Source organism: Rutidosis leptorrhynchoides, chromosome 4 (assembly GCF_046630445.1).
Source record: "Rutidosis leptorrhynchoides isolate AG116_Rl617_1_P2 chromosome 4, CSIRO_AGI_Rlap_v1, whole genome shotgun sequence".
Classification (NCBI taxonomy): domain Eukaryota; kingdom Viridiplantae; phylum Streptophyta; class Magnoliopsida; order Asterales; family Asteraceae; genus Rutidosis; species Rutidosis leptorrhynchoides.
In genome coordinates, this window is record NC_092336.1 from 38,152,677 (window position 1) to 38,224,765 (window position 72,089).

Genomic DNA, 72,089 nt, shown 5'->3' on the forward strand with positions numbered 1-72,089 from the left:
CAAGATTAGTGTTTTAGTGACCAAAACTCATTTGGATATGATTGAGGAAACTATTCTAGCATGTTGAAACTGAAATGTACCGTTCATATCGATTATAAACGTTCCATATTAATTGATTTCGTTGCGAGGTTTTGACCTCTATATGAGACGTTTTTCAAAGACTGCATTCGATTTTAAAACAAACCATAACCTTTATTTCATCGATAAAGGTTTAAAATATTACGATGATTATCAAATAATGATAATCTAAAATATAGCATTTTCACACGATTATTACATAATGGTTTACAATAATATTACACATCAATTAAATCTTCGAATGCAGTTTTTAAACAATATTATACAAGCATGTTGACTCCAACTCTTCTCCATAATTTAGCATGCACCAGCGGAAGCTCTTAATAATCTCCTGAGAATAAACATGTTTTAAACGTCAACAAAAATGTTGGTGAGTTATAGGTTTAACCTATATATTTATCAATTCGTAATAATAGACCACAAGATTTTCATTTCCATTTTTCAATAACATGCAATCTGCATAAAAATCATTCATATGGTGAACACCTGGTAACCGACATTAACAAGATGCATATAGAATATCCCCATCATTTTAGACACCTATCGGACATGATAAACTCGAAGTACTAAAGCATTCCAAATTCCAGAATGGGGGTTGTTAGTTTCCGTAGATCTACCTTTAGGATTCGCGTCAATTAGGGGTCAGTTCCCTAATTCTTAGGCTACCAAGCTAAAAGGGGCATATTCGGCTTCGATCATTCAACCATATAATATAGTTTCAATTACTTGTGTCTATTTTGTAAAACATTTATAAAACTGCATGTATTCTCATCCCAAAAATATTAGATTTTAAAAGTGAGACTATAACTCACTTTCACAGATTTTTACTTTGCCGGAAATAAGACTTGGCCATTGGTCGATTCACGAACCTATAACAAATATGTACATATATATCAAAGTATGATAAAAATATAATTACAACATTTTTATTACGTTTTAATGATTTGAGTTTGTTAAGTCAGCAGTCCTCGTTAGTAACCTACAACTAGTTATTCACAGTTAGATGTACAGAAATAAAGCAATATATATTATCTCGAATCAATCCACGACCCCGTGTATACAAGTCTCAGGCTAGATCACAACTCAAAATATATATATTATTTTGGAATCAACCTCAACCATGTATAGCTAACTCAAACATTACTGCATATAGAGTGTCTATGGTTGTTCTGAAATATATATATATAGATGGGTCGATATGATATGTCAAAATATTGTATTCTTGTCTATGGTATCCCAGGATTACATAATATATGTTAGAATACATGTATAATACAATATAAGTTGGTTAAGTTATGATTTGTATAAATTTGTTACAAATTTCACGTAGCTACAACAAGTAAAATTATTCAATCTTATTTTACCCATAATTTATTCGTTTTAAATCCGTTTTGAGTGATTCAAGTTGCTATGGTTTCATAATGAACTGAAATTTATGAAACTAAACATAAAAAGTATAAGTTTATAGTCAGAAATATAGGTTACAAGTCAATTTTTAAGAAGTAGTCATTTCAGTCGAAAAACGACATCTTGATGACCATTTTGAAAAACATACTTCCACTTTGAGTTTAACCATGATTTTTGGATATAGTTTCATGTCCATAAGAAAAATCATTTTTCCAGAAGAAAAACTTTTAAATCAAATTTTATCATAGTTTTTAATTATCAAACCCAAAACAGCCCGCGGTGTTACTACAACGGCGTATGTCCGGTTTTACGGTGTTTTTCGTGTTCTCGGGTTTTAAATCATTAAGTTAGCATATCATATAGATATAGAACATGTGTTTAGTTGTTTTTAAAAGTCAAGTTAGAAGGATTAATTTTATTTGCGAACAGGTTTAGAATTAACTAAATTATGTTCTAGTGATTACAAGTTTAAATCTTCGAATATGATAGTTTTATATGTATGAATCGAATGATGTTATGAACATCATTACTACCTCAAGTTTAGTAGGTAAACCTACTGGAAGTGACAAATTTTGATCTAGCTTCAAATGATTTTTGGATGGCTTGAAAGTTCTTGAAGTAGAATCATGACACGAAAAACAAGTTCAAGTAAGATTTCCACTCGAAATAAGATTGTTATAGTTATGGAAATTGAATCAAAGTTTGATTATAAGTATTACCTTGAATTAGAAAGATATCTTACTGTAAATAAGAAATATTTCTTTAGATTAGATGATCACTTGAAATGGATTTGCAAGATTGGAAGTAAACTAGTAAACTTGAATGTGTTCTTGATGTGTTCTTGAGTTGTTGTTTTATATGTTGATCTAGGTTAGGATTTATGAGCTAGATTGAGCTAGATTTTGATGAAGATGATGAAGAACACTTAGAACATCAATAGAGAACAAGAGAGAGATGTGTTTGATGCATGAATGTTGAAAAATGAAAGTGATAATGGTGGTAGATGAAAACGTGAATATGCATGCCATATAAGGTTCCATTTAGTTTGTATTTTTGTTAGATATTTCATGCTAGTTGCCAAATGATGGTTCCCACATGGTTAGGTGACTCACAAGGGCTGTTAAGAGCTGATCATTGGAGTGTATATACCAATAGTAAATACATTTAGTAGCTGGGTATTGTACGAGTACGAATACGGGTGTATACGAGTAGAATTGTTGATGAAAATGAATGAGGATGTAATTGCAAGCATTTTTGTTAAGTAGAAGTACTTTGATATGTGTCTTGAAGTCTTTCAAAAGTGTTCTAATACATCAAAATACACTACATGTATATACATTTTAACTGAGTCGTTAAGTCGTCGTTAGTCGTTACATTTAAGTGTTGTTTTGAAACCTTTAAGTTAACGATTTTGTTAAATGTAATTAATTCATTGTTATTATACTTAAATGAGATGTTAAATTGTTATGTTAACATGATAACATGAGGTATGAATATATCTTAACATCATATATATATATATATATATATATATATATATATATATATATATATATATATATATATATATATATGTTAAAATACTATTACAACGATAATCGTTAGATATATATATATTGTTTCGAAATCCATAAGTTAGTAGTCTCATTTTATTTGTATAGTTCATTGTTAATACACTCAATGATATACTTAATTATCATTTTATCATGTTAAATATAGTATATCAATATCTTAATACAATACATATGTATTTAGTATTGTTATAACGATAATCATTATGTACATCGTTTTGAGCTTTATAATTCAATATTCTCATTTTTTTTTATGTATATCACACATTGTTAATATACTTAGTGAGATACTTACTTATCATAATCTCATGTTAACCATATATGTAACATCCCGCATTTTTCCGTTAAATTATTTTAACGCCCGTCTTTTTCTTTTTAAATAATACCCTTCATATCTAGATTCGTATCCTTTGTTAAGTAACATTTTAAATATTCTCGTTATCGGATTTTTAATATCTCCCGTACTTCCGTGTAATTTAAAATAATTCGTTTGGTCAATTCACGCACCCGCAACCGAATGCGAGGGACTAGTTTCGCCATTGGAGCAAAGATGTGACTAGCTTGACTAGTCAACACCCACCTCCCCATTTTCCTTTTCATTTTCATTTTCATTTCCATTTTCTTTCTATACTTTCCAATTTTCTCTCAAACACCACTACAAAGAATCATCATCTAAATTCGGATTTGGAAGCTTCAACCAAAACAAAATACATATTTGGAATCCTCTCTTCATCCTCTTTAATTTGATACCAACTTCATCTCATTTGGGTAACTTTCTAAAATCACTAATTTTATGTGTTCTTGAGATTTTTGAGTTATAAAGTTGTTAATTAGTGTCTATGGCTCATTGTGATGTCGTGTATGTAATTTGTATGCTCGATTCGTTGTTTTTGGTGTAACTAGTTCAATATGAAAATTACTTGCTAAATCCTTGATTTTGGATGATCAAATGTTGTTAGATTGTTAAAGTGCATGTTTTAAAAAGTGTTACTAGTATCATTAGCTTCGTTTTGATGTATAGGGTGATTAAGGAAACTCCAAGAACATGATTAATGATTTTGTGAACTTGGATTAGGGTTTGATGAGCTTTACATGAACTTTTGATGCGTCAAATGCTATGAGATATTGTTGTTAAGTGTTTTGTTGCAATGTGTGTTTGATTACCTTCGAAACGGCATAACATACATGTAAATTGGTTGCCCGAATCATAAAATGCGTTTTTGGAACTTGAACTTTGATTATGAATGTTTAATTGTGGTTTTTGGTTGTTATAAGTGGAAGTTTGATTGATGATATGTGTTTAGTTGCATTCCTCGTCAAAATACCTTTCCAACGATGTATGATAGGCGTTATAAGTGTTTGCGGGTCAAGAGTTGTGTTAGAATTGGTTTTGGCTCGTGCATAGTTTGAAAGACAGAAAAATAGCTGAACTACAGGTCGCGCGGCGCGCACCCTACCCCGCGCGGCGCGCCAAATGGCCTGGACAGATTCTGACCTCCATGTCCCTTTTAACGTGAAATGTTTGACTAGCTACCGACCTCCGATTCACATGAAACTTGTTTTAATATACTTGTATATGAATAATTAGCATGGAAAATTTGTCCGGGACCCGACCCGAACATGTTGACTTTTTCGTTGACTTTGACCCGACCAAGTTTGACTTTTTGTCAAACTTAACCAATTAATTATGCAATCTTCCTAACATGCTTTTATACTTGTATCTTGCATGAAACTTGACAATTTGCTTCACATGCTATATTAATCGAGTCGTATTGAGCCATAGGACTAATTGAACATCTTTGACCCTTCGTGACTATCGTTATTGATACAACCTAATTGTTTAGGTCGAGACTAGCATTGTTCTTTGCACGTTTACTTGTTGAAGTACTATTTCACTCTTGCAATCAAAGGTGAGATCATAGTCCCACTTTTACTCTTTTTGAACTTATATTTGGGATGAGAAAACATAAACGATTCTTTTGAACTAAGTGAACACAAGAACGGGAAAACAAACATTCTACATACGAGTTTAGAACAAAAAGCCTCAATTCGATTATCATTAGTTACACTTGACGGGTGTAAGCGAGAACTTATGTTATATGGCCATATGGGTTTGACAACCCTCATCTTTGACGGTTCGCTACCGTCTACGGATGAAATATATTTTCGAGAATCAGTGTTTGTTCTAGCACTATGGATGGGGTATACAATGGATGGAATGTTAAGCTTTGATAATTGGGTGCTCGTGAATATTAACTTTTAGAATGTATTACTATTATTTCAACTTTGCAAACCTTGTGGTTCGACTTACTTACTTTTACTCACTTACTTACTTAAACCTATGATTTCACCAACGTTTTCGTTGACAGATTTCTATGTTTTTCTCAGGTCTTGCACGATATGTGATACATGCTTCCGCTCACTATTTGATACTTGCATTGGATGTCGAGTATACATGCATTACTTGGAGCGTCTTTTGACTTTACTTTAAACCGTGTCGCCTAGATTTCAAATGTACTTATAACCTTGTAACTTAACTTTTGGTTGAACAATTCTTGTAAACTTTGAAAACAATCTTTATTTTGAAATGAGGGTGACATATTTTGGTCAAACATTGTCATAAAGACTTATGACCAGGTAATGGGACCCACGTAGTCGACGCCGTCACTTGACGATTTGTCGGGGTCGCTACAAGTGGTATCAGAGCCTTGGTTGTAGGGATTTAGAGTTCAATTGTGTTCACCCCGAGTCATAGGGTACATAGGTGAATCTAGACTACAACCGGCATATAGACTGAAGTAGGAATTACTTGACTATTTGTGCATTTATACTCGAACTCTTCTATCATATCTAACTCGTATTCGATCTTGATCTTACGTTGATAAATTTTGTTGACGCGCCACCTTGACTTTATGAAGTAATGTTAAATGCACATGAGAATCAGGGTAATATAATTTCCGGGATTATATTACGGTGATTCACATGGACGTTCCGACATTATGACATAAAGAATTTAAGGCGAGTCAAGGAAAAATTTTCTCTATATCCTTATTCCATATCACGGTTAGTATTGTTAAGAATACTAATCAACGATATTCTTGTGTCTTGAAGGAACAATGGCTCACCAAGGTCAACACAATACCCCTCTCGAAACTCTAGAACAAGCTCTTCAACGAATGATAACCACCGCCGTGGGTACGGCCGTGGCCGATCACTTTTCCAACAACACCAATCGTGGAGCCGGTAATTCAAGCGAAGGTTGCTCCTACAAGAACTTCATGAAGTACAACCCTCCCACTTTCGATGGAACCGGAGGACCGGTTGTTCTCACCCGATGGTTTGAACAAATGGAGATCGTTTTTAACACAAGCGGTTGTCGAGACCAAGATAAGGTCAAGTTTTCCACCCTCACTTTCACCGGCATTGCTCTTTCGTGGTGGAACAAGTACGTACAATCGGTGGGTATCGATGAAGCCCACACACTCTCATGGACCGAATTAAGAGAGAGAATGATCACCGAATATTTTCTGCGCGACGAGACTCGAAGGCTCGAACAGGGTCTAAGGAATTTAAGAACGGTCGGGAATGACCTCGGAGCTTATAATCAACGGTTTACCGAACTAGTCTCAATGTGTCCAAATCTCATGACTCCCGAATCCCTAAGAGTCGAACTTTACATGGATGGCCTCCCTAAGAGCATTCAACACGGGGTAATGGCATCCCAACCCACTAACCTACAAGAGGCTTTAACAAAGGCCCACCAAACTTTAGAAACGGTGAATGAAATGGAAGCACCGGTACGAATGGTCAAGAACCACCCGGGTAACAACAAAAGAAAATGGGAAGCCTCGCAACCAAGCAACCACAACAATAACAACATCTCCAAGAAGCCTTTCACCCCCGGCGGCAAGAAGGGGTATGCCGGAACCCTACCTCACTGTAACAAGTGTCGCAAACATCATTTTGGTGAATGTGGCAAACCATTTTGCGTCAAGTGTCAAAGAAGTAGCCATGTGGCCCATGTCTGTAAGGGTACCGTTACCGTCGCTCGAAGGGTGCCCAACGCACACAGGACGGGTGCATGCTTTGAGTGTGGCCAACTGGGTCATTTTAGGAATGTGTGCCCAAAGAAGAAATCAACCTCAACGCACGCCATTGAACTTTCAACATCGACACCTAGGATGCCCGAGACGACGATGGACTAGTCACGGGTACGTTTCTTCACAACAAACCGTATACTTCATACTTGTTCGATTCGATTACCGCTAGACGTTTTACAACCAAGACTTTGACTTGTACTCATTACCTTCCATCTTTTTCCCTAGATACTATTTAGGCGATTTAAGCGACCCACGGAAAAATATTGTGTGCCTATAAATATTATCGGAGGATATACGTTAAGAAATTGAACTCGACACCAATAGAACTAAGGAACTCAAAACCTATTCATTAAGGAGAAATTGTTGCCCTACATTTATGTATAGATTATTGTGAACTAAGAAATTTTCGGTTGGAAACCGATACCCTCTCCCTCGCATCCATGACCTCATGATTATTTGCACGAATCCCGTATGTTCCAAATCGACCTCCGTTCCGGTTATCATCAATTGGGGGTTAAGTGAGACGATGTCTCCTAAGCCACTTTCCGAACTCGCAACGTTAGTTGTAAATCTCTCTTAGTACCGTTTGATTTATTTAGGGCTCGCCCGTATCCATAAACCTCTTGAACCGCGTATGCAAATTCATATAGACTAATCTGTTATCGTATTTATAGATGACATCTTAACTTATTCAAGTAAAGAAGGAAAACGAACAACATCACCATCTTAAGCTCGAACTTTTGAGAAAAGAGCAACTCTATACCAAATTCTCCGAGTGAGAATTTCTGTTGAACGAAGTCCAATTTTCTAGACCATGATGTTAATGGTCAAGGCATTACAATCAATCTCGAAATCAAGCCACATGTAATCAGGAAACTCTCCCAACTCAGACTTATATTCGTAAAAATATTAGATCTCACCGGTTGTTACCGAAGATTCATTTCTGACTTTTCTCGTGTGTTATCGCCAAGAAAAAGCCGTGCGCCTGCGGGCAAAGCGGACAATATTGTGGTCATGTTAAGCTGGGGTGTTACAGAATGGTATCACACGGTGTCACACGACTTTTAAACTCGTTAACTCACTAAGGAAAACTCTAAACCTCTCCGTGTTCGAACCTTGAGCGTGATTCTTCACACCAACATTTCTAGTTAAAATCGTATAGCAACAGATAGAACTCGAACATGGAAATATTTCTATTTGAACGCCGAAAGGCATACTCTCTCGACTCAAAAATCAACATAACTAAAATTCGTTATTTTACACGAAGAATTCGAATACTAAATTGTGGATCCGATCAATCTTCTCGTCATCACGTACCACACTACATACCTCTGTTATTTCACCGTCACCGTCTGATATTACTGGAATTTAAGATAGCACACAATCCAACGATACTTCACTCTTCTTTGACTTAACGCCCTTGTGTTTCTGATAATCGGTCAACTATTATTCAACCCCGAACTATACAACTACGTGTACTACCTCGTTTCTCTTTCAGACTTCAACTTTTGACAACTAGAGGCACGTTATGGCAACCTCGAGATGTAAACTCATCCTATTCTAAGTCCTCATTTCACTACTATCTTTACCGTTCGCATTTCCGTTTAAAGAAACTCCTTGTAACATTTCTCCATGGATAGAGAAACTCCTCATATTACATAAGTATTCGCCACGAGGGTGAATAGTCCTAACGAACATTTTTCGAACCCTAACTAACTTGTTCAAACGTATCTTAAGAGATTCTATTCCAACACGGTGTATCTTTGTCAATTATTCCGTATTGAAATACTCGTTTCACTTCTAGTTTTACAAGGAACCTTGGGAACCCGCTTAGACATGAGTACCGCGTACCACCCACAAACTGACGAACCGAGCAAACGAACGATTTACGTCTTGGAAAGACATGTCACAAACTCGTATTGTCACCTTTAGTAGATCACTCTTACAACAGTAGTTACCACTCGTGTGTTCACGCGCACTTTCCGAAACCCTATATGACCGCTAATGTCATACCCCTGTTCATTTAACCAAAGCATCAACCACCGAAATCTGAACTCCATCAAGAAACAACAATTGAAATCATTCAAATCCGAGGAGGGCTCGAGACGATCCGTAGTCGCCAAAAGAGTTATACCAAACTTAGATGAAAACCTCACAAATCCCAGTGTGTAACCGCGTAATATTGAGAAACCGCACCTTGGAAAGGTGTAATCCATTTTGGGAAATCGAGAAAGGCTATAGCCGCAATATTGAACCTTTTGAAACCTTGGGGCGTATTGGAACCGCTTCCTACCGTTTAGAACTTCCGACTCAATTAAGTTTCCGTTTACCTTACATTTCGTGTAACAAACATAGAAACGTGTCCTGCGGAACAGGAACGTGCAATTCTTCTAAATGCACCAACTATTGAAGACAAACTTCTCTTCATAGGAAAACCAGTTGAAACCGGGGATCGTAAAAATCCAAATTCATGAGAACACTCAAGGACGTACCTTCACTTATTCATAGCATTGACATCTCCGGTCTCGAGTGAGAGGCATCGATTATTATTTTCCAACTAAATTTCGGGACGAAATTTCTTTTGAGGTGTGGATAATGTAACATCCCGCATTTTTCCGTTAAATTATTTTAACGCCCGTCTTTTTCTTTTTAAATAATACCCTTCATATCTAGATTCGTATCCTTTGTTAAGTAACATTTTAAATATTCTCGTTATCGGATTTTTAATATCTCCCGTACTTCCGTGTAATTTAAAATAATTCGTTTGGTCAATTCACGCACCCGCAACCGAACGCGAGGGACTAGTTTCGCCATTGGAGCAAAGATGTGACTAGCTTGACTAGTCAACACCCACCTCCCCATTTTCCTTTTCATTTTCATTTCCATTTTCTTTCTATACTTTCCAATTTTCTCTCAAACACCACTACAAAGAATCATCATCTAAATTCAGATTTGGAAGCTTCAACCAAAACAAAATACATATTTGGAATCCTCTCTTCATCCTCTTCAATTTGATACCAACTTCATCTCATTTGGGTAACTTTCTAAAATCACTAATTTTATGTGTTCTTGAGATTTTTGAGTTATAAAGTTGTTAATTAGTGTCTATGGCTCATTGTGATGTCGTGTATGTAATTTGTATGCTCGATTCGTTGTTTTTGGTGTAACTAGTTCAATATGAAAATTACTTGCTAAATCCTTGATTTTGGATGATCAAATGTTGTTAGATTGTTAAAGTGCATGTTTTAAAAAGTGTTACTAGTATCATTAGCTTCGTTTTGATGTATAGGGTGATTAAGGAAACTCCAAGAACATGATTAATGATTTTGTGAACTTGGATTAGGGTTTGATGAGCTTTACATGAACTTTTGATGCGTCAAATGCTATGAGATATTGTTGTTAAGTGTTTTGTTGCAATGTGTGTTTGATTACCTTCGAAACGGCATAACATACATGTAAATTGGTTGCCCGAATCATAAAATGCGTTTTTGGAACTTGAACTTTGATTATGAATGTTTAATTGTGGTTTTTGGTTGTTATAAGTGGAAGTTTGATTGATGATATGTGTTTAGTTGCATTCCTCGTCAAAATACCTTTCCAACGATGTATGATAGGCGTTATAAGTGTTTGCGGGTCAAGAGTTGTGTTAGAATTGGTTTTGGCTCGTGCATAGTTTGAAAGACAGAAAAATAGCTGAACTACAGGTCGCGCGGCGCGCACCCTACCCCGCGCGGCGCGCCAAATGGCCTGGACAGATTCTGACCTCCATGTCCCTTTTAACGTGAAATGTTTGACTAGCTACCGACCTCCGATTCACATGAAACTTGTTTTAATATACTTGTATATGAATAATTAGCATGGAAAATTTGTCCGGGACCCGACCCGAACATGTTGACTTTTTCGTTGACTTTGACCCAACCAAGTTTGACTTTTTGTCAAACTTAACCAATTAATTATGCAATCTTCCTAACATGCTTTTATACTTGTATCTTGCATGAAACTTGACAATTTGCTTCACATGCTATATTAATCGAGTCGTATTGAGCCATAGGACTAATTGAACATCTTTGACCCTTCGTGACTATCGTTATTGATACAACCTAATTGTTTAGGTCGAGACTAGCATTGTTCTTTGCACGTTTACTTGTTGAAGTACTATTTCACTCTTGCAATCAAAGGTGAGATCATAGTCCCACTTTTACTCTTTTTGAACTTATATTTGGGATGAGAAAACATAAACGATTCTTTTGAACTAAGTGAACACAAGAACGGGAAAACAAACATTCTACATACGAGTTTAGAACAAAAAGCCTCAATTCGATTATCATTAGTTACACTTGACGGGTGTAAGCGAGAACTTATGTTATATGGCCATATGGGTTTGACAACCCTCATCTTTGACGGTTCGCTACCGTCTACGGATGAAATATATTTTCGAGAATCAGTGTTTGTTCTAGCACTATGGATGGGGTATACAATGGATGGAATGTTAAGCTTTGATAATTGGGTGCTCGTGAATATTAACTTTTAGAATGTATTACTATTATTTCAACTTTGCAAACCTTGTGGTTCGACTTACTTACTTTTACTCACTTACTTACTTAAACCTATGATTTCACCAACGTTTTCGTTGACAGATTTCTATGTTTTTCTCAGGTCTTGCACGATATGTGATACATGCTTCCGCTCACTATTTGATACTTGCATTGGATGTCGAGTATACATGCATTACTTGGAGCGTCTTTTGACTTTACTTTAAACCGTGTCGCCTAGATTTCAAATGTACTTATAACCTTGTAACTTAACTTTTGGTTGAACAATTCTTGTAAACTTTGAAAACAATCTTTATTTTGAAATGAGGGTGACATATTTTGGTCAAACATTGTCATAAAGACTTATGACCAGGTAATGGGACCCACGTAGTCGACGCCGTCACTTGACGATTTGTCGAGGTCACTACAATATATATATATATATATATATATATATATATATATATATATATATATATATATATATATATATATATATATATATATATATATCATCATGTCGTTTTTACAAGTTTTAACATTCGTGAATCGCCTGTCAACTCGGGTGGTCAATTGTCTACATGAAACTCATTTCAAATAATCAAGTCTTAACAAGTTTGATTGCTTAACATGTTAGAAATATTTAATCATGTAAATATCAATTTCATTATATATATATATATATATATATATATATATATATATATATATATATATATATATATATATATATATATATATATGAAAAAGTTCGGGTCACTACAGAAACAAGTTTTATAAATTATAGATGCCCTGAAGTATTCAAACATTTATTGATCAAAAATTCGGACATAGAGAACTGTGGTCGACCCACGGCTGACCGTGGTGTCGACCGTGTACCTTGTTCCTTTGAACCAAGGTACAGGGCATCCACGGTCTGACCTGTGATCGACTAAGGCCCCAGCAGTGCTCTTCCTGTATTTTTTAAATGACTCTTTTGGCTTGTTTATTTTATGTATTGGTCGTTTGCTAGAGATTGTGTAGGCTTGTGAATTGTGTTGTACTATATGTTGTTTAAGCACATAAGACTTGGTGTTATAATCAAAACAAAGTGGTTAACATTTAAATATTATCATTGGATCACTAACCAACAGAGGTAAAACCACACATAAAATTATTGCACTAAATTAAATGACTTTATCACACGAATCAAACAACTAATCATGATCAAAGCACTAAAGATTTAGCATGTATAGATTCGATCCACATAAAGCAGTTGTTTAAGATTTTAAAACTAAAAATTATTCTAAAGTAAAAAGTGTAAAAGTGAGAGTTTTGTAATTAAACTAATGACGAAAAGTAAATAAATGAAATTTAGGTATTAAAGAGCAATGTTCACTTGCATGCTTAACAATTATGGTGGATTGTCTCTAACAGTTAAAGCCAATTAAATGTCCAATAATTATAATTCAATCTCTCAAACTTGACTAACTCACATTAATCTTGCTTAAAAAATCAACTATATAATGATTAAGTCACTAAGATTCTATCTGGATTAAAATCACTTAAAAATTTCTAATTACAAAGATCACTCAATGTTATTATCATGATTATGAAGTCAAATTACCATTCAATCACCAATTACACTCACATGCAATTGTCTAGATCACCTAAGTGTTGAAGTACAACCTGTTTATCACCAACTATCTCACAACAACTAGTCAACAAGTCATATAATTGAATTCAAGCAATACGTTCATAACAATGGATCAATGAAAGAACTCAATAACAAAATTAATAAATTAAACATCATAATCCATAATATAAGACAATCCAACACATAAAAGTTTCATAATCAAACAAATATTAAAGGTTTAGCTAGACATATTCATGAAAGAAACAGTCAAAATCATAAATACAAAAGAATTCATAATAATCTCATAAAAATTGATGAAAACTTGAGTACCAATGTTGATAGATGTCCGAATCTTTAATCCTAAATGAAAAGTGTAACACCGGCCATTTTTTTTTACAACACATCGGAAGACTTTACTAATAAACACAATATAAGTCACTTCATTACATTAATTCGTGTAATTAAGTTTAAGTTTACACAACGGTGTTACGTTATTACAAAACATTATTTAAACAAAAGTCCACATCAGAGTAGGGTTGTCAAACATGTCTTTTACATTAGCACCCATCCCGACTAGCAGTATCTAAACCTGCAAGGGGGAAAATGTGGGGGATTAGCGCACCGCTAAGTGAATGGAATCTATCTATTAGATATAGCTTAAGCCACACACAAGCTATATACTAACAACAACACATGCTAACTACCAACTAGCATATAATAAGGCAATACGAGGATCGGCGGCTTGTACGAGCACACGACTCTCAGCTGATCGGGCCTGAGTCTACCGATAGTCCCTGCTACTCAATTCACAGTATAGTTATCCAGATGCAGGGGATGCATCGTTCACACTATACTCCACAATCAGTAGCCTATGGACCCAACCTCCCCTAGGCACGGTTGACCTCATACGGACTCTAACCTCTCCTAGGCACGGTCTCGAGTCCCCAGTCTCCCTAGGTCCGACTGGTGTCATTCACACAGTGTACACATAATTTACACACAACAACAGGCATACTATATTATTCTAACATGGCAATCCCTACACTATGCATGGTAAAAGATTCAACCACAGTATCAAGTTATGCTACTTAAACTCTATCCGGAGATAGACCCACTCACCAATTACCAGCAACTGCTCAGTTATTATTTCTGAGCTTCCTCCGTGTTCTTATCTCCTGAGAACAACAAAAACCAAGTTAGAATAGTGTTCCCATCAAAATTAGACACACTGACAGCACATTTCAGCAAATTAGTAAAAAAGCATTCGCTAAAAATTCATGCTTAACACTTATGCATTTTCAAAATTTACATCCTGAAAATCATAAAAACACACGGGCATCATAACGGCTATAAATCAACACTTAGTAAAATATTTACTGCCAAAAGACCAGCGGTCGATGGTCTCATCCATCTGCCGATCGTCAACACACCATCGGTCGATGGTCTCCCCCAATCGGTCGATCGTCAAAATTACATCTGCTGGTCAAAAGTCATACACTATCGTTCGATAGTCTTATCAACCGGCCGATCGTCCCTCACCATCGGTCGATGGTCAACGACCATCGGCCGAAGGTAGTTCATCAGCTGCAACAGCAGCAAAGTGACGGGTTTCACACCCAAATCACCAAATCTCGACCTAGGACTCGTTTAGGACCCAAAATCTGAACACATCTTTTATAATAAACGTTTTGAGACATAAACCCACAAAATTTACGCTAAAACAACATCAATTTAAGCACTTTTGACCCAAAAATCACTTTTAACAAAACTCACCTTCAAACTCAATTTACACACTGATTTGGACATGAAATTTGACAAATCTTACCATGATAGACTCACAACAACACAAGGAATCAGTTTCTTGACTCAATTCAAGAACCAAATCGAGATTGAGTGATTAGGGTTTTTAAAGAGGTGAATGTTAGGTACAGGAGTGAAGAAGACATTTCTGGAAACATAACAAAATGAGTTGGTCAAGGCTTAAATATTTATGTTAAACACAATACCCCATCACCCACGGGTATTTACCGGTTATCTGATATCTTTCGCACAAGATTAAGTAACCCAAACGAGGTCCAAATAAAATAAACAAACCTATTCTGGGACCCTTATCACAAACTGGTCACAACACAAATATAATAAAACACTAATAAAATAATTAAAATAAAAGCACTTAAGACTAAGCACAAACCCTAAGGGCAAAATAGTCAACTTACAACTAGCCCGGGTTTCAGTCTGTTACAAAAAGCCCTTCAGAATTGGTGAAGAATGACTTTTGAATTGCCAAAATCGCCCAACTCTAGCTCTTGTTCCGTAAAAATTAGGGTATATCCCAAACTGAATCGTGCTGAAATTTATACATAGGCTCACAATCGCGAGCCATATTGTGCTTCCCTCCTCGCGATCGTAAGGCATCCAGTTTGGGTGTTTCGCGATCGCTTTTCTCTTTCACGGTTAGCGAACTTTCTTTCGACTTGCATCTCGCGACTGGTGACCAATATCTCGCGATAGCGAGGTCTGAAACTCCATTTTTAGCTTGAAAAATCACTTTAATTTTTGGCGTTAACCCTGGTTCGAACTTAAAACTTTATATATGACTTTTTTTGCCCCGAAACACTCTAAAATATCCAAAAAATCATCAACTAACACCGTGATGCTAATAGGCGTTAATCTTCAACTATAATCATCATAAAATGTTAATCCCTTAACATAAAATTAACGACCGATATTGCGAAGAATAAAATGTATAAATCGAACAATATCAAATTCCACTCACAATTGAACTTTGCTTGTCCAAGTAAGTATATGTTCAAATAATAAAAATCAATGCAAAAGTAAACATACACGAAGAGACTATTTACTTCAGAAAATGTAAAACTATTCAAAACTTTATTAAAAATAATATAATCATCATGAAAATAGTTTACTTGATAAGGCTACTTACTTGAGGAAATGTAAAACTATTCAAAAATTTATTTGCTTATTTGATAGTGTGTGACCAAAAGAGTTTGATGTGCAAATCAATTTTATATTCAATAATACGCTTACATAGAAGTCATGCTTGACGGTGTGTTTGATTTAACAAATCAAAAAACAAACTTAAAAAATGGATGCAATAATCATTGAAAGATGATATGCACAGCTTTATGTGTTATGTTTATTATTAATAAATCCATTGTTCCCATGTTACATAATTATTCTCCTTGATAATTTAAGTGAATAAAGCTAAGATAAAACTTATTAATAAAAATGGAAAGGTAATTAGGGGAGGTGTATTCATGAACCTAATTCGCTGGCCTTATGTTCATATTTTATGATCTTTTCCATGATCATATTATTGACATAAGTGTGGATTAAGTCATTCTTTTCTAAACTCGCAAGTCATGGACATTTATTTATGTAACTGAACACAAAAAACCATGATATCTTCTATTTCTATTAAGTATTAATAACAATCATGTATTTGACTACTTTCTCTTACAACCAAATCATTTTTTGTTCCCATTTCTTATCTTCTTCAATATATATCAATGACACAAAGTATATTTACTCATATACTAAAAAAATATCGCGAAAAGTAACTTTGGGTATTCTTTTTTTTTTTTTTTTTTTCCTAATAGATAAGATTTTCATCATCAAGAAATAAGTGCAACACAAGGACTTCTAATATGGACATGATTAAGGACATCCATCACAGAAACATGTGAGATGATTTCTAAGTATATGAAATGGATGAGTACTTTTTTCTAGATAATACTCTGCTTAACCATCATAGTCGTTTCGATACCAACACATATGGTTTCATTACCAATATAAAAAATATTAAGAAGTTTTAATGATGATTTATATATTGGTCAAATCAAAACAAACAAAAACATTATCATGTCACCCTTGAACACACGGCTACACAATGTCACTACTCAATCTATCCAAGTGGTTTTACACAACATACTTTTTAGTTGTCGTTTATATTTATCTAAGTTCACTTAACAGAGAACTAAGTGAATCTCATTATTAGGGTAAATCGTAGTTTTGGCGAGTTAGATTCCATCTGAAATTAAGTTAATCTTATTAATCATTATTACGTATATAAACCACGTAATAAAATTTCAAAAATGTAACAATAGGTGTTAAAGATAAATGATAAACAAGATACTGTAATAATTTCAAATGGGCAGTATCGTAACGGGTTGTCTTCAATGACACTTCGGTTTATCGGAGTAATTTATTTGATTTCATTAGAATGTAGTCTTTTAATTGGCTAAAAAACAGAAGAAATTAGTTTCAAATTGTAACTCTTGACTTATGAGCCCTTTGTAATTCTCTAATCTCTAGCTCCTTACTAGTTTAATTTTGTAATTCTCTGCTCTCTAGCTCCTTACTAGTTTATTTTTATAAATAAATATACTTTCCTCTAAAAAAAAATATATTGTAATAATTTACAATGGTAGATACTTTATAATTATTTTGGTGACGATAGATGAATCTAGTTTTTTTTTTTTTTTTTTTGAAACGGCAAAATTTCATTAAATTAAAAAGCGAACCCCTAGAAAAGAGCTAGAAAGGCAAACAAATTGACCCTCTAGCAACGAGCTAGAAACTCAATATATACAACGGGCATAAAAGCCAAGTATTGTATTTTTTATTTTTATTTTTTGAAAAGCAAGAGATTATATTAAGTACCACGAAACAAAGTACACGAGATACAAAATTACAAAGACACGTTGCTAAGATCGCAACATGAAAAAGGTAACACGACAATAAATTATTAAACCATTTATGTCAATCTAACTTATGATTTTTAATTCTTCCAAGTGTTCCAGTTTACGACCTTAGCCTTATATCAAAGCCAAGCAATTGGTATGTTGGGAAAATCAGTCTAAGGGTGTGTTTGGATGAAAGTAGCTGGAGCTGGAGCTTGTAGCTGGAACTGGAGCTTATTTTTTAAGCTGGTAGCTGGAGCTTATTATTTTTTTATAAGTGTTTGGTAAACTAGCTGGAGCTTATTTTCCAGTTCATAAGCTCTACTTTTTTTCATAAGCTACTAAAAGTAACTTATTTTTTCAGAGCTTATGATTTTCATAAGCTCAACTTTTTTTCTCTACCAAACGAAGCTTATGACTTGGAGCTTATTAAATCATAAGCTCAAGCTCCTATAAGCTCCCATAAGTTCCAACAAGCTCGTCACCCAAACACACCCTAAGCTTTTTGTAATAAAGCCTAAATAAGAAGTAGAAGCAAATTTTATTGATAGAACGTTTACGTCAACGCCAAATTTTGACTCTTTCTTCTAATTAGTCGTGAAAGTTCCGAGCATAAAAACGCATATGTCGGAATCAAACAAAAGGTCCGATCGTCTGAGGACAAGAAAATAAAAATTTGAGGTGATACTCACACACAAATTTTTTGATTCATACACACCAAATTTATTAATTTGTCCTTACTTACAATAATAGTGGTTCAACTCTCTGAATAAAGCTAAGGATATAATTTTAGTTTTATAGTAAAAAGTGTGTATAAATCAAAAACTGGCGTATGAATATCACCTTCTAATAAAAATATATGGATTAAAGTTAGCTAGAAATATTATGGTGATTAAATATTTAATTAGTGTGGTGGGTGGATTAGAGTGGAGGGTCACATGGGGTGTGGGGGAACCAGCCAATTTCTAATTGTTCATTAATTCTAATTAATTTAATACCGAGTAATTAACTAAAAATAATGTTTTCATTTCAACGTTAACGGCTTAACCGCGACGGCTTGCTTGTCAGTAAGGTCAACTCCTTATTTACCATCAACACTCACGTGATTCTTTCTATAATATACGGAGTACTTCCTAACACTTGTGACTTGTGATTTGTGAAACAAGAAAATGTTCACATTTTCCCTTCATCCATGTAAAATATACTGGTACTAATTACTAAATTTGTTTCATAATGACTACGTATAGATTTAAACCTTACAAAGATCAAATATCAAATATAATCTTGAGTTGCATGTAAAAAAGTAGAACACAAAATGTAATTAATTCAATTATATCGCATACCAGAGTCGGTCCGGAGAATTTGGATGCCCAGTGCGAACATCTCAAAAATATGCCCCGCCCCCCTCAAAATATAAGATAGTAATAGCACAACACGAATATTTAGAGGTTTGGAACAGTGGCGGATCTAGAATTGGGAGTCACTGGTGTCACCGGTTAAAACCCTCAAAAAATTCTACTACATGGTTTATTTTAACGGTGCCACACAAAAAAGTTTACACTATCCAGTGGTGTCACTAGTTAAAAACTTAAAAAAAATTTCACTACATCACGTTTTTCAGGGTCGTCCCGTGCAACCACTCGGAATATAATAGATCCGCCCCTCGTTTGGAACGTAGTCAAGATAGGCGGCTCATCTCACGCCGATTTTTATTTAACAAATACAATTCAAATACACATGTTCGGAACTACAAACACCTTAAATGATGTCTACGTGCATTTTTTGATGCAAAAACTTCTGTAGACTTGTAAAACCACCGAAGCAGAAGAAAAAATTGAAACCGAATTGAATGATTTTCCATTGATTGTTGCAGAAATATTAAAAAAATCAAAACTCAATAAAGCTTATTCAAAGAACTAAAGAGGCAAATTGGGAGAAAAATGAATCGAATATATAAAATCATGGTGGAGTCATGGAGATTATTTATGGTATTGTATAGAAGAGATCAAAAGAAATTGATTATCTTGATTTGGAAATCGTCGAATTGATGAGGATGAGGACAGAGGACGTTTGGATGCTCTATTGATACTGATACGACGAATCAATTATAATATGTATTTAATTTTTAGCTTCCAGTCCCGATTTGATATAATGATATGGAATGGTGGGCTTTTTTTAGTTTTTGTAAAACAATTATTATTTATATAAGCTAAGATGTTGAGCTTAATGAACCTAGTATATATGAAACTGAACTAATACTATGATGCCCTTTGAATTATGTTGCCCAGGTGCGGTTGCACCTTCAGCCCCGCCCAGAGTTTGGCCCTGTCGCATACATATACGGAGTAAATAATTAAATTTTTCTATTTTACTCGTAGTAAAATAAACATGAAATTTTTATCCATTTGTTAACGTCTAACGTATGATGACATATAGTAAGATGTACGTTTTACTATATTTTGTACATGTCTCGATCTAGAAATTAACGAGCTTGCTATATCATGATCATTTTTAACTTATCCAACTAATAGTCTATCTGGATTACCTTTTGAAATGCTCGTTGCTTTACATAATTAACAAGTGAGCGTATATATTACGGAAGTTTATACTTAAAAAGAATGTGATGAGGATTAGTTGTAAAAGAAAAAAAGGAGAGAAAGCGCTTAAACTTTTTTATCCACATAATCTAATAAATGTACTTAAGAGATACGAGTACATTTTACTTGTGTTATACTAACAACTAACGATAAAATGTATTAAATCTCTAATTATACACTAGAGCATTATTAACTTCGATCTACTTATATATTATAATTATTATTTTTAAAGATAACTCACCAACCTACTGTTTATTATTTTAACAATTTACAGCCGTAAATTAAAAATAACTAGTTGTGGAGCCCTCGCTTCGCGCCGGGGGATCCGTTTTGAATGCGAGTTAAAAAAAAAGTGTTGATCTATTTTGTAAAAAAAAAAAATTTCGACATCTAACATTGAAGGGTTGTTCCTTTGTGAAAGTTGATTCTTTTAGCGTTCGGTTTTTTTTTAAAGTTAGTTGATCTATTTTATAAAAAATAATATTTTTCGACATCTTTTGGTATCATTGAAGGGTTGTTCCTTTTATAAAAGTTGTTTTTTTATCGTTTGAGAAAAAAAAAAAGTAGCACAGTAGTAGCGTGGTTAGTGTTATTATTCAATATTTTTAGTGTTAGTGATGGGATAAATAATATTTTAGAATATAGGTATAAAATGGGGGGTTCGATTTGTATTTTAATGAAAGTTAGGGGGTTGGGTGTGTGAAAAATGAAATATTAAATAGTACTATAAAATGAGGGGGTTCGATTTGTATTTTAATGAAAGTTAGGAAGTTGAGTGTGTGAAAAATGAAATATTAAATAGTACTATTCATAACTAATAAGACAAATTTTGTCTATTAGTTATATTAGTAATAAGTATTTATGAATTTTCTATATAAATTAAAATATGAAAATAAATAAATAAATAAATATATATATATATATATATATATATATATATATATATATATATGTGTGTGTGTGTGTGTGTGTGTGTGTGTGTATATGTATATATATATATGTATATGTATATATATATATACATATATAGTGGACCAATCCATGGATAAGCACTAAATGAGGTACAAACTGGATAAGTAAAATTTCAAATTTTTTTATTTTAAAAAACGATCCTTTAATATGCAAATAGAAGAAAACGAAAAAATTTTAAAAAGTTTTTTAACAAAATCGTTCGAACATCGATGATGAATGGTAAACATCGATGATTAATGGTAAAATTAACCATTCATCTGTTTAATTTATCATTCTTTTTGTTCGCGATGAATGATAAAATTAATCAATGCTAAAAAAAAGCAGATTAATGGTTAATTTAACCATTCATCTATTTATGATGAATGATAAAAAAAACAGATGAATGGTTAATTTAACCATTCATCTGGTTTTTTTAACATTGATTAATTTTATCATTCATCGTAAACAAGATGAATGATAAATTAACCCGATGAATGGTTAATTTTACCATTCATCATCGATTTTTGAAAGATTTTGAACTTTTTTTTTATGAAAAAAATTGATTAGAGGTGCATTTTAATGCAGATTTATGAATGTAAAAAAAATTCAAAAAAAAAAAAATTTTATTTTGCGTATCCCGTTTGTATAATTTTATTCTTTTTCAGAAACTCGTCTAATTTATTGATTAATGTTGATTAATTAGTCAAAATAGTATAATTTAGTAGGTAAGTCGAATTTGATCAAGTTAATTTAAATTTAATTATAAAGTTAATTTATAATTTTGAAATATTAAAAAATTTAAATGATTATATTTATATTCCTAGATATTTACGTTATATTTATACTTATGTTAATAATTTTAATCTATAAATATATTATTTGTTATTTGTTGAGTAATTTATATTCTCTCAAGTTCACTTAAAGGAAATAAGTCAATAAAAAATGAGAGATAAAATACAACAACAACAACAACAACAACAATACCCAATCCCACGAGTGTAGGTTATGGGGGAGGTGGAGTGTAGACAATCATTCCTCGAATCCTAGATTAGAGGGAAGTCACTACTCCACCCGCGGGTATAGAACCCGCGACTAGATAAGATCGTCCCACCCTCTTCTCGAGAGCCAAGAGATTGCTTCCTAAAGGACCTCCGACCAAGAAAACTCATTAAAACGCTATAGTGCGGGCATGCGTACCTGTAAGAGTTATGTGCGCGTAGGAAGATGCAACCATACAAAGTAGCAAAAAAAAACACATATAACAGTAATGCACAGCAGTATGACAGATAGCATGAATAATATAATGCGCAGTAATATGTAATTTCCAGTACACACACGCACGCGCGCATGCGCACACACACACACACACACACATATATGCTCCCACACACACATAAGCATGGATAAAAACCTATAACTAAACATGCATACATAGAGATACAATCATAGGAATATATACCTAGGTACCTAAACAGACAAACATATACACTTAAATACATACATACATAATACAGATACAAACATATACACGGGACCCTATATATATCTTAAATAAAAACACATAGATACCGAGATGCAATACACATCTATACAGGCAAAACAGATACCATGTATATATATATATATATATATATATATATATATATATATATATATATATATATATATATATATATATATATATATATATACCACCCTTAAAAAAAAAAAATCTCTAGCGCCTATAAACAAGTTCAACATGCCTAAAAAAGAGTCTTACTCAATTACACTAATTCTACTCCTCCACAGGCTCCTATCAGAAGTCATGTCCTCCGTCAGTAGAAGCTCTTTCATGTCAAGCTTCAATCTATCCTCCAACCTACGTCTGGGTCTACCCCTTCTCCTTACGCCCCCAACAACGAGGGCCTCGACTCTCCTAACCGGGGCTAAAATGGGCGTCTTCTAACATGCCCAAACCATCTAAGTCGTCCTTCCCTCAGCTTGTTGGTTATGTTCCCAACTTCCAAGTTCTCCCTAAAAACTCCATTCGGTATCATATCTAGCATGGTCTTGCCACACGTCCACCTAAGCATCCTCATTTCTACCACCTCCATCCTCCTCTCTTGAGCTTTTGTCATTGGCCAACACTCTGATCCGTACAACATGGCTGATCTGATTGCCACCTTGTAGAATTTCCCTTTCAATTTGAGGGGTATCTTCTTGTCGCACAACACCCCTTTCGCTGCCCTCCACTTCAACCATCCTACTCGTATACGATGCGCCACGTCCTCATCTATCCTTCCCAATTTGTGAAGCATCGAGCCTAAATATCTAAAGGACTCTTGTGGAGGTAAAGTCTAATCCCCAATTCGGACATCCACTATATCCTCTTGTTCCTCTTCGCTCGTCTTGAAATCGCATCTAAGATACTCCGATTTAAGTCTGCTAATCTGTAGGCCATTTGATTCTAGGGCGATCCTCCATTGCTCTAGCCTTCTGTTAAGCTCATCCTGTGAATTCGAAACTAATACAATATCGTCGACGAATATTAGGCACCATGGGATGTCATCTTGTATCCTTTGAGTTAATTTGTCTAGGATCAAAGCGAAAAGATACGGGCTAAGGGACGATCCCTGATGTAAGCCTACCTCTACAGGAAAAAACTCTGTGTTTCCTACCGTCGTACGTACACGAGTCTTCGCCCCCTCGTACATATCTCTAATAGTTCTTATATATCTACATGGGACACCCCTAACATTAAGAGTCTTCCAAATCAGCTCGCGCGGGACACAATCATAAGCCTTTTCCAAGTCCAAGAACGCCATATGTAGGTTGTTTTGTTTTTCCCTATACTTCTCCATAAGGCTTCTAACGATGTGAATCGCCTCCATCGACGAGCGTCCTGGCATGAAACCGAATTGGTTCTCTGAAACATGTGTCTCGCGTCGGAGCCTCGTCTCAATCACTCTCTCCCAAAGCTTCATAGTATGGCTAAGTAACTTAATGCCTCTGTAATTACCACATATTTGCGCATCTCCCTTGTTCTTGTAAATGGGAATAACCTCACTGAGTCTCCATTCCATAGTCATCTTTGCACTTCTAAACGTCATGTTGAAAAGGTTTGTCAACCATCTAACCCCATCGTCTCCTAGGCACCTCCACACCTCGATCGGGATTTGGTCTGGTCCTACTGCTTTGTTTCTCCCCATCTTTCGTAAGGCCGTTCTAACTTCCTCATGGTTAATCCTCGTGCAGAAACAATTGTTTTGATATTCACGATCCTCATCGTGGAGTTCCCCGTTCTGCTCTGGTCTATCCCTACTGAAAAGGGATGCAAAATACTCTTCCCATCTTTTTCTAATAAGGTCTTCTCTCACTATACTTTGACCTACTTCATCCTTGATATATTTGACATAGACTAAGTCCTTGCCTCTTCGCTCCCTAGCTTTAGCTATTCTATATATGTCATTGGCTCCCTCCTTAGAGTCTAGTTTCCTATATAAATCTTCATAAGCTTTGTCTTTTGCAATTGCTAATGCCTTCTTTGCTTCTCTTTTAGCTTCTTTATATCTTTCTTCTACACTAGTCCTCTCTGCAGGCGTCCCTTCTCCAAAAGTAATGGCCTCCCTAAATCTCGTCTGCTTTAACGCGACTTTCGTTTGGACATCATCACTAAGCCACCACGATTCTCTATTACTCTTGTGGGCTGTCGATGTCCCTAATGTCACCCCTAAAGCTTCTTTTGCCGCCTCTCTAATAGTAGACGCCATGCGGTTCCATATATGGTCTACGTCAATAGGGGCTACGTTATCCCCTTCTACACTTAATCTATCAGCAACATTCGCTCTAAAAGTCTCCGCCTTCGCGCCATGTAGGTTCTTCCAAAGAATTCTATGTTGCACAACCGTGGCTGTAACGACCCTACTTTTTCCATTATCTTTTACCGTTAATTATTTAATGACCGTTAACTGTTATTCGTGCCACGTCATTTCTATGACCTATATTATTATTTTTATAATAATATATTAATTATTATGTGTTATATGAATATTTGTATTCATATCTTAAATTGTACGTTTCTACGTGTCGCGGATTTCTATCCGGCGAATCTTTTCGGTTTTCAAACCAACGGTCGAGCTTTTGGGATTTTTAAGTCCTAATTATTTTAAATATGATATTTTAATGTCATATGATCATATATAGTGTTTATATATTTTATTCGTCGCGTATTTGTTATCTCTCCGAAAAATCAATCGCGTAGTGGTGTTTTCGCGTTTCGGGCTTCGTTCGAGCATTCGGGCCACAAGACTTCTTTCATTTATCAATTTGGCCCACAAGTGGGGCCCACCCTTCATAATTCAGCCGAAAATATCAAGGGGGAGGGGGGTATTGTGCCATTTTTCCCAAACTTGTAGTTTTAGGGATCAAAACCTAATCACTACTTCATTCTTCCCCATTTTCACATTTTAATTTTTGTTTCCTCCTCCCCTTGCTCTCCTTGCCGTCACCTACCACCAAGAACATCATCATCATCTCACAAAATTGTTAATCATTTCAAGAGGCTTTTAACATAATCGGATTCTACACAACGATCTCTACGCGTTCATATTACTTGATTGTTGATTAGGGTATAAACCCTAACCCTAGATTTTCAATTTTTCAATTATTTTTCTGTTTTTACATGTTATATTGATATTATGATGATAATATGTTATTGTATTGTTGATTGTATGCGTAGAATTGCTCGATTGCATATTTTTTTCGGTTTGATAAAATTGGGACAGCAGCTTTTTCGTGTGTTTTGGATATTGTAACTGATGTTGATCATAAAATAAAGTATATAAATGAGTTCCTCTCAGCAAGACATTAATTTTAGACTCCGGATTCATGTCGTTTCGATTCCCGGAGCCCTAGATACGAGCAAAGTGGTATTTTGTTAAGATTGAAATGTGATTTTGGTATGAACCAGGTTTGGTCCCACTTTATGACCATATTTGGTGACTTTAGGGTGTGTTAGTGTGTTAGGACTGATGGTGGGGCGAACTTTCATGTTTGGGTCATCTCAACCCGAGCCACGAATCACCCGTTACGTCTAAAACACGTTTTTGATTGAATTGAAGTTCCAAGTAGTGTAATGGCTGTACATCACGACTTGTGAACTGTTCTTAGGGTGTTCTTGAGTGTATCAAAGTGTCGGGTGGTTTGCTTAGGCGGAGATATATGTAAGACTCGCCGAAAACCGACACCCGGGGCTCAGGATACGACCCGATGAACTTTTGATTTAAAACTTATGACTAATTATTAAACTTATGATATAAATAATGGATTTCATTATCATTTAATTACTTATGATAAAAAAAATAATTATTATTATTTACCACTTATGATATATATTTATTATATCATTTAATTAATACTTATGATTTAATTAACATTTTAATTAAACATATGATTAATAATACTTCATTATAAATGGAAAATACTTATGATAAGTATTAAACTTATATTATGAGATTATTATAATAAGACTTATAATAAGGATTAATTAATTATTTAATTATTATAAGGCTTGGTTATTATTTAATTATAATTTAATTATTAAATACTTATGATTTAATAATTATAATTAGAAACTTATGATATGATTAATAATTCATTATTAATTAATAATACTTATGATATGATTTAAAATTTATTATTAATTAATAATACTTATATTATGACTAATATTTAATTAATTAATTAAATACTTATGTTATATTAATTATATCATTTAGACTTATATTAACTTTAATAAATCATTTTAATTTAATTAAACTTATGTTATGACATAATTAGACATATTTAACTTTAATAAACGTTATAACTTATATTATTTTTATAACTTACACTTTTAAAATTAACGTTGACTATGTTTGACCAAGGTTGACTTTTAAGTTGACTTTCGGTTGACTTTGACTTTCAGTTGACTTTTGTTGACTTTCTAATTAAGGAAACTTTCCTAACTTATAAACTTTCCTAAAATAGCAACATTCTAAATTTGGAAACTTTCCAAAAATAGAAACTTTCCAAAAATAGAGACCTTCCAAAAATAGAAACTTTCCAAATATAGAAACTTTCCAAAAATAGAAACTTTCCAAAAATGGAAACCTGCCAAAAATAGAAACTTTCTAAAAATAGAAAGTGTGTGTCCGTAAGCTGTTCCAATCAAACCATTGCATATTGAGTATTGTTCTATGTCTACTTGCAACATGTACAATAGCTATCATACTAAGACTTGACCTAAGTTAGTTATTTATATCGACCTGCTTTGTTTATAGGTCGGCGTTGTGATCATTTCTGATCACTGTACTACTTTTGCTGTTCGCTTACTTGTGTTGGTTACTTCATTACTATTAAGGTGAGTTATAGTCCCATTTTTCTATTTAAATCTTTTGGGATGAGAATACATGCAATTTATTTTATATTTTTGGACACATGTGGAAGTTGGTTTAAATTATTCATTGTGAGTTGAACAAAAATATTCCCTAGTCTGGTAACTGTAATCACTGGTTTCTACTGGTGAACGCGAATCCTATGGATAGATCTATCGGGTTTGACAACCCCATTTGGAGCTAGTCGCGCTAGCAATTAATAATCGGAATGTTTAGTACTTCGTATTTTGTTGTAGACACACTTGTTCGGTGTATATTATTTATTGTGTTTGGCAAGGGTAAATAAATGGTTAAGTGGTTACCAGGTGGCTCACGGTAAATGGAATAATGTTTTTATATGTTTTCTAGCATATAATTTTGTGGTTCAAAAGGGAGTTTTTATGTTTTCAAACATAAATTTTTATGGTTTAAATTAAATATTGTTTGCAATATTAAACCTATAATTCACTCAATATTTTTGTTGACAGTTACTCGCATGTTTTATTCTCAGGTTCATGATAGATTGTTTCCGCTGTGCTTAGAGAGTCTGCATATTTATGATGGCAGCTTTTGTTAAACATTAACTTGCATTCTATTTTGATACATTTAATAGTGAATGCTGTTGACTTTGTTTTGGTCAACTTTTGGTTAAGTAATAATGTACGGTTTCTCTAAACTTACATATTTTGGTAAGTTTTCTTTATAGGAAATCATTTTTAAATAAAGAATGCAAGGTTATTTATTAAATTCATATAGAGTTGTGATCAAGCTGTGAGACCAAGATAACGGATGGTCGTCAAGTGTACTTTGACGGGTCGTTAAAGTTGGTATCAGAGCTCTGGTTGTAGGGAATTAGGCTGCATTGATGTTGTTACCCGAGTCAATAGGGTGCATTAGTGAGTCTAGTCTACAGCCTGGCCTATAATATATTATTATATGTGATTATTTGTATCGTATTGGTATGTATATTGTTATCATACATACATTTATGTTATGTTCTAAATCCGGGAGGAACTCCCATTCCGATTTAAACGTATTCTCTGACTCATGCGAGTTTATCTTTTATAAGAACACGTCGGTTAGTGAAACCGAGGAATGTCATTCTTGACTTCTGAAATTCTCGACATTCCTATGTCATCTATTATGGTTATGTGTTTGATGTTTGAGTTACATTACGCGAGATGTCATTCTTGACTTCTAAGGGCTCGGCAATTCAATGTCAGCTATTATGTTTAGGTATATAACATTCTTGTTATATTACGTGCCTTTGTGCCGTTGTGCCTGTGTGCTTTGGGTTTTTAACCAGAAAACGTCATTCTTGACTTTTAGAGATTTTTGGTACTTCGAAGACATTTCTATGTCATCGTTACTCCTATTCGTTACTTATGATGTTTTGTCTCTTGTGCTATCCTTAGCACATTGTTTAAGAAATTGTTTTAGAGAAATTGTGTGGAAATTCGAGGTTGATCGCGTGTCCTGACCTCATGTAGTGCTATTGGAATGGAACTATGAATTAGTGAAATATAATGGCGTCAGGCCAACGTGATTATATTCCGTTAATTTATAAGGAAGTCCCAATATTGAGACATGAGGAATAGAAAGCGAGTCAAAGAAAATTTTTACACTACTTATTTAGAAATTCCGATGTATTACTTGGGCAGGGAAAATATTCATTATCTTATTTGTTGATATACGAGAAGCTCGTTTTAACCAAATTATGTATCTCATGCTCTATCCTTCATAACTCGCTTGTTAGCAACAGCTTCGCTCGGGAACAGTTTTGGCCAAGGACTTATGTCCTGATAATAGTCAAAACAACATTTAACTCATTGGTTTTCATGACCCCATAACATTTGTTGGTCAAATGTCGCACGACGATTCAAGTCCTTTACTCGATCTTCCACGATCTTACTTCAACTTGTAACCTCTGAAATACAGATACTCTGTTTATCATCGGGAGTTTTAAACATTTGTTTAATTGGGCGGTTCTCACGAGATTTATGGACGAATAGAAGTAATGAAATATTTTGTCATGTATACAATTTATAAAATCATATATGTATGTATGGATTCTAAAGAATAAATTTACCCTTACCTATTTTGGCTAGTATATACTAAATTATACCTCCAAAATTATTTTAAGACCACTCATTTATTGAGCTGTTTAACTAAGTCAATTTGTTTTTATATAAAATAGTACACGTTGTACATGCTTCTAAATTTACTAAGAACTTCGTTTCGTTTATGTTGTCACATCAAACGTTTAAAGCTTTTTCAAAACTCCTTTGATTGATTTTATCAAATTTTTGCATTACTCTACAGAGTGTCTGGATCACAGTTCTTCTCATCCTTCGTTTAAGGATGAAACTTACCATTAAGTTCATTGATAGAAGCTCTTACACCACTTTGGATGCCGGTTTTATAAAATTTGTGCGAGAGTCTTGATGTTATGCGAGGTGTATATAAAATAGCTTTAAATTTCAGCAGGAAATACTATTAAATACGATACAATTTTACACAAGATATTTATTTATTTATAGAATGGATATACTTAAACCTTGCTACAACACTTATAGGCAGTGTACCTAATCGTACAGTAGTGTAGTTTTTAGTAAGTCCGGTTCGTTCCACAGGGAAAATCTTTAAACAAAGCTTAACGCTATATTAGTTTACTTTTATAAAAATACAAATATATATATAAGTAATATTATTATTATAAAGGGGGTTTTTTACCGTTTAATGACCGGTTTGTCGATTTTAAAATTTTAGTCACAGTTAAAACCAAATGTAAAATATTAAAAATAAATACAAGACTTAAATTAAAGTGTAAAGTAAATAACGATAATGAAATTGCGAATAATAAAAGTGCGATAAAATAAACTTGCGATAATTAAAAAGTACGATAAATAAAAGTGCAATTAAATACAATAACAATAAAAATGCGATAATTAGAAGTGAAATTAAATATAAAATAAAGGAAATTAAATATGAAATAAAAGAATTATGCTTATTTAAACTTCCGTAATCATGATGTTTGACGTGTTGATTTTAGTTTTATGCCCATGGGTTAATTGTCCTTTGTCCTGGATTATTTAATATGTCCGTCTGGTTTTTGTCCATAACAGTCCATCAGTCATAAATATAAAGTGCGAGTATCCTCGTCAAATTATCCTTATACCCGAAGTTAAATATTCCAACTAATTGGGGACTTAAACTATAACAAGATTTTAATACTTTGTTTAATAATTACACCAGGATGTCGACTGAGTGTAACCCAAGGTTTTAATATTTTGTTATCAATTATGCCAAGTGTCCTTTTACATAATTTCACCCCTGTTTTAATTATTCTAGTGGCTATTAATCAATTCCCGTGTCCGGTTAAATGAACGATTATTCGTACATATAAATACCCCGCCCATCGTGTCCGATCGAGTGTATATGGTAATTTATAGGGACGCCCAATTGTAAATCTTATATTAACATTAACATACTATCATTTAGTTAAACAAATATAAAGCCCATTAATAGCCCATAGTCTAATTTCCACAAGTGTCGTTCTTTTGTCCAAACTCCAATTATGGTACAAAGCCCAATTACCCAATTTTAGTAATTAGCCCAACATCATGATTACTTCGTTTTAAATAAGCATAATAATAACTTAGCTACGAGACATTAAATTAAAAAGGTTGAACATAACTTACAATGATTAAAAATAGCGTAGCGTTACACGGACAGAATTTCAACTTACACCCTTACAATATTCGCTAACATACCCTTATTATTAGGATTAAAATTAAAATTAAAATATAAATATAAATATTTACGTATAGATATAGAGAGGATGGATATATGTTTTTTTTGCGATCAGAATTCGTTTGCTTTTATAGGGAGTTTCAGAATTTGGGGCTCCGCGACTCGCGGCCCTTTTTGCCTTCAAACTCCGCTAGTCGCGGAGTTTGCTTTTACAGCTCACACAAGTTTGGAGCCTTTCTTGCCGACGGTTTATAATATATTATATAATATATAAATAATTATAAGAATTATTTAAATATTATATTATATTTATGTGCATAGTTGATTTGTAATTTTTAGTCCGTTGCGTCGAGCGTTGAGAGTTGACTCTGGTCCCGGTTTCGGATTTTCGAACGTCCTTGCGTACAATTTAATATCTTGTACTTTGCGTTTTGAATCTTGTACTCTTGTAATTTCGAGACGTTTCTTATCAATAATTGGAACCTCTTTGATTGTATTTTGTACTTTTGAGCTTTTTGGTCGTTTGCGTCTTCAATTCGTCGAATCTGTCTTTTGTCTTCACCTTTTATTATTTAAACGAATATCACTTTTAAATAGAATAATTGCAACTAAAAGCTTGTCTTTCTTGAGGAATAATGCTATGAAATATATGTTCGTTTTTAGCATTATCAAGTCTTCGCGTTCATAAATTTTTCCTCTTATGGTTGGACATTGCCTAAACGCAGACCGATAAATCAATTTTCTAGGTTACACTCGGTGGTCACTCTATTGTAGAAAAGGCGCTAGGTGGGTTTCTACCCCAACTGTTGTTATAGTGGGTATCATGGATATATATTACACTAGACCGTTTGAGGAGTTTCTACTCTCAATATTTCGCTGTCAACCACAACACCCTCATAAACATCAATCCTAGGATTCAATACTTTGAAGTGCACAAAATTATTTTTGGAGATTCATCTCACCTGGAGCCGGCCATTATTTATAGTCCACGATTCACGTTTCCTTTCATCCGCATATAAGTTTAAGAATATGGATGAATCCTAGATTTTCTCGCTCATTTTACAAGGAAGTTCACTCTCGTTGAAATATCACACCTTTCGTACGTCTTCCTTTCGGAAATGTAATGGAAATTTACTTTGAAGTCCATAATCCTCGTTATCTCCCTTGAGAGAATTGCCTTATATATCTATGCCACCGATGTGACTACTCTATATATTTCTTCTTTCATTGTTGCAACTATATTTCATTCGTCCCAGTTCGTCCCCTTGGGGAGCTCCTATTTTGTTTGTCAAGAAGAAAGATGGTTCGTTCCGATTGTGTATTGATTATCGCGAGTTAAACAAGCGTACTATTAAGAATCGTTACCCTTTTCCGAGAATTGATGATCTGTTCGATCAACTTCAAGGTTCGTCCATTTATTCTAAGATTGATCTTCGTTCTGCTTATCACCAATTGCGCGTTAATATCTTATGTTTCGAAAACCGCTTTTCGCACCCGTTATGGTCACTTCGATGGTACTCGGTATTTTGCTAGACGTCTTTGGATTCCAAAATTTGGTGATTTGCGACAACTTGTTTTAGATGAAGCTCGTAAGTCTGGGTCTATTCATCCTGGTTCAGGAAAGATGTATCATGACCTTAAGGAGCTGTATTGGTGGCCTAATTTGAAAGCTGATGTGGCTACATATGTGGCTAAGTGTTTGACCTGTACTAAGGTTAAAGCTGAACATCAGAAACCATCTGGACTTTTGGTGCAACCTGAGATTCCTGAGTGGAAGTGGGAAGGTATTACAACGGATTTTATTACGAAGTTACTGAGAGTTGTGGGTGGTTATGATACCATTTGGGTGATTGTTGACTGACTCACAAAATCAGCTCATTTCTTACCGATTAAAGAAACAGATTCGAAGGAGAAGCTTACTTGTTTGTATTTGAAGGAGATTGTTTTTAGACATGGTGTTCCCGTGTTATTTCGGACCGAGATAGTCGATTTACATTGAGATTTTGGTGGTCCTTACAAGATGCTTTGGGAACTAAATTGGATATGAACACTATTTATCATCCACAGTCAGATGGTCAGAGTGAAAGGACCATTCAAACGTTGGAAGACATGTTACGAGCATGCATCATTGATTTTGGTAATGGTTGGGATAAGTACTTGCCACTGACTGAATTTTCTTATAATAACAGCTATCATGCAAGTATTAAGCCGCACCTTTTGAAGCGCTGTATGGTAGAAAGTGTAGGTCTCCTGTCTGCTGGAATGAGGTTGGGGATGCTCAACTCACAGGTCCAGGAATTATTCATGAGACTACCGAGAAGATCGTACAGATTAAGGTAAGTTTGAGAACCGCTAGAAGTCGCAAAAGAGTTATGCCAATAAGAGAAGGAACGATATTGAATTTCAGGTCGGTGATCGTGTTATGTTGAAGGTATCACCTTAGAAGAGCGTGATACGTTTTGGTAAAAGAGGAAAGTTGAATCCTCGTTTTGTTGGACCGTTTGAGATTATTGAGAGAGTTGGACCCGTGGCTTATCGTTGGAAATTGCCACAAGAACTCAGTGCTGTTCATGACGTTTTTCACGTGTTGAATTTAAAGAAGTGTTTGGCCGAGGCCGATAAGACAATTCCTCTGGAGAAACTTCATGTTGATAAGCAACTTCATTTTATTGAGGAACCTGTTGAAATTATGGATCGAGAGGTTAAGACTCTTAAGCAGAGTAGAATTCCTATTGTTCGAGTTAGATGGAATGCCAGAATCACTTGAAATACTAGAATCACTTCTTTATTCTTCACACTTTGTACATCAGTGATTTCTATACGGCGGTATAAACAATGATAGTAACGATATGGTTTACAGTCCCACATAACTATAAAAATTTAGATCCATTAAGGAAATTGGATCTTTATGAAAACATTTGATCTTTTGAAAATTAAATCTAGTTTTTACCCTAGATAAGTTTTCCGGAATAACCCTTTACCGGTGTTTGCAAAATATTTTTGTGGGTTTGGTGGGTTTCAGATTTAAAAATTTTAGCTCAAAACTTGCGGTTTTGTGTCACCCACTTGCTAACCTTGTATTTGGAAAGCAACACGTCCAGTTTACTTGTCCCGTATATTACCTTTCGATAAACTACCGTCCGGTTGTAAAGGAAAGCGTTGAACAAGCAACTTCAAGGCAATGTCCCCTGACATGCTTTTAATTATGGTCTATAACGTGTCGGACGCAATTACTATCCTTGGTAGGAGCAATAGTAAAGCTCACCCTTATGATTTTTCGGTCTGGCACAAGGTCCTGTCTTTGATCACTATGCAACCACCGTTCTTACGGTTGACACCCGATTTAGTTCAGGTGACCTAATGAATTCCAGGTGAATTCCTAGGATTTTACGTTCAATGGTAATGAACGCATTGAAAATAGGGTTTTCAGAAAACAAATCGGTTTGTAATTTTGATCAAAATATTTTCTCGTTCAAACTCGAGTTTAGATATCATTGAATTCCATGAGTTTGTAATTCTCAATCTTTAAGGTCAATCTCAAGGATTGAGTAATATCAGGCTTAAAAGCTGATTTTTGATCTTTTAAGGAGATTATCCTTTCTGTGGATCTGATTCATTAGTCTTATCCAGCTAATTTGCATGGTGCCCCCCATTTTACGAGATAAATCCTTCTCATGGTTAGGATAAATCTGACCACTTGGCGACCCTGTTTAATGCTGAGGTCCGTGGATTTCCTGCTGATTTTAGTGATGACTTTTCTAGATTTTTCGTCAACCTACAGCTGGTCTGGACGACAACTTCTTGACCTAAATCAAGAAGCGCGTGTCTTTTTCGGAAGACTTTACTTCCTTTTAATGATGGAATTGATTCATCGTGTAGATCCATCTTTCTTACAGTAAATCAGGTAAAACTTTTTAGTTTAGTCCAAAGCAAAAGTATTTTCAGTTATTTGTACAAAAATATGTGATATATGTTTTGAATAACTTGGAGAATTTTCCCACACTTGGCTTTTATTTTCCTTTTTATTGTCCTCTATTCCATTTTAAATGAATTTTAACATTTTGGTTTGTTTCTCAATTTATGTCCTTTCCGAGGTTACAATAATTTCGGTGTTAAAACCTAGTTTTATCGTTCATAAATATGTATAAACATGATTTTGAGTTCATTTAATTGAAAATTTTGAAAAATTTTACTAGAATTGGGTAGTCAGTATATAAGACTAGGGCTGTTCTTTATTATCAGAGAGCACTAGATTCTAATACAACTACTGCTTTACTAGTATTTTTAATGGTAACCCAGTGTTTAAGATAAATATTTTAAAATCCGAAAGAATTTAACCCTTCCCACACTTAAGATCTTGCAATGCCCTCATTTGCAAGAAATCAGTAACAATTTAAATTATTGAGGGTGATTTGTGTGAAAATGATTAAATTTTACCAAAGTTTCCAAATATATTGGCGTTTGTTTGCTGAATGATAAATGGTGCACATCATTTGTTCATTCCGTCTTGTTGTTATTTCACATATATTTTGCATCTTGTCGTCAAAATTAGTTGCTTTTGCTGAACTTAATGCCAGTCTTTAAAAATGCGTTGTTTTACTCTGTTGTGTACATAAGATAAACTGCAAACATATATACATATTTTTGAAGTTTGGTATATTACCCCACATTAAAAAATTATTAAAATCTAAAAATAAAAGTTAGAAAATTATAAAAACTATTACAATATTAACATAAGTATTAAACGTATCAACATTACAAATTACAAAATAAATAAAATAAAAATTAAGTAGACTAGGGATGATACTGATACCAGTAGGGGTTCCATGCATAACCATAGGTGCTATAAAATGCTTCGGCTGGGTTATACGTAGGATACGGTGGTTGCATCTCTATAGACCAGGGAGGGAATATGGGTTTTGGAGTAGGAATATAGTTTCTACCTATATGTTGGCAATGAGCTATGATTTGGTTTTGATGAACTTGCCAATCTTCAAATGCTCTCTGTCTAGCATTTTCGTACTCCTGTGAAGCTATAAACCTTTGCATTTCTTGCATTTCATTTCCCCCCTCCTACATTACCTTGCTGTTGGTTTCTCTCAACCTGTGGATCTACCATGGTATTGTACTGCGGCGTTATTTCGCCTCTTCAAAACTTTCGCACCATGGTATACATTTAAACCTATTTTATCGCGGGGTTCTGGTTCTTCGACTAATAATCCCCCCCGACTTATATCCACACCGAGATATTCAGCAATCAAAGTAATAAAAATACCACCTCCTATTATGCTATGCGGTCTCATCCCCCTAACCATAGCTGATAAATAATAACCCACACAATAAGGTATACTTACAGTGCTTTGTGGGTCTCGAATACACATATGGTAAAACAAATCCTGTTCATTTACCTTTTCCTTGTTCTTACCTCTTTGTATAATCGAATTAGCTAAAAACCTATGAATCACTCTTAATTCAGCTCTATCTATATCCAAATAAGAGTAATTTCTCCCTTTGAATCGGTGATGGCTTGTCATTTGACTCCATACACCATGTGTATCAAAATTTTCATCTATCTTTCTGCCATTTAGTATCAACCCTCTACAATCGGCAGATGCTAACTCCTCAAGCGTATATATACGTAAAGCCTGAGCCATGTCTAGTAAAGACATGTGGCGCATCGAACCTCCTAACAAAAATCTAATAAAAGATCGATCGGTTAAACTAGCTACCCGATCATTTAATTCTATACTACACAACAATCTTCACACCATACTTTATATACAGGTCTACGCATGGTGAATAAACGTACCCAGTCGTTAAAAGTAGAATTACCATACCTCTGTGCAAGTAATTCCCTAATTGGCCCGGCCAATTCTACAGCTTCTAATGGTCCCCATTCTATGACCCTAGGTACCTCAACAACTTTAGAATGAAGAGTATGCAAACCCCTTTGGTATTTTGGATAATCTATCCAAAGTCTGTCAAATCTCAGGTTCGGGTGCAAATCTTCCAAGTGTATATCAGAAAATGTCATGACTGGATGAGGTATATCTTGCTTGTAGTAGTTATCCACCTCCTGTTGTTCCGCATTCTCAGCAGGAGCATTGCGAGCTTGGGATGAAGATTCACCCCTTTCAGTCTGCAAAACACATCAAACACAATTTTTGTGCATCCAAATATGCATTAGCGTCAGCAAAATCATCAATCAAAATAATTACAATGACATGATCAATTTATATCAAACTTAAGCTCATTTTCACATTTTTTTTAAATCTACACCTTTTCAAATAAGCATATATGAAAATGTTCGCCAAGTTCATAAGCATTTAACTCAAATAACATGTCAAAATAATCATTACTAGCAATTAAACAAGTTTCAAATGGCATTATCTCTCAAAAATCAAGTTCATGAATTTTAGACTTGAAAAAGTCCACTTTAATTCTCAAAATCATGTTTAGGCTCAAAGTTTGGATCATTTAACTACCTATACATGTTACACTACTTAATTTAGCAACAATTCATGACAAAAATCGGCCATAACCTGTTTATATCAAAAAGCTCCAAATTTGCTCAAGAACACAAACCCTAGATTACTCAAAATTTGAAGTTTAAGGCTTCTAATAATGTTAAATAGCATCAATCTAGGTTATACAAGCATAATACATAAACAATTTAAGCATAATTACACTAAAAAGCATCAAAATCAAATTGGGTATAAAATTGCTCAAGAACACTAATTTTCGGATTAAATGGTGTATAGGTGTAGAAATTTACCATTTTTCTTGAGTAATTCCTTGATAGCATCCTTCTCAACATGATTTTAGTAAAAGATTTGATGATTAACGGTTAAAAATTGTGATTTTGGGGGTGTTTTCTCGTGTATTTTTGGCAGTTTTTTCGCAGTTTTTTCTGTGTTTGTGGTGTGTGAACTGAGCTGTTCATTCAGCTTTTATTTTTTTTCTGTAATTCGGTCCCTCCGCGAGTCGCGGTGTTTGGACCCTTCAAACTCCACGAGTCGAGGAGTTTGTTTTTTTTTATATATCTTATACTAATTAAAACAATTAAGTAATTAATTTTAAAATTTTGTTTCCCTTGTTATTTAGGACGAGGTCGTTTCGAATCGATGTCCTAGTCCGTCCTTCAACAAAATTTTAAAATTTGTCTTTTTGTAGCGATTGTTTTAAAAGCTAAGATTTTTGGGGTTTTTAATGTTTTTGGCATACTTTAATTCAATAAGATTAAAAATAATGATAATAAAAGTTCTCGTCCCTCTCTCGGGTAAAGCAATTTCGGTTCAAAGACCTAGTCTTCAACTTACGAAGAATTTTAAAAATCATATTTTTAACTTAATGAGATAAAGTAAATTTTTGTTTTTAAATTCACACAACTTAAATATAAAATTCAAAATTAATATTAAAAATTCACACCAAACTTAAAATTTGAAATGTATAAAATTAAAAATTCATATTTTAAAAATTAAAAATTCACACCAAACTTAATTTAAAAATTCATATTATAAATTCACACCAAACTTATATTAATTTTTACAATTTTAAATATATTGTTTTTATAAAGTTTACAATATTAATTTAAGATTTATATATTAATTTTAAAAACATGGTAAAAATAAAATTAAAAATCTTTTTGGCTTTTTATCCCACTTTAATCAATCAAATATTATCAAAAATATGCGCCCCTCTTTTCAGTAAAGTAATTTCGGTTCCAAAACCTAATTTAACTCATGAAGAATTTTTGAAATATTTTCGGTTGATTGATTAAAGATATTTATACCTTAAGAATAAACGTTAAATTTCGCAGTGATGTAATAAATTTTTGAATGATATCAATAATTTCGGTCGCCAAACCTAATTTTATTCAATACCAATTTAATACTTTATAGCGAACAAATTAGCGTTTATTATCAAAAGGTTAAAAAAATAAAAAATAAAAACTGTACAGACATACCTGTGAAATAGATTTCTTAGTTATATGATCTATCCCATTCATAAGATAGTCGGTTTAATTGGTTTTCCATGGCTACATAGGCGTAACCTCGAGCATTCAGTGTTTTTTCTTCTAAACATATGAACGGTCCGTCTCTGCATAAAGTAACAAATTCGGAATAGGTTTGATTATTTGAACATTTACCTCCATGTGACCATTTTCCGCATTTGTGACATCGTTCTAGGTGTCGTGCTCTTCTTTTTGCTGAGGATTTTGATTTTCCTTTACCAAATTGTAACTTATTATCTTCGCATCTAGATTCTTTTCTTACTCCGTCCAATCTTTCTCTGATTACTGATACTATTTCACTCGGAAGTGTGTCATTATTATGTTTAGTGATCAAAGCGTGTAGCATTAGACCATGGTTTAGTTCACAGGCAGTCTTCATTTTGTAAAAACCTAAAAAAATAAAAATTCAGAATGGGGGGAGAAGACTAGTTCTTTAGGGTCTGCTAGGGAAAGACCATTCGGGTTTCATTTTTGAGAACTACACGAAAACAGACAATCTAACTCTAACAGAAATACATATTATCCTTTAAAGACTTGATTCTCCCCACACTTAGTTAGCTGTGGTGTCGAAATTTTGATTAACTTCGTTGTCGACTTCCATCAGACTATCTATGTAGTGTTTAACTCTGTGACCATTAACTTTAAATTCAATTCCATTTGAATTTATTAATTATATCGTTCCGTATGGGAAAACTCTTTTGACTATGAATGGTCCAGACCATCTTGATTTCAATTTTCCAGGAAATAGCTTGAATCGTGAATTGAAAAGAAGAACTCTGTCTCCTTCTTTAAATTCTTTTGAACTTCTGATTCTTTTATCATGCCATTTCTTCGTTCTTTCTTTATAGATTAACGAATTTTCGTATGCTTCATGTCTTAATTCTTCTAATTCATTTAGTTGACTTAATCGTAGACGTCCGGCTTCATGTAAATCAAGATTACATGTCTTCAAAGCCCAAAATGCTTTGTGTTCAATTTCTACTGGAAGATGACATGCTTTTCCATAAACAAGTCTAAAAGGTGTGGTTCCAATTGGAGTTTTGTAGGCTGTTCTAAAAGCCCAGAGTGCATCCTCCAATTTAGTGGACCATTCCTTCGGATTTGATCCTACGGTTTTCTCTAGAATATGTTTTAAAGCTCGGTTGGTATTTTCAACTTGTCCACTTGTTTGTGGATGATATGCGGTGGAGATTTTATGAGTTACTCCATATCTTTTAAGAACTTTCTCAAGTTGATTATTACAGAAATGAGTACCCCGATCACTTATCAAAGCTTTCGGTGTTCCAAACCTTGCAAAAAGACGTTTTAAAAAGTTGACTACAACTCGTGCATTGTTAGTTGGGAGAGCTTGTGTTTTCGCCCATTTAGATACATAATCAATGGCTACGAGAATATATAGATTATTATGAGATTTTGGAAATGGACGCATAAAGTCAATACCCCAAATGTCAAATACTTCACATACTTGTATGACATTTTGTGGCATTTCATCACGTTGACTTATTTTTCCGGCCCTTTGACAAGCATTACAGGATTTGCAAAGAAGGTGTGAGTCTTTGTAAATTGTAGGCCAATAGAATCCAGCATCATAAACTTTTCTTGCTGTTAGTTGAGGCCCATAATGCCCTCCTGTTGGTCCTGTGTGACAATGGTTTAAAATTTTACTAGCTTCATCTCCAAATACACATCGGCGTATTATTCCATCGGGACAACTTTGAAACAGATGTGGATCTTCCCAAAAAGAGTGTTTTATATCACTGAAGAATTTCTTTCGTCTTTGGTACGATAATCCTTTTTCAAGGAATCCACAAACTAAGTAGTTTGCATAGTCTGCAAATCATGGAATTTCTTTATAATCTATCTTCAATAGATATTCAGCAGGAAAGTTGTCTTGTATGGCCGATTCATTTAGAACTTCTAATTCGGGATTTTCAAGACGAGAAAGATGATCAGCGACGAGATTTTCTGCTCCTCTTTTATCTCGAATTTCAATATCAAACTCTTGTAAGAGTAAGATCCAACGGATTAATCTTGGTTTAGCATCTTGTTTCGAAAATAGGTATCTAAGAGCAGAATGGTCGGTATAAACCACCGTTTTTGCTAGAACGAGATATGATCGAAATTTGTCAAAAGCAAAGACAATAGCAAGGAGTTCTTTTTCAGTAGTTGTATAGTTCGTTTGTGCTCCTTGTAACGTCTTACTAGCATAATATATAGGTTCAAAATCGTTTTTCAATCCTTTGTCCTAAAACGGATCCCATTGCAAAATCACTTGCATCGCACATTAGTTCAAATGGTAGATTCCAATTTGGTGTTATCATGATCGGCGCATTAGTGAGTTTCTCTTTAAGAATATTAAAAGATTTGATACATTCATCTGAAAAGATGAATGGAGCATCCTTTTCTAGGAGTTTATTCATAGGAGTGGCAATTTTAGAAAAATCTTTTATGAAACGTCGGTAAAAACCGGCATGCCCTAGAAAACTCCTAACTCCTCTAACATTGGTGGGATGTGGAAGTTTAGCAATTACATCTACTTTAGCTCTATCCACTTCAATTCCTTCTTTTGAAATTTTATGACCAAAAACGATGCCTTCTTTAACCATGAAATGGCATTTCTCCCAATTAAGTACTAGATTTGATTGTTCGCATCTAATAAGCATTTGTTCAAGATTAATTAGACATGATTCAAATGTATCACCGAAGACTGAAAAGTCATCCATGAAAACTTCCATGCATTCTTCTATCATGTCATGAAAAATCGCCATCATACACCTTTGAAAGGTTGCAGGGGCGTTGCAAAGTCCAAATGGCATGCGTTTGTAAGCAAAAGTACCATAAGGGCACGTGAATGTGGTTTTTTCTTGATCTTCGGGTGCTATTGGAATTTGAAAATATCCGGAAAATCCATCTAGAAAACAATAGTAACTATTTTCGGCTAATCTTTCCAACATTAGATCTATGAAAGGTAAGGGAAAGTGATCTTTTCTGGTGGCGTCATTTAATTTTCTATAATCAATACATACACGCCATCCTGTTACAGTCCCAGTAGGAATAAGCTCATTTTTTTCATTTGTAATGACAGTCATGCCACCCTTCTTAGGCACGCATTGAACTGGGCTTACCCATGGACTATCAGAAATTGGATAAATTAGACCTGCATCTAGCAGTTTAATAATCTCTTTCTTAACTACATCTTGCATATTAGGATTTAGTCTTCGTTGGCGTTGCACATACGTTTTATGACCTTCTTCCATAAGGATTTTATGTGTGCAATACGAAGGACTTATTCCTTTAATATCATGAATCTTCCATGCAATGGCTGGTTTATGAGCTTTCAACACAGAAATGAGTTGTGATTTCTCATTTTTAGTAAGAGAAGACGATATTATTACAGGTAATTCAGATTCACCATGTAAATAAGCGTATTCCAAATAGTTTGGAAGTGGCTTTAACTCTAATTTCGGAGGTTCTTCTATCGATGATTTGTATCGATATCTGTCTTCTTCTTTTAGCATTTGAATTTCTTCTGTTGTTGGTTCATATCCATTAGCTATAAGTGTAGCTAACATTTCAGCTTCATCAATTGGTTCATTACCTTCTCCTAAAGAACATTCTCCTGTTCCTTGTAATTCTAGAAATTCTTCTAATAATTCTGCATGTGCATCTATAGTTTGAATATAATAACATGTATCATCTGCAGATTGTGGTTGTTGCATTGCTCTATCAACTGAAAAGGTAACACTCTCGTCCTCTATACTTAGGGTCAATTTCTTACCGAACACGTCTATCATTGCTTTAGCCGTGTTTAAGAATGGTCTTCCTAATATGAGAGGAACTTGAGAATCTTCTTCCATGTCCAGAACAACAAAATCTACTGGAAATACTAAAGTACCAACTTTAACTAGCATGTTCTCCATTATCCCTCTAGGATATTTTATCGATCTATCGGCTAGTTGTATTGATGTGCGGCGAGGGGTATATGAAATACTTTTAAATTTTAGCAGGAAATACTATTAAATACGATACAATTTTACACAAGATATTTATTTATTTATAGAATGGATATACTTAAACCTTGCTACAATACTTATAGGCAGTGTACCTAATCGTACAGTAGTGTAGTTTTTAGTAAGTCCGGTTCGTTCCACAGGGAATCTTTTTAAACAAAGCTTAACGCTATATTAGTTTACTTTTATAAAAATACAAATATATATATATATAAGTAATATTATTATTATAAAGGGGGGTTTTTACCGTTTAATGACCGGTTTGTCGATTTTAAAACTTTAGTCGCAGTTAAAACCAAATGTAAAATAATAAATATAAATACAAGACTTAAATTAAAGCATAAAATAAATAACGATAATGAAATTGCGAATAATAAAAGTGCGATAAAATAAACTTGCGATAATTAAAAAGTACGATAATTAAAAGTGCAATTAAATACAATAACAATAAAAATGCGATAATTAGAAGTGCAATTAAATATAAAATAAAGGAAATTAAATATGAAATAAAAGAATTATGCTTATTTAAACTTCCGTAATCATGATGTTTGACGTGTTGATTTTAGTTTTATGCTCATGGGTTAATTGTCCTTTGTCCTGGATTATTTAATATGTCCATACGGATTTGTCCATAATAGTCCATCAGTCATAAATATAAAGAGCGAAAGCCTTCGTCAAATTATTCTTATTCCCGAAGTCAAATATTCCAACTAATTGGGGATTCGAATTGTAACAAGGTTTTAATACTTTGTTTAATGAATACACCAGGTTATCGACTGCGTGTAAACCAAGGTTTTACTACTTTGTTAACAATTACACCAATTACCCTTGAATGTAATTCACCCCTGTTTCAACAAGTTTATTAACTATTAATCCAGTTCCGTATCCGGTAAAATGAATAATTATTGGTATTTATAGATATCCCGCCCACCGTACCCAGTCAAGCGTATATGGTTATATATAAATACGTCAAATTATAAGTTTGTATATTAAATTAACAAGGTATTGTTTAGTTAATATAAAACCCATTAATAGCCCATAGTCTAATTTTCACAAGTGTCGTTCTTTTGTCCAAACCCCAATTATGGTACAAAGCCCAATTACCCAATTTTAGTAATTAGCCCAACATCATGATTACTTCGTTTTAAATAAGCATAATAATAACTTAGCTACGAGACATTAATGTAAAAAGGTTGAACATAACTTACAATGATTAAAAATAGCGTAGGGTTACACGGACAGAATTTCGACTTACACCCTTACAACATTCGCTAACATACCCTTATTATTAGAATTATAATTAAAAATATAAATTATAAATATATATATATATTTTACGTATGAATGAGGAGAAGAAAAAGATTAATTTTTACGATCAGAATGCGCGAGCTTTATAGGGAGTTTCTGAAATTGGGGCTCCGCGACTCGCGGCCAATTTTGCCTTTAAACTCCGCGAGTCGCGGAGTTTACTTTTACAGCTCACACAAGCTTGGCTCTTTGTTTACCGACGGTTTTAAATATAAATATAATATATTAAATAATTATAAGAATTATTTAAATATTATATTATATTTATGTGCATAGTTGACTTGTAATTTTTAGTCCGTTGCATCGAGCGTTGAGAGTTGACTCTGGTCCAGGTTCCGGATTTTCGAACGTCCTTGCGTACAATTTAATATCTTGTACTTTGCGTTTTTGAATCTTGTACTCTTGTAATTTCGAGACGTTTCTTATCAATAATTGGAACCTCTTTGATTGTCTTTTGTACTTTTGAGCTTTTTGGTCGTTTGCGTCTTCAATTCGTCGAATCTGTCTTTTGTCTTCACCTTTTATTATTTAAACGAATATCACTTGTAAATAGAACAATTGCAACTAAAAGCTTGTCTTTCTTGAGGAATAATGCTATAAAATATATGTTCGTTTTTAGCATTATCAAATATTCCCACACTTGAGCGTTGCTTGTCCTCAAGCAATATCGTCTTGAAATACTAGAATCACTTCTTTATTCTTCACACTTTGTACATCAGTGATTTCTATACGGTGGTATGAACAATGGTAGTAACGATATAGTTTACAGTCTCACATGACTATAAAAATTTAGATCCATTAAGGAAATTGGATCTTTATGAAAACATTTGATCTTTTGAAAATTAAATCTAGTTTTTACCCTAGATAAGTTTTCCGGGATAACCCTTTACCGGTGTTTGCAAAATATTTTTGTGGGTTTGAAAATTTTAGCTCAAAACTTATGGTTTTGTGTCACCCACTTGCTAACCTTGTATTTTGAAAGCAATACGTCCAGTTTACTTGTCCCGTATATTACCTTTCGGTAAACTACCATCCGGTTGTAAAGGAAAGCGTTGAACAAGCAACTGTTAAGGCAATGTCCCTTGACATGCTTTTAATTATGGTCTATAACGTGTCGGACGCAATTACTATCCTTGGTAGGAGCAATAGTAAAGCTCACCCTTATAATTTTTCGGTCTGGCACAAGGTCCTGTCTTTGACCATGCTATGCAACCACCGTTCTTACGGTTGACACCCGATTTAGTTCAGGTGACCTAATGAATTCCAGGTGAATTCCTAGGATTTTACGTTCAATGGTAATGAACGCATTGAAAATAGGGTTTTCAGAAAACAAATCGGTTTGTAATTTTGATCAAAATATTTTCTCGTTCAAGCTCGAGTTTAGATATCATTGAATTCCATGAGTTTGAATTCTCAATCTTTAAGGTCAATCTCTAGGATTGAGTAATATCAGTCTTAAAAGCTGATTTTTAATCTTTAAGGAGATTATCCTTTCTGGGGATCTGATTCATTAGTCTTATCAAGCTAATTTGCATGGTGCCCCCCATTGTACGAGATAAATCCTTCTCATGGTTAGGATAAATCTGACCACTTGGCGACCCTGTTTAATGCTGAGGTCCGTGGATTTCCTGCTGATTTTAGTGATGACTTTTCTAGATTTTTCGTCAACCTACAGCTGGTCTGGACGACAACTTCATGACCTAAATCAAGAAGCGCGTGTCTTTTTCGGAAGACTTTACTTCCTTTTAATGATGGAATTGATTCATCGTGTTGATCCATCTTTTCTTTTCTTTCATCGGGTAAAACAGTTTAGTTTAGTCCAAAGCAAAAGTATTTTCAGTTATTTGTTACAGAAATATGTGATATATGTTTTGAATAACTTGGAGAATTTTCCCACACTTGGCTTTTATTTTCCTTTTTATCGTCCTCTATTCCATTTTAAATGAATTTTAACATTTTGGTTTGTTTCTCAATTTATGTCCTTTCCGAGGTTACAATAATTTCGGTGTTAAAACCTAGTTTTATCGTTCATAAATATGTATAAACATGATTTTGAGTTCATTTAATTGAAAATTTTGAAAAATTTTACTAGAATTGGGTAGTCAGTATATAAGACTAGGGCTGTTCTTTATTATCAGAGATCACTAGATTCTAATACAACTACTGCTTTACTAGTATTTTTAATGGTAACCAAGTGTTTAAGATAAAAATTTTAAAATCCGAAAGAATTTAACCCCTTCCCACACTTAAGATCTTGCAATGCCCTCATTTGCAAGAAATCAGTAACAATTTAAATTATTGAGGGTGATTTGTGTGAAAATGATTAAATTTTTACCAAAGTTTCCAAATATATTGGCGTTTGTTTGCTGAATGATAAACGGTGCACATCATTTGTTCATTCCGTCTTGTTGTTATTTCACATATATTTTGCATCTTGTCGTCAAAATTAGTAGCTTTTGCTGAACTTAATGCCAGTCTTTGAAAATGCGTTGTTTTACCCTGTTGTGTACATAAGATAAACTGCAAACATATATACATATTTTTGAAGTTTGGTATATTACCCCACATTCAAAAATTATTAAAATCTAAGAATAAAAGTTAGAAAGTTATAAAAACTATTACAATATTAACATAAGTATTAAACGTATCAATATTACAAATTACAAAATAAAAAAAAACTAAGTATACTAGGGATGATATTGGTACCAATAGGGGTTCCAGGCATAACCATAGGTGCTATAGAATGCTTTAGCAGGGTTATACGTAGGATATGGTGGCTGCATCTCTATAGACCAGGGAGGGAAGATGGGTTTCGGTGTAGGAATATAGTTTCTACCTATATGTTGGCAATGAGCTATGATTTGGTTCTGATGAACTTGCCAATCTTCAAATGCTCTCTGTCTAGCATTTTCGTACTCCTGAGAAGCTATAAACCTTTGCATTTCTTTCATCTCATTCCCCCCACCTACATTACCTTGCTGTTGGTTTCTCTCAACCTGTGGATGTCTACCATGGTATGGTACTGCGGCATTATTTCGCCTCTTCAAAACTTTCGCACCATGGTATACATTTAAACCTATAGTATCGCGGGGTTCTGGTTCTTCTACTAATAATCCCCCCCGACTTATATCCACACCGAGATATTCACCAATCAAAGTAATAAAAATACCACCTCCTATTATGCTATGCGGTCGCATCCCCCGAACCATAGCTGATAAATAATAACCCACACAATACGGTATACTTACAGCGCTTTGTGGGTCTCGAATACACATATGGTAAAACAAATCCTGTTCATTTACTTTTTCCTTGTTCTTACCCCTTTGTGTAATCGAATTAGCTAAAAACCTATGAATTACTCTTAATTCGGCTCTATCTATATCCAAATAAGAGTAATTTCCCCCTTTGAAACGGTGATGGCTTGTCATTTGACTCCACACACCGTGTGTATCAAAATTTTCATCTATCTTTCTACCGTTTAGTATCAACCCTCTACAATCGGCAGATGCTAACTCCTCAGGCGTATATATACGTAAAGCCTGAGCCATGTCTAGTAAAGACATGTGGCGCATCGAACCGCCTAACAAAAATCTAATAAAAGAACGATCGGTTAAACTAGCTACCCGATCATTCGACTCTATACTACACAATAATTCTTCACACCATACTTTATATACAGGTCTACGCATGGTGAATAAATGTACCCAGTCATTAAAAGTAGAATTACCATACCTCTGTACAAGTAATTCTCTAATTGGCCCGGCCAATTCTACAGCTTCTAAAGGTCCCCATTCTATGACCCTCGGTACCTCAACAACCTTAGAATGAAGAGTATGCAAACCCCTTTGGTATTTTGGATAATCTATCCAAAGTCTGTCAAATCTCAGGTTCGGGTGCAACTCTTCCAAGTGCATATCAGAAAAGGTCATGACTGGATGAGGTATATCCTGCTTGTAGTAGTTATCCACCTCCTGTTGTTCCGCATTCTCAGCAGGAGCATTGCGAGCTTGGGATGAAGATTCACCCCTTTCAGTCTGCAAAACACATCAAACACAATTTTTGTGCATCTAAATATGCATTAGTGTCAGCAAAATCATCAATCAAAATAATTACAATGACATGATCAATTTATATCAAACTTAAGCTTATTTTCATATTTTCATCAAATCTACACTTTTTCAAATAAGCATATACGAAAATGTTCGCCAAGTTCATAAGCATTCAACTCAAATAACATGTCAAAATAATCATTACTAGCAATTAAACAAGTTTCAAATGGCATTATCTTTCAAAAATCAAGTTCATGAATTTTAGACTTGAAAAAGTCCACTTTAATTCTCAAAATCATATTTAGGCTCAAAGTTTGGATCATTTAACTACCTAGACATGTTACACTACTTAATTTAGCAACAATTCATGACAAAAATCGGCCATAACCTATTTATATCAAAAAGCCCCAAATTTGCTCAAGAACACAAACCCTAGATTATTCAAAATATGAAGTTTAAGGCTTCTAATCATGTTAAATAGCATCAATCTAGGTTATACAAGCATAATACATAAACAATTTAAGCATAATTACACTAAAAAGCATCAAAATCAACTTGGGGAAAAAATGACTCAAGAACACTAATTTCGGATTAAATGGTGTTTAGGTGTAGAAATTTACCGTTTTTCTTGAGTAATTCCTAGATAGCATCCTTCTCAACATGATTTTAGTAAAAGATTTGGTGATTAACGGTTAAAAATTGTGATTTTGGGGTGTATTTTTCGGGTTTTTCGCGCAGGTTTTCGCTGTGTTTTTGAGTTTTGGTTGTGTGGACTGAAACTGATCGTTCAGCTCTTTTTATTTTTTTTTCTGATTTTCGGTCCTCCCGCGACTCGCGGTGTTTGGACACTTCAAACTCCGCGAGTCGCGGAGTTTGCTAATTTTTTTTTTTTTTTTATAATCATTAACTTATAAAACAATTAAGTAATTAATTTTAAAAGTTTGTTTCCCTTGTTATTTAGGACGAGGTCATTTCGGATCGATGTCCTAGTCCGTCCTTCGACAAAATTTTAAAATTTATCTTTTTGTAGCGATTGTTTTAAAAGCTAAGATTTTTTTGTTTTTTTTTAATGTTTTTGGCATACTTTAATTCAATAAGATTAAAAATAATGATAATAAAAGTTCTCGTCCCTCCCTTGGGTAAAGCAATTTCGGTTCAAAGACCTAGTCTTCAACTTACGACGAATTTTAAAAATCAAATTTTTAACTTAATGAGATAAAGTAAATTTTTTTGTTTTTAAATTCACACAACTTAAATATAAAATTCAAAATTAATATTAAAAATTCACACTAAACTTACAATTTAAAATGCATAAAATTAAAAATTCATATTTTAAAAATTAAAAATTCACACCAAACTTAATTTAAAAATTCATATTATAAATTCATACCAAACTTATATTAATTTTTTCAAATATTTACAATTTTAAATATATTGTTTTTACAAAGTTTACAATATTAATTTAAGATTTAAATATTAATTTTAAAAACATGGTAAAAATAAAATTAAAAATCTTTTTGGCTTTTTATCCCACTTTAATCAATCAAATATTATCAAAAATATGCGCCCCTCTTTTCGGTAAAGTAATTTCGGTTCCAAGACCTAATTTAACTCATGACGAATTTTTGAAATATTTTGTGTTGATTGATTAAAGATATTTATACCTTAAGAATAAATGTTAAATTTCGCAGTGATGTAATAAATTTTTGAATGATATCAATAATTTCGGTCGCCAAACCTAATTTTATTCAATACCAATTTAATACTTTTTAGCGAACAAATTAGCGTTTATTATCAAAAGGTTAAAAATAAAAAAAATAAAAATAAAAACTGTACAGACATACCTGTGAAATAGATTTCTTAGTTATATGATCTATCCCATTCATAAGATAGTCGGTTTAATTGGTTTTCCATGGCTACATAGGCGTAACCTCGAACATTCAGTGTCTTTTCTTCCAAACATATGAACGGTCCGTCTCTGCATAAAGTAACAAATTCGGTGTTTGAATAGGTTTGATTATTTGAACATTTACCTCCATGTGACCATTTTCCGCATTTGTGACATCTTTCTAGGTGTCGTGCTCTTCTTTTCGCTGCGGATTTTGATTTTCCTTTACCAAATTGTAACTTATTATCTTCGCATCTGGATTCTTTTCTAACTCCGTCCATTCTTTCTCTGATTACTGATACTAATTCACTCGGTAGTATGTCATTATTTTGTTTAGTGATCAAAGCGTGTAGCATTAGACCGTGGTTTAGTTCACAGGCAGTCTTCATTTTGTAAAAACCTAAAAAAAATAAAAATTCAGAATGGGGGGAGAAGACTAGTTCTTTAGGGTCTGCTAGGGAAAGACCATTCGGGTTCCATTTTCGAGAACTACACGAAAACAGACAATCTAACTCTAACAGAAATACATATTATCCTTTAAAGACTTGATTCTCCCCACACTTAGTTAGCTGTGGTGTCGAAATTGTGATTAACTTCGTTGTCGACTTCCATCGGACCATGTATGTAATGTTTAACTCTGTGACCATTAACTTTAAATTCAATCCCATTTGAATTTATTAATTCTATCGTTCCGTATGGGAAAACTCTTTTGACTATGAATGGTCCAGACCATCTTGATTTCAATTTTCCAGGAAATAGCTTGAATCGTGAATTGAAAAGAAGAACTCTGTCTCCTTCTTTAAATTCTTTTGAACTTCTGATTCTTTTTTCATGCCATTTATTCGTTCTTTCTTTATAGATTAACGAATTATCGTATGCTTCATGTCTTAATTCTTCTAATTCGTTTAGTTGACTTAATTGTAGACGTCCAGCTTCATGTAAATCAAGATTACATGTTTTCAAAGCCCAAAATGCTTTGTGTTCAATTTCTACTGGAAGATGACATGCTTTTCCATAAACAAGTCTAAAAGGTGTAGTTCCAATTGGAGTTTGTAGGCTGTTCTAAAAGCCCAGAGTGCATCCTCCAATTTAATGGACCATTCTTTCGGATTTGATCCTACGGTTTTCTCTAGAATACGTTTTAAAGCTCGGTTGGTATTTTCAACTTGTCCACTTGTTTGTGGATGATATGCGGTAGAGATTTTATGAGTTACTCCATATCTTTTAAGAACTTTCTCAAGTTGATTATTACAGAAATGAGTACCCCGATCACTTATCAAAGCTTTCGGTGTTCCAAACCTTGCAAAAAGACGTTTTAAAAAATTGACTACAACTCGTGCATCGTTAGTTGTGAGAGCTTGTGCTTCCGCCCATTTAGATACATAATCAATGGCTACGAGTATATATAGATTATTATGAGATTTTGGAAATGGACCCATAAAGTCAATACCCCAAATGTCAAATACTTCACATACTTGGATGACATTTTGTGGCATTTCATCACGTTGACTTATTTTTCCGGCCCTTTGACAAGCATCACAGGATTTGCAAAGTAGGTGTGCGTCTTTGTAAATTGTAGGCCAATAGAATCCAGCTTCATAAACTTTTCTTGCTGTTAGTTGAGGCCCATAATGCCCTCCTGTTGGTCCTGTGTGACAATGGTTTAAAATTTTACTAGCTTCATCTCCAAATACACATCGGCGTATTATTCCATCTGGACAACTTTTAAACAGATGTGGATCTTCCCAGAAATAGTGTTTTATATCACTGAAGAATTTCTTTCATTTTTGGTACGATAATCCCTTCTCCAGGAATCCACAAACTAAGTAGTTTGCATAGTCTGCAAACCATGGGATTTCATTATAATCTATCTTCAATAGATATTCATCAGGAAAGTTGTCTTGTATGGCCGATTCATTTAGAACTTCTAACTCAGGATTTTCAAGACGAGAAAGATGATCATCGGCGAGATTTTCTGCTCCTCTTTTATCTCGGATTTCAATATCAAACTCTTGTAAGAGTAAGATCCAACGGATTAATCTTGGTTTAGCATCTTGTTTTGAAAATAAGTATCTAAGAGCAGAATGGTCGGTATAGACCACCGTTTTTGCTAGAACGAGATATGATCGAAATTTGTCAAAAGCAAAGACAATAGCAAGGAGTTCTTTTTCAGTAGTTGTATAGTTTGTTTGTGCTCCTTGTAACGTCTTACTAGCATAATATATAGGTTGAAATCGTTTTTCAATCCTTTGTCCTAAAACGGCTCCCATTGCAAAATCACTTGCATCGCACATTAGTTCAAATGGTAGATTCCAATTTGGTGTTATCATGATCGGTGCATTAGTTAGTTTTTCTTTAAGAATATTAAAAGATTTGATACACTCATCTGAAAAGATGAATGGAGCATCCTTTTCTAGGAGTTTATTCATAGGAGTGGCAATTTTAGAAAAATCTTTTATGAAACGTCGGTAAAAACCGGCATGCCCTAGAAAACTCCTAACTCCTCTAACATTGGTGGGATGTGGAAGTTTAGCAATTACATCTACTTTAGCTCTATCCACTTCAATTCCTTCTTTTGAAATTTTATGTCCAAGAACGATGCCTTCTTTAACCATGAAATGGCATTTCTCCCAATTAAGAACTAGATTTGATTGTTCGCATCTAATTAGCATTCGTTCCAGATTAACTAGACATGATTTAAATGTATCACCGAAGACTGAAAAGTCATCCATGAATACTTCCATGCATTCTTCTATCATGTCATGAAAAATCGCCATCATACACCTTTGAAAGGTTGCAGGGGCGTTACAAAGTCCAAATGGCATGCGTTTGTAAGCAAAAGTACCATAAGGGCACGTGAATGTGGTTTTCTCTTGATCTTCGGGTGCTATTGGAATTTGAAAATATCCGGAAAATCCATCTAGAAAACAATAGTAACAATTTTCGGCTAATCTTTCCAACATTTGATCTATGAAAGGTAAGGGAAAGTGATCTTTTCTGGTGGCGTCATTTAATTTTCTATAATCAATACACACACGCCATCCTGTTACAGTCCTAGTAGGAATAAGCTCATTTTTCTCATTTGTAATGACAGTCATGCCACCCTTCTTAGGCACGCATTGAACTGGGCTTACCCATGGACTATCAGAAATTGGATAAATTAGACCTGCATCTAGCAGTTTAATAATCTCTTTTTAACTACATCTTGCATATTTGGATTTAGTCTTCGTTGGCGTTGCACATACGTTTTATAACCTTCTTCCATAAGGATTTTATGTGTGCAATACGAAGGACTTATTCCTTTAATATCATGAATCTTCCATGCAATGGCTGGTTTATGAGCTTTCAACACAGAAATGAGTTGTGATTTCTCATTTTCAGTAAGAGAAGACGATATTATTATAGTTAATTCAGATTCACCATGTAAATAAGCATATTCCAAATGGTTTGGAAGTGGCTTTAACTCTAATTTCGGAGTTCTTCTATCGATGATTTGTATCGATATCTGTCTTCTTCTTTTAGCATTTGAATTTCTTCTGTTGTTGGTTCATATCCATTAGCTATAAGTGTAGCTAACATTTCAGCTTCATCAATTGGTTCATTACCTTCTCCTAAAGAACATTCTCCTGTTCCTTGTAATTCTAGAAATTCTTCTAATAATTCTGCATGTGCATCTATAGTTTGAATATAATAACATGTATCATCTGCACATTGCGGTTGTTGCATTGCTCTATCAACTGAAAAGGTGACACTCTCATCTTCTATACTTAGGGTCAGTTTCTTACCGAACACATCTATCATTGCTTTAGCCGTGTTTAAGAATGGTCTTCCTAATATGAGAGGAACTTGAGAATCTTCTTCCATGTCCAAAACAACAAAATCTACTGGAAATACTAAAGTACCAACTTTAACTAGCATGTTCTCCATTATCCCTCTAGGATATTTTATTGATCTATCGGCTAGTTGTATGCTTATTCTTGTTGGTTTCAATTCTCCAAGGTCTAGTTTAGCGTATAGTGAATACGGCATTAGATTTATACTAGCACCTAAGTCTGCCAATGCTTCTATTGAACTAAGACTACCCAGAAAACATGGAATTGTGAAACTTCCTGGATCAGATAATTTTTCTGGTATCTTATTCAACAGCACCGCTGAACAATTAGCATTCATAGTAACAGCCGAGAGTTCTTCCATTTTCTTTCTATTTGAGATTAGATCTTTCAAGAATTTAGCATATCTAGGCATTCCTGAAATCACATCATTGAAAGAAAGATTTACATTTATCTGTTTAAACATATCCAAGAATTTGGATTGCTCGGCTTCAAGTTTCTCTTTCTTCATTTTACTCGGGTAAGGAAGTGGTGGTTGGTATGGTTTAACATAAGGTTTAGCCTTAACTGTGTTATCTTCATTAACCTTTTCAACTACCGGTTCTTTTTCCTTATCTTGATCAGGTTGTGGTTCTTGTGGAGTAGGAATAGCTTCATCAGAAGTTACAGGTATTTCCGGTGGTTTAAGTGTTGTACCACTTCTTGTGGTAATGGCTTTAGCTGTTTCATTCCGGGGGTTAGCATTTGTATCACTAGGTAAACTTCCCGGTTTTCTTTCACCTATTAACCTTGCTAGGTTACTTACTTCTTGTTCCAGATTTTGAATAGAAGCTTGTTGATTTCTAAATGCTTGAGCATTTTGTTCATTGGTTTGTTTCTGAGATGTGAAAAACTGCGTTTGAGTTTCAACTAGCTTCGTCATCATATCTTTTAAATTCGGCTTTTTATCATCGGTTTGTTGTGGTGGCTTGTTTTGAAAATTAGGTCTTTGCTGATTGTAAGTATTATTGGATACTTGTTGATTGCTAGGACCTTGTTGGTTGTTGTATGGAATATTTCGGTTATAATTCTGGTTTTGATTGTAAATTGGTCTTGGCGGTTGATAACTATTCTGATAATTATTTCCAGGCCTTTGGTTTATGTATGAAATATTCTCTCTTTGTTCCATTGTTAATTCAATACTGAGACAATCTTTTGTCAAATGTGGTCCTCCACACTGCTCACAACTAATTCGTATTGAGTGAATATCTTTAGTCATCTTTTCCATTCGTCTCTCCACAGCATCTATCTTTGCGGAAATGGAATCTAAGTCATGGCTAGAATCGGCTCTAGCTGCTTTAGATGATCTAATGATATCTTTTTCTTGGTGCCACTCGTGTGAGTGGGAAGCAGTGTTATCAATAATTTTGTAAGCATCAGTTTCGGTTTTCTTCATAATAGAACCACCAGCTGCTATATCTATGTCTTTTCTTGTAGTGATGTCGCATCCTTGGTAGAATATTTGTACTATTTGACAGGTGTCTAAACCATGTTGCGGACATCCTCTTAATAACTTTCCATATCTTGTCCATGCCTCATATAGAGTTTCATTCGGTTTCTGTGTGAACGTAACAATTTCTGCTTGAAGTCTTACGGCTTTAGATGCAGGAAAGAATTGTTTAAGAAATTTTTCAACTAAAACGTCCCATGTATCAATCGTCCCTTCAGGTAATGATTCCAACCAATCTTTGGCTTCTCCCTTTAAAGTCCAGGGAAATAACATGAGATATATCTGTTCATCCTCCACTTCTCGGATTTTAAATAGTGTGAAGATCCTATTAAAGGTACGTAGATGTTCATTTGGATCTTCCTTCGGCGCACCACTAAATTGGCATTGATTTGTCACCATGTGTAGAATTTGTCCTTTGATTTCATAATCTGGCGCATTAATGTCTGGATGAGTAATTGCGTGACCTTGGCCAGTGCGTTTAGCTCTCATTCGGTCTTCCATACTTAAAGGTTTCAGATTCTCCATAATTGAATTTGTTGAATCGGAATCACTAGAGGATTCTGATTTAATGGTTCGTTCCTCAATAATCTCTGTTTGAATGATTGGTGGTTCCGGAGGAAAGTTTAGTGGTTCAGGATCTACGAATCGTTCCTGAATATTCTCCGGATTCTCAATTGTGAGGTCGGGTTCAAAAAATGGATTATCGGAAATTTGAACTGAAGTACTTGGTCGACTGGATGACGTTTCTAAAGAAAAATCAACGGCAGTAATATTTGCTAAATGTCTTGATCTAGTTACAGGTGGTGAACGTACAAAAGATGGTGAACGTCTTGCTCGGTGCATTCACTGAATATCCTATTAGTTTTTAAAAGGAAAGAAAAATTATAATAAGTTATCCAATCAATAGACTTTTCTGATTTTGCCCACGTTTCGAATAGCCAAAATATGCAGCAGAGGGGCAGGATTCGTTTGGTCTCAATATAATTGAGGACTGTTTGGCTCCAATAACCCGGTCCACGTACAAATCCAACTATTACTACGAACCAGAAAATTTTGATGTCTATTAATTTAACTACTTAAAACAAATTTTCGTAATTTTAAGAAATTTAGATAAGAAGTAGAACAAAAATCTATGTCCTAAAACTAGAATAGCGAGAAATAAGAAAGAAAAAGAGTTCGTCGGAAAAGGTCGAAAAAGAAAAATGGTTAAAAAATAAAAGGTGACTGAATAATTAAAGAAACTTATAAAACTTAAAAGTACTTGACTAACCTAACCTTATTACTACAACTAACTTAAAATTATAATCGCAAATTGAGATTACTAATTGGAATGATAATTGATACATAGTAAAAGGTGTCTAAAAATATTAAAGCTTACAGGAAAAACTAAATCCCAAATGGAATTAACTTAAAAAGAAACTAAAACTTAAAAAGGCGTCGCAAAATTCTAAAGCACTTAAATCTTAGTCTAAAAAAAAAACACTTAAGGAATTCTACGGCAAAGCCTAAAAATCTAGAAGTAAAAATAATTATGGCAAAAACTATGAATTAAAACTAAATATGCTCTAAAAATACAAATATTACGCTAAAACGATTGAAAAGGGACAAAATATAAAAATATACAAAAAGTTGTAAAAAGTACAATTTTTATAAAAATATTATTTTTATATTATTTATTTTATTAAACTACTAATTTTATAATTTAATTAAACTAATTAATACTAAATACATAAATTAAATAAAAAGTAAAAGTAATAATAAAACTAATAATAATAATAATAATAATTAGGGTTAAATAATAATAATAATTACCCGTAATTAATGCTGAATTAGGGTTCTGTCAGCGTGTCAGGTCCTCTCCGCGAGTCGCGGTATTTAATGCATCAAACCCCGCGAGTCGCGGGGTTCAAAAATTCAACTCTGGTACAGTTTGAATTTGACGCGTTTTTCTTTATTTATATTTTTTTTTCTGTTTTTAATTTTTTCTGTTTATATAAAAAAAATATGAGTATAATAAAAACTTATATTTAAAACTTAAATAAAAATAGAATCACTTTATAATTTTATAAATAAAAATCTTAAAACTAGATTTATATATATATTTTTTATATGTTTTTAAATAAAAACAAAATACTTAAATAAAATTTATATAAAAATAAAGAAACTTTATAAAACTTAAATATTTAACAAAATCTTAAAAATACTTAATTTTTTTTGTTTTTCTTTTTATATTTTCGAATATTTAAAACGTATTTTTACAAAAGCGAATTTTAATAGAAGTAAACTAAATTTATTTATTTTTTATTAGCGTTGCGCTTCCGGCTTTTAAGAGAGTCCCCGGCAGCGGCGCCAAAAATACTTGATGTGCGGCGAGGGGTATATGAAATACTTTTAAATTTTAGCAGGAAATACTATTAAATACGATACAATTTTACACAAGATATTTATTTATTTATAGAATGGATATACTTAAACCTTGCTACAACACTTATAGGCAGCGTACCTAATCGTACAGTAGTGTAGTTTTTAGTAAGTCCGGTTCGTTCCACAGGGAATCTTTTTAAACAAAGCTTAACGCTATATTAGTTTACTTTTATAAAAATACAAATATATATATATATAAGTAATATTATTAATATAAAGGGGGGTTTTTACCGTTTAATGACCGGTTTGTCGATTTTAAAACTTTAGTCGCAGTTAAAACCAAATGTAAAATAATAAATATAAATACAAGACTTAAATTAAAGCATAAAATAAATAACGATAATGAAATTGCGAATAATAAAAGTGCGATAAAATAAACTTGCGATAATTAAAAAGTACGATAATTAAAAGTGCAATTAAATACAATAACAATAAAAATGCGATAATTAGAAGTGCAATTAAATATAAAATAAAGGAAATTAAATATGAAATAAAAGAATTATGCTTATTTAAACTTCCGTAATCATGATGTTTGACGTGTTGATTTTAGTTTTATGCCCATGGGTTAATTGTCCTTTGTCCTGGATTATTTAATATGTCCATACGGATTTGTCCATAATAGTCCATCAGTCATAAATATAAAGAGCGAAAGCCTTCGTCAAATTATTCTTATTCCTGAAGTCAAATATTCCAACTAATTGGGGATTCGAATTGTAACAAGGTTTTAATACTTTGTTTAATGAATACACCAGGTTATCGACTGCGTGTAAACCAAGGTTTTACTACTTTGTTAACAATTACACCAATTACCCTTGAATGTAATTCACCCCTGTTTCAACAAGTTTATTAACTATTAATCCAGTTCCGTATCCGGTAAAATGAATAATTATTGGTATTTATAGATATCCCGCCCACCGTACCCAGTCAAGCGTATGTGGTTATATATAAATACGTCAAATTATAAGTTTGTATATTAAATTAACAAGGTATTGTTTAGTTAATATAAAACCCATTAATAGCCCATAGTCTAATTTCCACAAGTGTCGTTCTTTTGTCCAAACCCCAATTATGGTACAAAGCCCAATTACCCAATTTTAGTAATTAGCCCAACATCATGATTACTTCGTTTTAAATAAGCATAATAATAACTTAGCTACGAGACATTAATGTAAAAAGGTTGAACATAACTTACAATGATTAAAAATAGCGTAGCGTTACACGGACAGAATTTCGACTTACACCCTTACAACATTCGCTAACATACCCTTATTATTAGAATTATAATTAAAAATATAAATTATAATATATATATATATATATATATATATATATATATATATATATATATATATATATATATATATATATATATATATATATATATATATATATATATATATATATATATATATATTTTACGTATGAATGAGGAGAAGAAAAAGATTAATTTTTACGATCAGAATGCGCGAGCTTTATAGGGAGTTTCTGAAATTGGGGCTCCGCGACTCGCGGCCAATTTTGCCTTCAAACTCCGCGAGTCGCGGAGTTTACTTTTACAGCTCACACAAGCTTGGCTCTTTGTTTACCGACGGTTTTAAATATAAATATAATATATTAAATAATTATAAGAATTATTTAAATATTATATTATATTTTTGTGCATAGTTGACTTGTAATTTTTAGTCCGTTGCATCGAGCGTTGAGAGTTGACTCTGGTCCCGGTTCCGGATTTTCGAACGTCCTTGCGTACAATTTAATATCTTGTACTTTGCGTTTTGAATCTTGTACTCTTGTAATTTCGAGACGTTTCTTATCAATAATTGGAACCTCTTTGATTGTCTTTTGTACTTTTGAGCTTTTTGGTCGTTTGCGTCTTCAATTCGTCGAATCTGTCTTTTGTCTTCACCTTTTATTATTTAAACGAATATCACTTGTAAATAGAACAATTGCAACTAAAAGCTTGTCTTTCTTGAGGAATAATGCTATGAAATATATGTTCGTTTTTAGCATTATCATGTATGCTTATTCTGGTTTGGTTTCAATTCTCCAAGGTCTAGTTTAGTGTATAGTGAATACGGCATTAGATTTATACTAGCACCTAAGTCTGCCAATGCTTCTATTGAACTAAGACTACCCAGAAAACATGGAATTGTGAAACTTCCTGGATCAGATAGTTTTTCTGGTATCTTATTCAACAGCACTGCTGAACAATTAGCATTCATGGTAACAGCCGAGAGTTCTTCCATTTTCTTTCTATTTGAGATTAGATCTTTCAAGAATTTAGCATATCTAGGCATTCCTGAAATCACATCAATGAAAGGAAGATTTACATTTATCTGTTTAAACATATCCAAGAATTTAGATTGCTCGGCTTCAAGTTTCTCTTTCTTCATTTTACTCGGGTAAGGAAGTGGTGGTTGGTATGGTTTAACATAAGGTTTAGCCTTAACTGTGTTATCTTCATTAACCTTTTCAACTACCGGTTCTTTTTCCTTATCTTGATTAGGTTGGGGTTCTTGTGGAGTAAGAATAGCTTCATCAGAAGTTACAGGTATTTCAGGTGGTTTAAGTGTTGTACCACTTCTTGTGGTAATAGCTTTAGCTGTTTCATTTCGGGGGTTAGCATTTGTATCACTAGGTAGACTTCCCAGTTTTCTTTCACCTATTAACCTTGCTAGGTTACTTACTTCTTGTTCCAGATTTTGAATAGAAGCTTGTTGATTTCTAAATGCTTGAGCATTTTGTTCATTAGTTTGTTTCTGAGATGTGAAAAACTGCGTTTGAGTTTCAACTAGCTTCGTCATCATATCTTCTAAATTCGGCTTTTTATCATCGGTTTGTTGTGGTGGTTTGTTTTGAAAATTAGGTCTTTGCTGGTTGTAAGTATTATTGGATACTTGTTGATTGCTAGGACCTTGTTGGTTGTTGTATGGAATATTTCGGTTATAATTCTGGTTTTGATTGTAAATCGGTCTTGGCGGTTGATAATTATTCTGATAATTATTTCCAGGCCTTTGGTTTATGTATGAAATATTATCTCTTTGTTCCATTGTTAATTCAATACTGAGACAATCTTTTGTTAAATGTGGTCCTCCACACTGCTCACGACTAATTCGTATTGAGTGAATATCTTTAGTCATTTTTTCCATTCGTCTCTCGACAGCATCTATTTTTGCGGAATTGGAATCTAAGTCATGGCTAGAATCGGCTCTAGCTGCTTTAGATGATCTAACGATATCGTTTTCTTGGTGCCACTCATGTGAGTGGGAAGCAGTGTTATCAATAATTTTGTAAGCATCAGTTTCGGTTTTCTTTATAATAGAACCACCAGCTGCTATATCTATGTCTTTCCTTGTAGTGATGTCGCATCCTTGGTAGAATATTTGTACTATTTGACAGGTGTCTAAACCATGTTGCGGACATCCTCTTAATAACTTTCCAAATCTAGTCCACGCCTCATATAGAGTTTCATTTGGCTTCTGTGTAAACGTAACAATTTCTGCTTGAAGTCTTACGGCTTTATATGCAGGAAAGAATTGTTTAAGAAATTTTTCAACTAAAACGTCCCATGTATCAATCGCCCCTTCAGGTAACGATTCCAACCAATCTTTGGCTTCTCCCTTTAAAGTCCAGGGAAATAACATGAGATATATCTGTTCATCCTCCACTTCTCGGATTTTAAATAGTGTGCAGATCCTATTAAAGGTACGTAGATGTTCATTTGGATCTTCCTTCGGCGCACCACTAAATTGGCATTGATTAGTCACCATGTGTAGAATTTGTCCTTTGATTTCATAATCTGGCGCATTAATGTCTGGATGAGTAATTGCGTGACCTTGGCCAGTGCGTTTAGCTCTCATTCGGTCTTCCATACTTAAAGGTTCAAGAATCTCCATAATTGAATTTGTTGAATCGGAATCACTAGAGGATTCTGATTTAATGGTTCGTTCCTCAACAATCTCTGTTTGAATGATTGGTGGTTCCGGAGGAAAATTTAGTGGTTCAGGATCTACGAATCGTTCCTGAATATTCTCCGGATTCTCAATTGTGAGGTCGGGTTCAAAAAATGGATTATCGGAAATTTGAACTGGAGTACTTGGTCGACTGGATGACGATTCTAAAGAAAAATCAACGGTGGTAATATTTGCTAAATGTCTTGATCTAGTTACAGGTGGTGAACGTACAAAAGGTGGTGAACGTCTTGCTCGGTGCATTCACTGAATATCCTATTAGTTTTTAAAAGGAAAGAAAAATTATAATAAGTTATCCAATCAATAGACTTTTCTGATTTTGCCCACGTTTCGAATAGCCAAAAGATGCAGCAGAGGGGCAGGATTCGTTTGGTCTCAATATAATTGAGGACTGTTTGGCTCCAATAACCCGGTCCACGTACAAATCCAACTATTACTACGAACCAGAAAATTTTGATGTCTATCAATTTAACCACTTAAAATAAATTTTCGTAATTTTAAGAAATTTAGATAAGAAGTAGAATAAAAATCTATGTCCTAAAACTAGAATAGCGAGAAATAAGAAAGAAAAAGAGTTCGTCGAAAAAGGTCGAAAAAGAAAAATGGTTGAAAAATAAAAGGTAACGGAAAAATAAAAGAAACTTATAAAACTTAAAAACACTTGACTAACCTAACCTTATTACTACAACTAACTTAAAATTATAATCGCAAATTGAGATTACTAATTGGAATGATAATTGATACATAGGTAAAAGGTGTCTAAAAATATTAAAGCTTACAGGAAAAACTATATCCCAAATGGAAATAACTTAAAAAGAAACTAAAACTTAAAAAGGCGTCGCAAAATTCTAAAGTACCTAAATCTTAGTCTAAAGAAAAAGAACTTAAGGAATTCTACGGCAAAGCCTAAAAATCTAGAAGTAAAAATAACTATGGCAAAAACTAAGTTTAAAACTAAATATGAGCTAAAAATACAAATATTACGCTAAAACGATTAAAAAGGGACAAAATATAAAAATATACAAAAAGTTGTAAAAAGTACAATTTTTATAAAAATATTATTTTTATATTAATTATTTATTAAAACTATTAATTTTACAATTTAATTAAACTAATTTAACTAAAATATAAATTAAATAAAAAGTTAAACTAATTATAATAATAATAATAAATTAGGGTTAATAATAATAATAATTAATAATTACCCGTAATTAAATGTAGTTTAGGGTTTCTGTCGGTGTCAGAGTGGCTCCGCGAGTTGTGGTATTCCAAGCAGCAAACCCCGCGAGTCGCGGGGTTCCAAAATTCAACTCTGGTACAGGTTAAAATTTTACGCGTTTTTTTTTTTTCTGTTTTATATTTTTTTGTTTTATAATCTAAAATTTTTATATAATAAAAACTTATATTTTAAAAACTAGAATAAAAATAGAACTACTTTATAATTTTATAAATAAAAATCTTAAAGCTAGATTTATATATATATATATATATATATATATATATATATATATATATATTTTTTTTATATGTTTTAAATAAAAACAAAATACTTAAATAAAACTTATATAAAAATAAAGAAACTTTATAAAACTTAAATATTTAACAAAATCTTAAAAATACTTATATTTTTGTTTTTCTTTTTATATTTTCAAATATTTAAAACGTATTTTTATAAAAATGAATTTTAATAAAAGTAAACTAAAAATCTTTTTTTTATTAATTAATTAATTAGCGTTGCGCTTCCGGCTTTTAAGCTAGATTAATCCCCGGCAGCGGCGCCAAAAATAACTTGATGTTATGCGAGGTGTATATAAAATAGCTTTAAATTTCAGCAGGAAATACTATTAAATACGATACAATTTTACACAAGATATTTATTTATTTATAGAATGGATATACTTAAACCTTGCTACAACACTTATAGGCAGTGTACCTAATCGTACAGTAGTGTAGTTTTTAGTAAGTCCGGTTCGTTCCACAGGGAAAATCTTTAAACAAAGCTTAACTCTATATTAGTTTACTTTTATAAAAATACAAATATATATATAAGTAATATTATTATTATAAAGGGGGGTTTTTTACCGTTTAATGACCGGTTTGTCGATTTTAAAATTTTAGTCGCAGGTAAAACCAAATGTAAAATATTAAAAATAAATACAAGACTTAAATTAAAGCGTAAAGTAAATAACGATAATGAAATTGCGAATAATAAAAGTACGATAAAATAAACTTGCGATAATTAAAAAGTACGATAAATAAAAGTGCAATTAAATACAATAACAATAAAAATGCGATAATTAGAAGTGCAATTAAATATAAAATAAAGGAAATTAAATATGAAATAAAAGAATTATGCTTATTTAAACTTCCGTAATCATGATGTTTGACGTGTTGATTTTAGTTTTATGCCCATGGGTTAATTGTCCTTTGTCCTGGATTATTTAATATGTCCGTCTGGTTTTTGTCCATAACAGTCCATCAGCCATAAATATAAAGTGCGAGTATCCTCGTCAAATTATCCTTATACCCGAAGTTAAATATTCCAACTAATTGGGGACTTAAACTATAACAAGATTTTAATACTTTGTTTAATAATTACACCAGGATGTCGACTGAGTGTAACCCAAGGTTTTAATATTTTGTTATCAATTATGCCAAGTGTCCTTTTACATAATTTCACCCCTGTTTTAATTATTCTAGTGGCTATTAATCAATTCCCGTGTCCGGTTAAATGAACGATTATTCGTACATATAAATACCCCGCCCATCGTGTCCGATCGAGTGTATATGGTAATTTATAGGGACGCCCAATTGTAAATCTTATATTAACATTAACAAACTATCATTTAGTTAAACAAATATAAAGCCCATTAATAGCCCATAGTCTAATTTCCACAAGTGTCGTTCTTTTGTCCAAACCCCAATTATGGTACAAAGCCCAATTACCCAATTTTAGTAATTAGCCCAACATCATGATTACTTCGTTTTAAATAAGCATAATAATAACTTAGCTACGAGACATTAAATTTAAAAGGTTGAACATAACTTACAATGATTAAAAATAGCGTAGCGTTACACGGACAGAATTTTAACTTACACCCTTACAATATTCGCTAACATACCCTTAGTATTAGGATTAAAATTAAAATTAAAATTAAAATTAAAATATAAATATAAATATTTACGTATAGATATAGAGAGGATGGATATATGTTTTTTTTGCGATCAGAATTCGTTTGCTTTTATAGGGAGTTTCAGAATTTGGGGCTCCGCGACTCGCGGCCCTTTTTGCCTTCAAACTCCGCGAGTCGCGGAGTTTGCTTTTACAGCTCACACAAGTTTGGAGCCTTTCTTGCCGACGGTTTATAATATATTATATAATATATAAATAATTATATGAATTATTTAAATATTATATTATATTTATGTGCATAGTTGATTTGTAATTTTTAGTCCGTTGCGTCGAGCGTTGAGAGTTGACTCTGGTCCCGGTTCCGGATTTTCGAACGTCCTTGCGTACAATTTAATATCTTGTACTTTGCGTTTTGAATCTTGTACTCTTGTAATTTCGAGACGTTTCTTATCAATAATTGGAACCTCTTTGATTGTATTTTGTACTTTTGAGCTTTTTGGTCGTTTGCGTCTTCAATTAGTCGAATCTGTCTTTTGTCTTCACCTTTTATTATTTAAACGAATATCACTTTTAAATAGAACAATTGCAACTAAAAGCTTGTCTTTCTTGAGGAATAATGCTATGAAATATATGTTCGTTTTTAGCATTATCAAGTCTTCGCGTTCATAAAATTTTTCCTCTTATGGTTGGACATTGCCGAAACGCAGACCGATAAATCAATTTTCTAGGTTACACTCGGTGGTCACTCTATTGTAGAAAATGCGCTAGGTGGGTTTCTACCCCAACTGTTGTTATAGTGGGTATCATGGATATATATTACACTAGACCGTTTGAGGAGTTTCTACTCTCAATATTTCGCTGTCAACCGCAACACCCTCGTAAACATCAATCCTAGGATTCAATACTTTGAAGTGCACAAAATTATTTTTGGAGATTCATCTCACCTGGAGCCGGCCATTCTTTATAGTCCACGATTCACGTTTCCTTTCATCCGCATATAAGTTTAAGAATATGGATGAATCCTAGATTTTCTCGCTCATTTTACAAGGAATTTACTCTCGTTGAAGTATCACACCTTTCGTACGTCTTCCTTTCGAAAATGTAATGGAAATTTACTTTGAAGTCCATAATCCTAGTTATCTCCCTTGAGAGAATTGCCTTATATATCTATGCCACCGATGTGACTACTCTATATATTTCTTCTTTCATTGTTGCAACTATATTTCATTCGTCCCAGTTCGTCCCCTTGGGGAGCTCCTATTTTGTTTGTCAAGAAGAAAGATGGTTCGTTCCGATTGTGTATTGATTATCGCGAGTTAAACAAGTGTACTATTAAGAATCGTTACCCTTTTCCGAGAATTGATGATATGTTCGATCAACTTCAAGGTTCGTCCATTTATTCTAAGATTGATCTTCATTCTGCTTATCACCAATTGCGCGTTAATATCTTATGTTTCGAAAACCGCTTTTCGCACCCGTTATGGTCACTTCGAATTCCTTGTTATGCCGTTCGGATTAACAAATGCACCTGCTGTGTACATGGACCTCATGAACTGTGTGTGCAGACCCTATCTGGACAGATTCGTTATTGTTTTCATCGACGACATCCTTATTTATTTCAAGAGTGATGAAGAGCACGGAGAACATTTGAAGTTGGTGCTTGATTTATTGAGGAAAGAAGAGTTGTACACTAAGTTCTCTAAGTGTGCTTTCTAGTTAAGAGAAGTTCAATTCCTTGGACATATTGTTAGTGAACAGGGAATACAAGTTGATCCTGCCAAGATTGAGGCAATTGAGAAGTGGGAAATTCCGAAGACTCCTACTCAGATTCGTCAGTTTCTAGGGTTGACAGGTTACGATAGAAGGTTCATTCAAGATTTCTCTCGTATAGCGAAACCTCTGACTGCTTTAACGCACAAGGGGAAGAAGTATGAGTGAAAGGATGAACAAGAGACTGATTTTCAAACTCTGAAGAAGAAGTTGACTACCGCTCCGATATTATCACTACCTGAAGGTAATGACGATTTGGTTATTTGTTGTGATGCTTCGCATCAGGGCTTTGGTTGTGTTTTGATGCAACGAAAGAAAGTCATTGCTTACGCGTCACGTCAGTTGAAGATCCATGAGCATAATTATACAACCCATGATTTAGAATTGGAAGCTGTTGTGTTCGCACTCAAGAATTGGAGACATTACTTATATGGGGTCAAATGTACAGTGTACAGTGATCACAAAAGTCTTCAACATATCTTTGATCAAAGATAGTGGAATATGAGGTAGCGAAGATGGGTTGAATTGTTGAACGATTATGATTGTGAACTCCTTTAGCCATTCCGGGAAAAGCCAGTGTCGTGGCTGATGCTTTGAGTCAAAAAGAGAGAGTTGAACCTCGTAGGTTTAGGGCCTTGAATATGAACATTTGAACAAACCTCGCAAGGCAGATTCTTGCAGCTCAACAAGAAGCCTTGAAGGAGGAGAATTTTGTAACGGGAAGGTCCGAGGCTTGAGTAAACAGTTAGAGGTATGAATCGATGGTACTCGGTATTTTGCTAGACGTCTTTGGATTCCAAAATTTGGTGATTTGCGACAACTTGTTTTAGATGAAGCTCGTAAGTCTGGGTCTATTCATCCTGGTTCAGGAAAGATGTATCATGACCTTAAGGAGCTGTATTGGTGGCCTAATTTGAAAGCTGATGTGGCTACATATGTGGCTAAGTGTTTGACCTGTACTAAGGTTAAAGCTGAACATCAGAAACCATCTGGACTTTTGGTGCAACCTGAGATTCCCGAGTGGAAGTGGGAAGGTATTACAACGGATTTTATTACGAAGTTACTGAGAGTTGTGGGTGGTTATGATACCATTTGGGTGATTGTTGACCGACTCACAAAATCAGCTCATTTCTTACCGATTAAAGAAACAGATTCGAAGGAGAAGCTTACTTGTTTGTATTTGAAGGAGATTGTTTTTAGACATGGTGTTCCCGTGTTATTTTGGACCGAGATAGTCGATTTACATCGAGATTTTGGTGGTCCTTACAAGATGCTTTGGGAACTAAATTGGATATGAACACTATTTATCATCCACAGTCAGATGGTCAGAGTGAAAGGACCATTCAAACGTTGGAAGACATGTTACGAGCATGCATCATTGATTTTGGTAATGGTTGGGATAAGTACTTGCCACTGACTGAATTTTCTTATAATAACAGCTATCATGCAAGTATTAAGCCGCACCTTTTGAAGCACTGTATGGTAGAAAGTGTAGGTCTCCTGTCTGCTGGAATGAGGTTGGGGATGCTCAACTCACAGGTCCAGGAATTATTCATGAGACTACCGAGAAGATCGTACAGATTAAGGTAAGTTTGAGAACCGCTAGAAGTCGCAAAAGAGTTATGCCAATAAGAGAAGGAACGATATTGAATTTCAGGTCGGTGATCGTGTTATGTTGAAGGTATCACCTTAGAAGAGCGTGATACGTTTTGGTAAAAGAGGAAAGTTGAATCCTCATTTTGTTGGACCGTTTGAGATTATTGAGAGAGTTGGACCCGTGGCTTATCGTTGGAAATTGCCACAAGAACTCAGTGCTATTCACGACGTTTTTCACATGTTGAATTTAAAGAAGTGTTTGGCCGAGGCCGATAAGACAATTCCTCTGGAGAAACTTCATGTTGATAAGCAACTTCATTTTATTGAGGAACCTGTTGAAATTATGGATCGAGAGGTTAAGACTCTTAAGCAGAGTAGAATTCCTATTGTTCGAGTTAGATGGAATGCCAGACGCGGTCCCGAGTTCACTTGGGAGCGTGAAGATCAGATGAGGCAGAAGTACCCGCATTTGTTCCCAAATGATGAGGAAACCCCTGCACCTGCTTAAATTTCGGGACGAAATTTCCGTAACGGGAAGGTACTGTAACGACCCTACTTTTTCCGTTATTTTTTACCGTTAATTATTTAATGACCGTTAACTGTTATTCGTGCCACGTCATTTCTATGACCTATATTATTATTTTTATAATAATATATTAATTATTATGTGTTATATGAATATTTGTATTCATATCTTAAATTGTACGTTTCTACGTGTTGCGAATTTCTATCCGGCGAATCTTTTTGGTTTTCAAACCAACGGTCGAGCTTTTAGGATTTTTAAGTCCTAATTATTTTAAATATGATATTTTAATGTCATATGATCATATATAGTGTTTATATATTTTATTCGTCGCGTATTTGTTATCTCTCCGAAAAATCAATCGCGCAGTGGTGTTTTCGCGTTTCGGGCTTCGTTCGGGCATTCGGGCCACAAGACTTCTTTCATTTATCAAGTTGGCCCACAAGTGGGGCCCACCCTTCATAATTCAGCCGAAAATATCAAGGGGGAGGGGGGTATTGTGCCATTTTTCCCAAACTTGTAGTTTTAGGGATCAAAACCTAATCGCTACTTCATTCTTCCCCATTTTCACATTTTAATTTTTGTTTCCTCCTCCCCTTGCTCTCCTTGCCGTCACCTACCACCAAGAACATCATCATCATCTCACAAAATTGTTAATCATTTCAAGAGGCTTTCAACATAATCGGATTCTACACAACGATCTCTACGCGTTCATATTACTTGATTGTTGATTAGGGTATAAACCCTAACCCTAGATTTTCAATTTTTCAATTATTTTTCTGTTTTTACATGTTATATTGATAGTATGATGATAATATCTTATTGTATTGTTGATTGTATGCGTAGAATTGCTCGATTGCATATTTTTTTCGGTTTGATAAAATTGGGACAGCAGCTTTTTCGTGTGTTTCTGATATTGTAACTGATTTTGATCATAAAATAAAGTATATAAATGAGTTCCTCTCAGCAAGACATTAATTTTAGACTCCGGATTCATGTCGTTTCGATTCCCGGAGCCCTAGATACGAGCAAAGTGGTATTTTGTTAAGATTGAAATCTGATTTTGGTATGAACCAGGTTTGGTCTGACTTTATGACCATATTTGGTGACTTTAGGGTGTGTTAGTGTGTTAGGACTGATGGTGGGGTGAACTTTCATGTTCGGGTCATCTCAACCCGAGCCACGAATCACCCGTTACGTCTAAAACACGTTTTTGATTGAATTGAAGTTCCAAGTAGTGTAATGGCTGTACATCACGACTTGTGGACCGTTCTTAGGGTGTTCTTGAGTGTATCAAAGTGTCGGGTGGTTTGCTTAGGCGGAGATATATGTAAGGCTCGCCGAAAACCGACACCCGGGGCTCAGGATACGACCCGATGAACTTTTGATTTAAAACTTATGACTAATTATTAAACTTATGATATAAATAATGGATTTCATTATCATTTAATTACTTATGATAAAAAAAATAATTATTATTATTTACCACTTATGATATATATTTATTATATCATTTAATTAATACTTATGATTTAATTAACATTTTAATTAAACATATGATTAATAATACTTCATTATTAATGGAAAATACTTATGATAAGTATTAAACTTATATTATGAGATTATTATAATAAGACTTATAATAAGGATTAATTAATTATTTAATTATTATAAGGCTTGGTTATTATTTAGTTATAATTTAATTATTAAATACTTATGATTTAATAATTATAATTAGAAACTTATGATATGATTAATAATTCATTATTAATTAATAATACTTATGATATGATTTAAAATTTATTATTAATTAATAATACTTATATTATGACTAATATTTAATTAATTAATTAAATACTTATGTTATATTAATTATATCATTTAGACTTATATTAACTTTAATAAATCATTTTAATTTAATTAAACTTATGTTATGACATAATTAGACATATTTAACTTTAATAAACGTTATAACTTATATTATTTTTATAACTTACACTTTTAAAATTAACGTTGACTACGTTTGACCAAGGTTGACTTTTGAGTTGACTTTCGGTTGACCTTGACTTTCAGTTGACTTTTGTTGACTTTCTAATTAAGAAAACTTTCCTAACTTATAAACTTTCCTAAAATAGCAACATTCTAAATTTGGAAACTTTCCAAAAATAGAAACTTTCCAAAAATAGAGACCTTCCAAAAATAGAAACTTTCCAAATATAGAAACTTTCCAAAAATAGAAACTCTTCAAAAATGGAAACCTGCCAAAAATAGAAACTTTCTAAAAATAAAAAGTGTGTGTCCATAAGTTGTTCCAATCAAACCATTGCATATTGAGTATTGTTCTATGTCTACTTGCAACATGTACAATAGCTATCATACTAAGAC

General features: G+C 33.6%; 1 protein-coding gene across 1 annotated transcript; it reads right to left on the reverse strand.

Moving 5' to 3' along the window:
* Nucleotides 1–20,238: 20,238 nt before the first annotated feature.
* LOC139840568 (uncharacterized) lies at nucleotides 20,239–25,303 on the reverse strand. Its single transcript, XM_071830831.1, has 3 exons — nucleotides 24,553–25,303; nucleotides 24,290–24,435; nucleotides 20,239–20,331 (listed from the first exon to the last, which is right to left on the reverse strand). Exons 1-3 carry the CDS (start codon nucleotides 25,301–25,303, stop codon nucleotides 20,239–20,241), a joined length of 990 nt encoding a protein of 329 aa, XP_071686932.1.
* Between the last annotated feature and the right edge of the window lie 46,786 nt (nucleotides 25,304–72,089).

Coding starts and splice junctions, on each gene's coding strand:
- LOC139840568 (XM_071830831.1), bottom strand. CDS start 25,303: ATGGCGTCTACTATTAGAGAGGCGGCAAAAGAAGCTTTAGGGGTGACA. Junction 24,436..24,552: donor GGGAGATGCGCAAATATGTG/GTAATTACAGAG, acceptor GTTTCATGCCAG/GACGCTCGTCGATGGAGGCG. Junction 20,332..24,289: donor TGATTTGGAAGACTCTTAAT/GTTAGGGGTGTC, acceptor TGTATGCGACAG/GGCCAAACTCTGGGCGGGGC.